This window comes from Oryzias latipes, chromosome 18 (genome assembly GCF_053564925.1).
Source record: "Oryzias latipes strain Hd-rR chromosome 18, Olatipes_Hd-rR_3.1".
NCBI classification, from domain to species: Eukaryota; Metazoa; Chordata; class Actinopteri; order Beloniformes; family Adrianichthyidae; genus Oryzias; species Oryzias latipes.
The window spans coordinates 31,901,961-31,974,049 of NC_136254.1; the positions used below are offsets into that span (position 1 = coordinate 31,901,961).

Genomic DNA, 72,089 nt, shown 5'->3' on the forward strand with positions numbered 1-72,089 from the left:
AATGGTGCCGGGACACACATAGCAGATGCCCCCGAAAACACACCTCATCTTATTACACACTGATTATACATTCACATTTTTCTTCTTCTGGATGATCTTGGTGTTAGGGGTTTTGTTACCCGAAAGTTTTATGGAAATTATCTCATGGAATTGAACGGAGCCTTATGCCAAACGAAAAAAAGATGTGTATGCCAACTTATAGAATGTGAAAATGAAGTATGTGAAATAAATATTTCTTACTGCAAGAGTTGTCTGACTGAAATCTTTATTGCATATCACGTAACAATGCAACCCTTTTTTGTCTCTAAATTTATTTTTTGCCGCAATAGTTTCAAAAGACTCCTAAAATTAGTAAAACTATAACTTTGTTTACCTTAGTATTTAGTCATTTGTGTTATGACATAGAAGTTACTTAGACAGAAGTTAGGTGCTTTTTCTATGTATGATTTAAAATAACATCAATAATGCTCCCAGCTTGTATTATTATTATAGTTTTATTACATTGTTGTCTGAAAAGAAGCATTTGTTTTCTTTTTTTCTTTTTTTTACTGTAACATGTTTCCTTCTAAAGTTCCTATGCTCTTTACACACACATGTACTTGTTGCAATTTTTAAATGGTAAAATACTGGAGTGACAGCAGTACTTACTTTCTGGCTTTATTTTATGGCTTTGTGTTTCTGCGTCTTGCTTTTCTTTCCTCTGCAAATCACAGTGCTTGTGTCTGTACTCTAGTGCCCAAATTTAATTTAAATGGAGATTATTTGCATTGTGACAACACTTGCAAAGTAAAATAATAAATGAAGATGACTGCTTTCAGAAAACCCAACAGCCGTGCACAGACAGAAGGCACATAAATACATTACAAAAACATAATTGAGTTTATTGGAAGTCGCTTTTCTGGCTCTTCTGGATATCATTGAAAACAACAATTAAACTAGACAATTACAAAAACATAAGAGACGTAGTGAAAATGGACGTTGCTGTTTTGTTTATGAATTGAGTGCAAGTTTCAATACACAAGTTTTAAGTATCAGATATTTCTGGTATCAGATTGAAGTTTCCCAGAGTTCAGGAGGAAAAGGGCTGAAAGCTCTGCTCTCCGTAGAGCTGAGATGAGCAGAGGCGAGAGACAAATGGACAAAGGAAAAGGATCTATGCCTTTAACAACCCTTTCAAGACAAGAAACATCAAAGATGTTGTTTTTATTTCTTTTTGATTTAGGTGGTAAACTTCAAACTTTATCTGTTTAGTGCTTTTCATTTGTCTTGAAGCACAAAGCACTCTACATGAAAGTAAATAAAATACTCATTGAAAATGCTTAGTGTTTAAAAACAGAGAAATAAGTAGAGGATATTCACACAAAATAATCATTCCTCCCTCCCCCAATCATCCCCCCAGTCATCCAGCTACCCCAATGTAACTCTGATTTATTGTAATGCATACAATCAATTTTTTTGAAAATAGGTTTTAAAAATGTGCTTAACCATTTGGTTGAGTGTAAAAGAGCAAAGGGAAAATGTGGTATGAAAGAGCAAGAGTGTTCAATGACATTTCCTTATGTCCAAACTGCCCCTACGGGTTGAGACGGGCTTTTTGCCAGCAAATATTTATGAAACACGCAGGTGGCTCAAACATTCATCAGTTATGAGTCCATTCGTTGAAAATGTTGACATGCATTTTCTTTCCACAGGCATGCTGCTGGCAACAGGTCGTAGTGAGCACAAACAACACGCAAAGGTAAGTTAGGGTGAAGTAGTTGAGACGCAGACGTGTCTTAAGTATTATAAACCCCACTCCTAAATCCAGCAGACTGCACATGATCCTCCATGGCTGGGGTGTTAGAGCTGCTGGAAAACTGGAGTGTTGTGAATTCTGAGTTCTGGACCAATCAAGGCCTGTATAGAATTTTGTGAGAAAAACCAATGAGAAGAGAGCAGCAACAATGCATATGAGAAATGACAAGATCTGCAGTGGTCTGGGGGCTCAGGAATGGTCAAAGGCGATGTTGTGTAGGTGGAAGTCTGCAGACTGAGTCGTCTATGGCTATGCAATACCAAAGCCTTTAGAAATGGGGCCCAACGCACCCCCCCCTCCCCCCCCGCCTCAAAGACAGCATTAAGGGGTTGAAGCACTGGATAGTTTCTTACCACGACTGTGACTGAAGGTCACTGCTCTCCTAATTTCTTTATTTTATTATCTTTAAAAAATTCAATGGCAAAGATGCAAGGATACACATTTTCATTTATTTGTTTGTTTATTTTTCCTCTCCATTCTTCTTGTTCCAGCTTTTCTCAGTAGAGAACCAATTTTACATGATATGATTTCACCGTGTTCTATTCAAATATGGTTTATTTGCATTAGAAAAACACAGGCAGGGCAGTAAAATCAATACATGAAGAGCACTGTGGAAAATGTTCAATTGAATGGGCAAGAAAAACAGAAACAGAATGAGTTAAAACATCCTCTGGAAGAGGGGGCAGATGTGTTGTTTATTAAAGATTACACAGGTAACACTACCTGTATGAGTTCTAGTTGTTTTTTTTCTATCCCACAGCTTTCGATCATCTAAGTCAGGGATTGGCAACTCCAGGCCTTGAGAGCTGGATATGTGGAAAATATGCAGACACACCAGTGCTCGAGACCTGGAGTTGCCCATCCCTGATCTAAGTGGACAGGTAAGAAGAGTAACTTTATCGCCACAACAGACCTGCACAAGCAAATCTATTACAGCAGATGTTGCAGTGATCATCATCTGTTCTAGATCCAAAAACTCCTCTTCATGGAAAGTTTACCTGAGGTTTTAAAACCACTAAAATTGTAAATAAATCAAACTGATTTTATTTGATTCATTACTTGATTACTCAGCAGTGTCCAACTCTGGTCCCCACGTTCCACCAACCTGCTCATTTCCATGTCCTGCTTTTGAGTTGAATCTGTTTACTGGACATTTCTGTGGCGAACCAAAGCTTGTAAACAAAAGCACCTGACTAAAGGTCTCTTCAGTCATTGGCCAGGAATCACATGGGCAGGGTAAAGCATTTGCCCAATTTGCAGTCCTTGTCAGGATAGGTCACTTATGTAAACATAATATTTGACCAATTTTGAACGTCTGCATCAATGCCAGGTACAACATTATGTACTTGCTACTTTGGTACGGTGATGGAATGCTGCAAGACAGTTATTGAGACGTCGGCTGTAGGATACACTGATATGTGTTTATGACATAAAGAATGTCGGGGAACAGTAGCGGTTTTAGGCACGGGCCATACGGGCGATCGCCCGGGGCGGAAAAATGATGGAGGGGCGGCGCCAGCGGCTCAGCTCTTGTAAAATACTTTATGCACCACTATTGGTTTACTTATATCACAGAGTTTGTAACAGCCTGAAACCTGGCGGCGCCCCCGCCCCGCAGCTGCGCTCCCTCCTGTCTTTGAGAAGTAGACGCAAATGTGTGTGAGAAGGAGAAGGGAGGGGGCGCGGGGTGAAGAAGAAGAAGGGAGGGGGCGCGGGGTGAAGGGTGCAGGCTGAGAGGTCAGCACGGAGCGCAAAACGCATGCGCAAACCTGGCTGGATCTTCTTCCAGGGGGGCAACGGTCGCGGGCCCCGGCTCAGTGCTTGATGAAAAAATAAAAATAAAAATTGCGCCGCCATGTAGCGAATTGGCGCCCCTGGGTGCAGCTGCACGCGCTCCTGCTGGAAATGTTTGACGAACGGGGGGGGGGGGGGGGGCTGCGGGTATAAAAAAGGTATAAAAAATCATGCTTTTTTGGTTATTTTTGTGTGAAATGCCCAAATAAAAAATGGAAAAACAAAAAAAATTCTTCACTTAGATGACAGTTGGTTTAGTCGACAGACTTGATACCTATGTCAGGACATTTATGCTAAATGCAAAAACATCTGAAATATGGAGAAAAAAGGTCAAAGCTGGTGCCGAATTTAGAAAGAAAAGAGAAGAAGAGGAGAAAAGAGACAAAGAAAAGGGTAATATCGCATAACTAGATGCACGTTTTCTAAATTCTAATGCTACCTGCCCAACAACAACAACAACGTTGCAGAGGAAAAATCTCTTGTTTGGTCTATCATGACCAAAACTGAAGTAGGCCCAAATATTGCAAATAACGTCATTTTTAAGATATTTATTCTTAAATGTTTGCTCTGCCTTAACTTGTAACATTAGTTATGATTCGTGTGTCTGTCTGTTCTGCTGTAACACAAAGTTTTTGTTGTGTTTTATTGTTGTATATTAGTTCATAATGTTAAATGAGCTGTGATGGTAGCATGCTGCTGCTGCTGCTGCTGTTAGCTTTTCAAAACTCCAGTTGATCAAGTCATACCTGAGATCACCAATGTCTCAGGAGCAACTCACTAACCTGCTGTTGTTAGTATCAATCATTCAGGGGGGAGCAGATTTCATATGATGACGTTATTGACAAGCTTGCATCAGGAAGGCCACAAAGGTTAGGTTTTAGTTAGTGTTTTCTGTTCTTAGTGCTGCAGTTACATTTATTCTAGTGTGTTATTAGTGTGATTTGTAGTTTATAATATTTATTTTAGATTATTTATTTGTGTTTGATTAAATATTTCCCACTGTATTTTCAGTTACAATAAATGGACAAAGTGACTCTTTTGGGGGGGGGGGGGGGGGCAGAGGAGGGTCTCGCCCGGGGAGTAATTCAGGGTAGAACCGCCACTGTCGGGGAAACAGGGACAAGCAACGTTTATCACGTTAAAAGTTGTTTTAGATGACCCTGCATTCTTTGGACCACATTTCAATGAGTCAGTGTGTTTTATCGTTGTAGTTGCTACAATTCTGCTATGTTTACATCCCATAATGCCCGGCTACGGTAGCTGTATAGGTTCAGTTGTTCTGAGCACAGCGCCTATTCAGACTGAGGAATCCCAGAGCAAACACAGATGAACCCAGACCACCTTGAAAGATGGGTCAGAGAGCAGTTCCTTTTCCCGGATCAGGGTCCACTTGGGGGTATTCAGACTGATGATTGGTTCTGGATTATCGGGTAAAATAAACTCTGGTTCACTTTAAGGGAACCAAATGTTCCCTTAAGAATGTTTTTTTAAGGCCATTTTCTTCCTCCATTGGCCGATTTTGTTGCTTATTTATCTACCGTTTTTGACACTTAAAGGATTTCTGGCTAATTTCTAGAGAGCCTGTTTATGCAGTGTGGAGCTTTGGCTCCAGTGTTAACATCCATTTCACGACTGTAACTCTGCAAATGTTTAATTGCCATCACCTGATTCTGTCTTGCAGGAAAGCTGCTTAGTGCTCTAAGTGGTGCATGACGGCGCAAAACAAACAAGAAAAACTTCCTTTTCACCATTTCAGAATCAATAACCCTCACTGATCACAGAAATGAAGAGTTACAATCTGTCATGGAGCGCGTTTTATTTATGTGTCACCAACGACATCTTCAGTGTTAAAGGGTTAAACTGCCTTTTTCCTTTTTTCTTCAACAGATTTCATTCTTGGTATCTTTTTTATGAGCTGGTGTGTTCTTCAAATCAATTTTTTTTTCAACTATTGCTGCTTAATCAAAAAAATAGCTTTTCTTTACTTGGCTTGTGCATCTTCTCCAGGTACTGAACTTCAACAAAGCTTTCCTGAAATCTCAATAAAAAGTATTAGTTCTTGTTAAATAGTGATCAGAAAATTATTGCCAAGGTTTTAACAAATAGACTGAATAACCACATTGGCATGCTCATTCAAAGTGATCAAAGAGGGTTTATTCCAGAACGCTATGCATTTTCGAACACACGATGGCTTCTAAATGTTCTGTACTCCACTAAACTCCCACTTGCCGCCGTTCTCTCATTGGATGCCCAGCAGGCCTTTTATCAAATAGAATGGAATTATACGCTTTGTGCAATGCAGAAGTTTGGTTTCGGGGACAGATTTATGGCCATGATAAAAATACTTTATGCTCGTCCCAAATCCTGTGTGATTACTAATAATAATAGGTCTACCCCTTTCCAATTACACCGCGGTACCAGTCAGGGTTGTTGTCTCTCTCCAATCCTTTCTGTACTTGAACCGCTTGCTATAGCTATTAGAGCAAACCAGGACATTGCTGGGATAAAGTATGGCACGTCTGAGAGCACAATTGGCCTGTACGCAGATGATGTTGTCCTTACACTATCCAACATTACAGAATCTATTCCTCCTCTTCTTGAGCTGATCAAAACTTTTAGTCACCTTTCCAGCTTTACCATTAACTGGGAGAAAAGTGTATTCATCAAAATTTACCTTTTAAATTTGCCACTGATCACTTTCAATATTTAGGAATTAATATCCCCCATTTAAATTGAATTTTCAATGTCTGATTAATACAAGTAAAAGCTTGATTGATAAGTGGAAATTGCTTCCTATTTCAATACTTGGCCTAGCAAACATTTGTCAAGACTTCCTAAATTTCTATATTTGTTTCAGTGTCTGCCCTAACTTTCTCAATAATTCATTTTTTTAATTAATTGATTCTTTTTTTACTTCCTTTTTTCTAAAGCTCATTTACAGAAACCAGCTTCTGAAGGGGGCTTCGGCCTGCCTGTACTGAGACATTATTACTGGGCTTGTAATGCTAGAGCTTGGATTTTTTGGAAGGAAGGTAGTGATAAATTCAATCACCATGCTGGCCTGTGATGGAAAAGTACAGAGTTAAATCTCTGACTGGGGGCTCTCTATCCGCTTTGCTGTTAAGCAAAGTGAATATTCCAATTAAAAAAATAAAAAACGATTTTGTTTTAAACAATTTGTATAAAATTATGAAGCAAATCAGGAAGGTACTGTACCATGCGTTTCTCTGGGACAAAAAGGGCCTCTCATCCGTTAAGGATCTCTACATCAACAATCATTTTGCATCCTTTACCCAACTGCAAAAAAAGTTTTCTCTCCCACCAGGTCATTTTTTCAGGTATTTGCAAATCAGACACTGTTAAACAGTCTATAACTCAGTTTCAACAACTGCCAACACAACCTGAATTTTACAAAGTTTTGATTAAAGCTTCAACATCTAAAAATTGGATTTCAAATTTTGTCAGATGTTTTAATAGGCCACCAACAACTGCTCATATTAAGCTTGCATGGGCAGATGACATTGGAATATAAAATACCATTTAGTTTGTGGATAAGCGCTTTGAAAGCAATCATGTCTTGTTTTATAAGTGCACATCTTCAACTCATACAGTTTAAAGTAATCCACCGTTTGCATTACTCCAAAACAAGATTGCATCCAATTTTTCCTTAGGTTTCACCAACCTGTAACCGTGATCAAACGGGTATAGGTTCTTTATCTCATTTCTTTTACTCATGCCCCATGCTAACACATTTTTGGTCTGATATTTTTAAGTTGTTTAGTTCAGTTTACAATGTACAAATAACTCCCAATGTTCTGATTGCAATATTTGGTTGTTCAGAGCAAACTCAGAAGCTGTCACACTTAACTCAACAAGCAGTCATGTTTGGAATGATTATAGCTAAGAGGATTATTCTGAAGGAGTGGAAGGCTTCTACTTCCCCTAGTTTCTGTAAATGGCTGAACGACATGGCGAGCTGTTTATACCTTGAGGAAATCCGATACAAACTGACAGGTCGGCAGGACAAATTCACAAAGACTTGGGGACCTTTTATGGATCATTTTAATCAGGCAAAAATCCAGCCTCTCACCTGATGACTATTGTGTACCTTTCCTTGCATTCTCGGGACAAATACTTCTGTGTTGTTGCTGTATGTGGGTATTTTTGCTGTGTTCTCAATTGTACACCGGCAGTGTTTGTGTTGTGTGTGTTTAAAACTTTGTAAAAAAGCAATGAAAAGAAAAAAAAAAGTATTAGTTCCGAAGCACTTTGGACTTCTTCTATGGACTATTGTTGCTGCTTTTATTGTTCTTCATTTTCAGTCAAGAGAAAAGAACTTCCTAAAGTTATCAATCACTTCTGACTTGATATTTTTATAGAAGTAACAAAAGATAATTTATCACCACTTTGACAGCACAAACCACTGATTATCCAACGTGAAGTGTGCTGTAGTTTGGTAAGTCGGCCATTTTGGAACATGCATGTCCAACATCACAACATGTGAGGGAACCAAAGTAATTCCTGCAAAAGACACTTAGTCTGAGATTTTGTAGTTTTTCATTCTTCATGCCTTGTTTTGATTGACAAAAAAAATGACCCACATCTTACAGTAGAAAATGTAAAAAGAATTGTATGGAGCACCAGTTTCTGTGATGTTTTCTGAGAGTATTACCCGCCAAACAAAGCGTCTGTGGTTGATGTTATGTGTAGGATGACGATGGAGAAGGAATTTGTTTTTTTAGTTTATATAAGAAATGCAAATAAAACCACTTTCCTGCCCCCCACTTGAGTTAAAATCAAATCTTAATGCAAGTTTCAGCCCGGAAGATCACAACTAAAGCTGCTGCAAAGGTTGGTGAGTCTTTGTTTAACACAATTTTGTATTTTTTTAAAGCCAATATGGGTAACACTTTATAATAATGCAAAGTAATGCATAAAAGTGTCTGCTAACATGTTATTTAATAGTTAAAATATGCAATAATAATGCAACTGTCATTAATAAAGGGACCCCTATTATAAATTGTTACTCCAGATGGTGACTTTACACACGTACATGTGTGATCAAGGTTTTTACATGTAAGTAACACAATTGTGTTTTTATGGTGTGTTTTTGGAATTCTGGTTTAATCTCACTCCAAAAGTCTCCTCCACACTAAAATGTACTAATAAAGTAAACAAAGCATTCAATGTGGTAATGCATTCAATACGTTATGATGAAAACTGTTACTTTTGATAATGTTTCAACTTTATCTTTAACCCGTAGAAGTCTGGGACCTTTTTGAACTTTTTAGTCCACTTTAATATTTGCTCAATTAATTCATCTTTAAAACTGGTTTAAAGGCAATGCTTTTACTTTTTTGTACAACCCAAGCAACTAATCTTCACAGATATGTTTTCTTACTTCTTCTTTTTTTGTCAATAGTTCCACAAGGAGCAATATACTTCCTAAAAAGCAAAAACTAAAATAACACTTTTAAGAAAACCTGACATGTGGGAAAAAATATTAATGTAAAATAAACACATTAATAAATAAAATGTATACATCCAAAAAGAAAGCAAAGAAAGTCAAAACAATAGAAATGAATTAATAAATAAATAAAAAACAAAAACCGGCTACATAAAAGTACATAAAAAAAAGGAAAAAACTACAAAAAATGCTAAACTGTATTTCTTTTGGTAAAATGTGGTATACCACCATTGGCTGTGTAGTATATAACTGGACAAATCGTGTGTGACGTCACCCATAGAAAATGTCTTGCTTTTGGTTCCAAGTTAATTAAGTGGCCATTGTTCCGCGATATGTCCATCATCATGTTGGTACCAAATATCCTCAGTAAGCCGTTGGTTGGTCCGTTTACATTTCTATCGCAAAAATTCTCCCCATTTGGGAGCATGTTAGAAGGCCACACCCCTTTCACTGAAAGTGGGCTCGCTAGATTCTGTCAAATGCTTCCAACATTCAACGCGAGGCCAAGTGCTTTTATTAAGGCATTTGATTTAATAACTTACACTACAGCAAAAATACCATGAAAATTATTATTGTCAAGAGCATTGATAAAAAGTATCAGAGCCAGCATGGTTATTCAGACAAATAGAATGAGAATAACTGTTTTTTCTCCATAGAAGTCTTTGGGATTTTGTCTTCTTAGGAACAGCGGGTACTTCCTGTTTGGAACGCGAAGGGGGGGGGGGGGGGGTTACTCAGCTCAGCTCTCACTTACTAGTATTGTTTACCATAAACTTTATAAAATTGTCCAAAAATATATTCCAAGAGGAGTCGTAGTTATGTGTCAAAACTACTGTTTGTATAAACCAAAATTTTCCAAAGCAAAAAACTTTTTGAAACCTTCTGGGGGGGGGGGGGGGGGGGGGGCATTTTTATGGTACTGTAAACAACTGAGGGACACTCAAGGTTTATTCAGAGACTGCTATTTTACTTCTATTTTCTTGAATTATAGACATCACAAAACTTTTGGGAATGTCAAGAGTTTTTTTTTTTTTTTTTTTTTTTTACCTTTTATGTTGTTTAGGAAAATACTGTTTAACAGTGACACCCAAGAAGAAAACTCCAAAGTTGAATCGAGACAATAAAGTTTTTTTGTCAATAAACTATTTCACTTTGCTTTTAGAAGCTTGATCTACTTATTCAAAATAACATTTTAAAGTTTTTTAGTTTTTAATTGTACACACTTAGAATTGTATTAGAATTCTTTCATGCGGTTGAATCACTTGATGTTCCTAACATAGAAGAAACTAAAATAATCCTGAATATTTATGTTTTGATTGCCAATGACAGTCTTTGTCATCGCACTCCAAATGGCGTCAGCAGCAGAATTGATGGTTGACTCACTTTGGGGTAAGTCATCGATTTATGATTTACGTTTTACACCAAAGGTTGTTTGAATTTTTTTTTAAAAAGTGTCAATAAAAGTCTAAAAAAAAGTAGTATGAAAAGAAATTGTGTGTTGTATTATTTATGTTATTTTGCCTGAAACCCCTTTAAAACCAGCTGATGTCAGATCAAATACACCAAAACTTAAGTCGGAATTTTTTTTAAATTCTAGTCTTAATTCTTGCAGAATGCTCAAAGAGCTCATTAGTGCTGTTCCTTAAATTCATCTTGCCTGTTAGAAATGAGAAAAATATACAGTGTTTTTAGTATCTGCATCTTGCAAGTGTCATCCAGGCACTTGTTTATCCTTGAAGTGTCTGTACCAGCCTCATGAGAACAGAAAGACACACCTGCGCTCCCTTAAGATGCAGCCCCATCACCCACCACCATTAAGATTATTAAGCATATCAAAAATGAATCTCCTGAAACATCAATAAAGTTGACTAAAGTCATTTTTTAAAGACACAAACATTAAGCTTTATTTTCTCTTTTAGAAAAATCTTCAGAACCATCAACCTCCAACGGCTCCATTTCCAGTCCAAATGTTTCAAGCCTGCACTCCTTCACAAGCTGTTTCACCAAAAAGCCCACGTCTACTATGTTCACTCTATTCAGCATTTCCTACGTTCTATTGGTCCTTCCTCTTAGCATCCGTGTTACCTCCGTTAGTCTACAACACCGGTGGCCAAAGGGCTCTACCTCCGCCGCTCCTAGGATAAGTCACTCCGACTTCTTCACCTACCATCTGATCTTTGCAGAGGTCATTGGCGCTTTTGGTTGCATTCTCTCCATCTATGGAATCCACATGTTTGACATGACAACATTACAAGTAGGTGTTTATTTGTTTTCCTTGAACTGGTACGCACAAGACTTCTTCCACACCCTGACCTGTATGGACCGCTACTTGGCTGTGGTTCATCCCATCTCCTACTTCACCCTGAAGAAAGACAGAGGGACGTGGATCAGAAACGTCTCCATCGCCTGTGCTTGGGGGCTTTGTTTGGTCGGTTTGGCCTTTGTCCTGATGGATAACTACATCATTCTGGATTTTTGTTTCCTTCTTCTGTGCTTTGTAATTGTCAGCTCCTGCAGCATTTCTGCCCTCTGTGTTTTGATCCGTCCACATCCAGGAGCACAGGGAGGGGGGTGGGAAAATGTTGACCAGTCAAAGAAAAAGGCTTTTTACACCATCTTTATCATTATGGGGGTACTGGTGGTGAGATTTGTCATAGGTCTGATGTGGGCGGTTCTTTTCCTGTGGAGACAGGATAATAACTGTCTATTCATGATGGTGGGTCCTTTTTTTAATATTCCCTGCTCCATCGTGTTACCTCTGTTGTTCCTGCACAGAGCTGGAAAGTTAAGGGTTTAAGACCTTCAGAGTTACCATTATTCTATAGGCAGCTTATGTTATTGGTTGACACTTCGGTGGAAAAAAACACTCACACACAAAAAAAATTAGATATAAACTCTTCAATCTGGTTAAGTTGGTAACTTGTTAATGTCCTCTTTTTAAAATCTTGTCTTTTTATGGCCTACAGCAGCCATAGAATTACTCATCAAGATTTGCACTGATCTAGAGCTGGCAAAAAGAAATTTTGGGCCTAATAAAGGACCCCCACTGACTTTCTACCTCTTTAAGAGGCCGCCATCTTATTAAGTTATCACGCAATGGGGTGGTGAACTCACAGAAATGGCGTTCCCCTGTTGATCGCACATTTAAACCAGAATATTGTGAACATTTAAGATATGAGTTTTTGGCTAAAGCCTGAAAAAAAACAACGTTACACACAGGGGAAAATGAATAAATATTACATACTATATTAACAAATGAGGAATGTGGGTGTGGTTAACAATAAAAACCTCAGTTGCCAAGGAAATTCAAAAATGTCCTTTTGCGGATTTTTCGTAAAAGTACATAGATCTGTTTGTCACTTCCCGATGACTAAAAAAAATAGAATCGTTGCAATGGAGATTAAAAAAAAAAGAACATGAAAGCCACTAAAAGTGCTTTTTTTTCCTTCAAATGAAATTATTATATGCAAATCTGACTAGGGTGGCAAGGAGAAAGTGAGTGGCTGCTCAACTTGTGAGGAGGGATCCAAAGGGGGCGGTACACTATGTGGTACCACTGTGGGCCATACAACACTGCTTGTCACTGTTGTCTGAATATTTGTACCCAAATCCCAATGTAACCAATCAAAGTGTGCCTTGTTTATGTTGTGACATTGAGACGTTTGTCTCCTGTGAAAAACACAATAGTACTTTAAAAATTCAGTTTCTGAAGTTCAAACTCTAAAGTCTTTATTGGCACAATCCTAAGTAACGAATACAAATTATCTGTCTCTTAAATGTAAAACAATAGAAATAAAATAAATGATTTGAAGCTTCATAGAGAACAGTTCAAGGTGGCAGATGTCTACCATATTTAATTCCTGGAAGCATACAAATATCCTGTTTGTGCAAAGGGGAGCATGTCCAGCCACTTATTCATTTTCCAAACCTTTCTAGGGTCACAGAGCTGGAGGGGCCTATCCCGGCAATTGTTTGGCAAAGGTGGGGTACACCCTTGTCATATTGCTAGTCTGTTGAAGGGCCACACAACCATACACATTCCCATTTAAAATCCTATGAAGCATGTTTTTGGACTGTGGAAGGATACAGGAGTCCCTGGAGAAAACCCGTGCATGGAGAACATGCAAAATCCACACAGAAAGGACCAAGATGGGATTTGAACCAGGGGCGTCTCACTGTGAGGGAAGAGTGCCAACTACGACTCAACTGCACATACCTAATACCTACAAATGGCTTATAAATGGTGAGCTTAAACTGTACTGTTCAAATAAGGCCTTCATGTTCATTTAACTTGAAATTTTTATAAAATCAGAAATTTTACTAAATAATTCACAGTACAAAGATTTTTAAAATAATATCAATAAAAAATACACAGAAAGCAAACTAGCCTGAAAAGTGACTCCAGCCCGGAAACCTCCTGTCCTTTTTGTGTTCAGTAATCCCAGTATAGGTCCCTTTTTTCATATATTTGGTTTACATCAAAGACACAATCTCCAACTGCATAGATTTGTGCTTAGTAGTTCCCTTTACCAAATCTTTTTGTCAGTCAACGTTTTTTGTAAAAGTGAAAGTTTTTTGGTGAAAATAAAATTGTTCAATATGCTTTTTAAATCAGAAAACACATTTTAAAATCTCATAAAAACACTGAACATGTTGAAAATAAACCAAATGAACCTACATTTAAACAGAAGCTATGAAAAGGGACAACTTTGCCAAATAAAAAAATTAAACTCTTACAAAAGGTGTTCCCAAATTAGTTTATTGCGATTAAACTGCTCCAAAGTACCACCTGTGATTTACAACGAGTAAGTGGTGATTTTTTTAAGACTGCAAGGGAAGCTCAGCTTCCCTTATAATGTCACAAATTCAATGGTCAAATATGTACTATTGTATTAACATTTACTGACTAAAAATGCGTTAGAAAACGTTCATCTTCGTTCAGAATCAGCTACATATAGCAGGTCGGCTGACTGAAACCAATGAGAAGAGAGCAGCAACAAAGCAGGAAGAGAAGTAACAAGAACTGCAGTGGTCTGGGGGCTCAGGAATGGTCAAAGGCGATGTTGTGTAGATGCAAGTCTGCAGACTAAGTCATCATCTATGGCTATGCAATACCAAAGACTATAGAAATGGGGCCCAATGCCCCCCGCCTCAAAGTCAGCATCAAGGGGTTGAAGCACTGGATGGTTTCTCATCGCTGCTGCGACTGAAGGTCATTGCTCCCCTAATTTCTTTATTTTTCTTTTCTTTAAAATATTTGGTGGTGAAGATGCAAGGGTACATATTTTCATTTATATTGTTTATGTGTGTCCAATGTGTGGAAACACTTTGAATATAGCAAAGTCATGTGACCATCCAGTGTGCTAGAATGTTCTAAGAATGTTACCTTTGGATTCTTTGGATGTGGAAAAACAACAGTGGGCTGAACTCTAGGAAACTAAAATGTGAATGGATTTGACATTCATTCTAGTTTACTTGTTTGTTTTAGATACTTTATTACTTTACACTTGATCTTGCAAGAAATACAAAGATTCTGGAAAACTTCACTGTTCAGTAGCAGGAATTTCTCTCTGAGTGACACTGGTTGAAGTTTTTAGCTAAAGATGTCCTGGATTGATGAATCGGAGAATTCAAAATGAACAAAAATAAACTATGAATCAGAACCAACCACGAAGCAACCACAAATCTTGAATAAAATTGTTGTCAAAATGTATCGTTACAGCCCTACTAGCAACGTTATATACCTCAACCACTGGTCCGTCAATGGGTTGTTGCATTTAGTTTTGTTAGAGGCATCCTCAGTCTCCATGTTTTGGTTACAGTGTTGCAACTTGTCCCGCTGTGTGGTGGTCTTTTTTTGATTTGAAATGGTTTATTTCAAGCAATTAAGTAGAAATAATACGCAACAACAATATAAACATCAGTTATACATTCATACAGTAACTAATCAAACTTAGGATAATTAGACATATTAATAAATATTGCTTGAAAGGGAGTGGGAGGAAGCGAACTTATATAATCCCACCCCGATTATACTGTAACCATTTTATTACATGATTTATCAATATCCGGTTCCCAGTTTTTATCAGACAGAATTAAAAATCATAAGATATCGATAAAGCACATGACAAAGATGAATTACTTAAGTATTACGTCAAAAATAACTATTTTAGAAATCGACATGGCAAATGCAGATCAGTCATCTGAAATATATGCAGCTTATGTTACTTATAAAAGCCATTCATATGAATAAAACATAATACTATATTATTAAAGCAGACAACACTGTTTCAGGAATTTTCATAGCAAAAATTTCATCAAGTATCAAAAGTTAAAAACGTGCAAAATTATGCTACATTAGGAAAGATTTTTGAATCAATTTATCAAGTTTAGGAGAAAGTGTAGTAATATCATTAAAAGTCAATCAATTTAACAATTCTCAATAAGTGATTAATCATTTGTTTTACTTTTTTTAAATATTTTTTTTTTGTATTTTTTTTTTTATTATTATATAATAAGGAAATGCTGTAGGGGAAGAGTAAAAAGGGTCCATAACTGTCGATTGTCCAAGGTTGGTATTTCTTCTTTTACTGATAACAGCTGATCTCCTGGGTTCAAAACAGAGTTTATAGTTCTCTTCCATGTTATGTCTGCAGACATTAGATTCAGGTCCATATCCTTCTTCAGCTGATATCAGCTGCGGTGAAAGTTGAGGTCAAGTTGTTTGCAGGTCAAAACTCTGCTGTTATTCAGGTTACGTAAAGTGATGAATCCACGTGTCATATTTCTTGAAATTATTTGGCTCTTTGGTTTATTACTCCACGTTGATTCAGACGACCGTGATCAAACACTTTTCAAAGTCCTTCATGGTGTTCACGACCATAACCTTGGTGCGGTCCTCTAGACCGAGCGGTTTGACATAAATCCTGCAGCCTTTAACCCAAGTGTTCTCAATCTGCTTACGCTTCCTGAGAAGCCGTGCATGTTTTGAGATTTCAGCATTCCTCCTGGTCAGATGGTCGTTCAGATAAGCAGCCGAACCTTTCAGGTGTTTCCTTTGGGTCATCAAAGCTAGCTTGTGTTTTTGATTCACAAACCTGATGAGGATCGCTGGTTTATCCGTCTCCTTTCTCCTGGGGAGCAGGTGGCAGGTCTCGATGGTATTGAGATCCAGGGAAATCCCTTTAGATGTGAGAAATGAATGTATTTGCTGATCCAGAGACACAGCACTGATCTCCGTATTGGCACTGCTAGCTACGCTAGCGCTAGCATTAGCAGTGCTAGCTCGAGGCTTGATTGGTACTCCAGTGAGAATGACATTATTCATCCTTACTTGCTGTTCCACATCGTCCAGTCTTTTCTCCAGAATCTCGACCCGGTTTTCTCGCTGCTCGTTTTGAGCCCGAAATCTTCGGAACTCTTCCATCATCTCCCAGAGCGGTGTTAGCTTAGCCGACACTTGTTCCATAAAACTTTTCAGCGTTTCTTGAATAATGTCAAGAGTCTTTTTGAGTTCTTCATATTCCTGGGGTTTCTTCGGGGGCATGGTCAGCTCTCTTTTTTGAAAATCAACCTTTTAAGTAATTTGAAGATAGTTGTATTCGCAGAGAGGCACGCCACGCGTCCTGCCGTGTAACCCGGAACCGGAAGAAAAAAAAAGAAATAAAAAAAAAAAAAAAAACAGTCTTGAGTTTGGGTTTGTAACAGGAATGTTAAAGAAAAAACTACTTCATTAGTAGCATACGCTGAGTAAGTTCAACCCAGCCTGTATGAGATTCACCATGAAGCAGAGCTCAGCACTACATCATCTCAAAGCCTGCGCTGTAATTCAAACAGAAAATATGTGAAGTACAGACATTTTGAGGATAAGAAGAACTGAAATAATAAACAAACAGATTTTTTAGTACAGATACCAGAGACACATATTTCAATTTATCCTTGTGGTGAAATGACAACAAAGAATCCTGATAAACTGACATTTATTTTATTATTACTATACATCTCATGATGACAGGTGAGGTTTTACCTTTACTAAAACACATTTCAACAAGAAGCTGAAACCACCAAACTGACCTAAACTTGTCCAGATTATGTCCACCCGCCCAAATGCATGGAAAGTCCCATTGAATCAGGAACTGTCCAATCTGGCAACACTGGCCACCTTATAATAAATAGAGTCTTTGTGCTTATAAATTTGAATTTCATCATATCCTGACTGTTTTGCAAGTGCATTTAAATGTTAAGCCTTATCCTATGCCCCCACTTCTTATCTATGCTTCATAATCTAAAAAAGAGAGAGACTCTTGAAGTCTAACTACCTTATTATTTTCTTGGGTTTTGTCCAGAATATATTAAGGCAACTGCTCCAAAAACAACTTTTTAAAATGCGTGATAAAACCTGCCTTCTGGAGAAAGAGGAGCGGTAAAACCAAGCTGCTGGGAAGATTTATCCAGAACTTAAAAGACATAAGTGAACAGTTCTCCTTCTGTCCTGACACAAATAACACAGTCCAAATCAAATCCCAAACAAATCTAACGAGAAGGATGGCCAGGATGGTGACAATGGTGTAAAATGCCCTCCTCTTTGATTGGTCAAACCCTTTACTCCTTCCCGCCTGTTTGCCAGGGCCTAGGTGATTCAGAGCGACAAGCACGGAAAAACTGCAGAAGGAAACGATGCACACAGCTGTTACGGTAAAAATGATGCTCACGAAAAAGGAAACAGTTTCGATTCCCTCTAACAGCCAAGTTGTCGCTGCGTCAAGCACCCAGATGCAGCCAAAGCCGACGTTTCGGATTTTGATGGATCTCTTGTTCTTCAGATTCAAATATGTGACGGGGTAAACCACGGCCAGATAGTGGTCCACACATGTCAGAGTGTGACAGAACATCTCCCCAACAAACACAAACGTCAACAGACTTAAACCCGCTATGAAGACTGGGCCGGGCTGCTCGCTGAAGGCAGTGCAAATGTTAATAACACATGCAACGCAACCAAACAGCTCAATGACGGCCAGGTGGAAGGTGATAAAGTCCGAGTGGCTCATGGTGGCGGCAGAGGAAGTGGAGTGTTTCTGGAGGTCGTGATGGAGGATGAAGATGCAGAGAGGAAGAAGGAGCACAATTCGGGTTACATTGACTACGAGAAAGTTAGATTGTTGTCTGTCAACAAAGCAATAGATGTCGATGTTAATTGGAGTAGAAACGTCATTCCAGTGGGACAGGTTTACCAACATGTCTGGAAGAGAAAAAGACACAACTTGCTGAAAACATTTACTGCAGACAATTTGTTGGATTGTTTAATTGCTTCAGATATGCAGGTAGATGGCACTTTAAAAGTTGTACTTTATTTTCTGTACAACATTTTAAACAGTGCTCTTTGGTCAGTGTACCAGGCTTACATTGTAACAAAAATATTACTGTGTAATAAATCATGATTAAAAAATAAATAAAAGTGTATCATTTGGTCAGTAGCTGCGTTTCCATTACACAAGCACTAAACTTTATTGAAATTCTAGGATTTTAGGATTCTAATGTTCCTATGCTCTTTACACATACATGTACTTGTTGCAATTTTTAAATGGTAAAATACTGGAGTGACAGCAGTACTTACTTTCTGGCTTTATTTTTTGGCTTTGTGTTTCTGCGTCTTGCTTTTCTTTCCTCTGCAAATCACAGTGCTTGTGTCTGTCCTCTAGTGCCCAAATTTAATTTAAATGGAGATTATTTGCATTGTGACAACACTTGCAAAGTAAAATAATAAATGAAGATGACTGCTTTCAGAAAATCCAAGAGCCGTGCACAGACTGAAGGCACATAAATACATTACAAAAACATAATTGAGTTTATTGGAAGTCGCTTTTCTGGTACTTCTGGATATCATTGAAAACGGCAATTAAACTACACAATTACAAAAACATAAGAGACGTAGTGAAAATGGACGTTGCTGTTTTGTTTATGAATTGATTGCAAGTTTCAATACACAAGTTTTAAGTATCAGTGTGAAAAGTGTAACCAAAGCGATATGTCTGGTATCAGATTGAAGTTTTCCAGAGTTCAGGAAGAAAAGAGCTTAAAGCACTGCTCTCCATAGAGGTGAGACGAGCAGAGGGGAGAGACAAATGGACAAAGGCAAAGGATCTATGCCTTTAACAACCCTATCAAGACAAAAAACATCAAAGATGTTATTTTTATTTCTTTTCGCTTTAGGTGGTAAACTTCAAACTTTATTTATTTAGTACCTTTCATTCATTATGAAGCACAAAGTACTCTACATAGAAGCAAATAAAATACTCATTGAAAATGCTAAGAGTTTAAAAACACAAAAAAAGTACAGGATCATCACACAAATGATCGTTCCTTCCTCCCCCAATACTCCCTCCCCCCACCCAGCTACCCCCAATGTAACTCTGGTTGATTATAATCCATGCAATCAATGTTTTGGAAAATAGGTTTTAGAAATGAGCCTAACCATTTGGTTGAGTGTAAAAAGAGCAAAGGGAAAATGTGATATGGAAGAGCAAGAGCGTTTAATGACATTTCCTTATGTCCAAACTGCCCCTACGGCTTGAGATGGGCTATCTGTTTGCAAGAAATGTGCATGAATGACGCAGGTAGCCCATACATCCATCAGAGTTTTGAGTCCAAAATGTTCATTTACATTTTTTTTACAGTCGTAGTGAACACACACAACACGCAAAGGTAAGTTAGGATGAAGTTGTTGAGACACAATAAGTATTTTAACCCCACCCCCCCAATCCAGCAGACTGCACAAGAAGGCTGGTAAGGCTGGTTCTATTCATGTGATAAGTATGTAGGAGCCAGTATGCGCACCTTACTAACGTCTAGAGTGGAGTAAGTGCACTGTACAACGGCGACTTCCATTAGCCTTAAAGAATACTTCACTTACCACGTTAAGCTTTATTTTCATGAGGCTCATTAAGGCGGTGGTATGATCCTCAAGGGAAACGCACAACACATGTCGACTCCCCTTAAGGCTTTAAATCTACTCTTACAGGTGGATACCGGCTGTCTGCAAACGTAAAATGGTCAAACCTGTACAAAGCACGCAGGTAGCCCATAGAAAAAATCAAAGTTGTAGAACACTGAGTAAGTCCACAGATCAGAAATGTTTGTGCATATTTTTAAAAAAACAAACGTTTTTTTTTTAAAATGGTTTATTTTGAGCAATCAAAAAGAAATAATACACAAAAACAATACAATCATCAGTTATACATTCATACAATAACTAATCAAACTTAGGATAATTAGACATATTAATAAATATTGCTTGAAAGGGCGTGGAAGGAAGCGAACTTATATAATCCCACCCCTGTTCTACCATAACCATTTTATTACATGATTTATCATTATCCGGTTCCTAGCTTTTATCAGACAGAATTAGGAATCTTGAAGTATCAATAAAGCACAAGACAAAGAAAATTACTTAAATTATTTTGTAAAAAATAACTATTAGAATTAACATGGCAATGAAGTATCCAAAATAGCCTGGCGCAACACGCGCTGGATGTGTTGAAGGTGATGTTGTACAGAGGGAACCGCCAGATCAAGCTCGTGAGAGGGGAACAGAGGAGGTGAATAACCGAGGGAAGCTTCAAAAGGTTAAATACCGGTGGCAGAGAAGGGATGTCCTTGGGTATCCCATGATGCCTGAAAACCTGGTGGACCAGGATGTCGGCCATTTCAGCGGCCGTGAGGAGCTTTGACAAGGGAATAAACTGTGCAGCCTTAGAAAAACGGTCAACAATGGTGAGAATGACTGTGTTACCTTGAGACGGAGGTAACCCTGTGACAAAGTATATGGCAAGGTGGGACCATGGGCGCTCAGCGATGGGCAGAGGGTGGAGAAGGCCGGCCGGAGGTGAGTTGGACGATTTAGACCTAGCCCAAACAGTACAGGCGGCGACAAACTCCCTGACATCCTGCTCCATGGATGGCCAGAAAAACCTGCGTTTTATGAGGTTGAGTGTTCTTAGGGCACCCCCATGGCAAGATATACGGGACGTGTGCCCCTAAACCAGGACGTGAGAACGAGGTGAGGAGGGCACATACAATGAGTTAGCGGGGGAGGAGGATGATTGGGCTATTCATCTTGGGCCTGCAGAACACGTGTCTCGATATCTAAGGTAAGATTACCGATAACACAGGTGGGTGAAATAATGGGAGCGGCCTTCTGCTGGTCATGGGTACTAAATGTGCGAGAAAGGGCATCAGGCTTGACGTTTCTACTACCGGGTCTATACGTGATGGTGAAGGAAAACCGGTCAAAAAAGAGGCACCAACGGGCCTGGCGGGAGTTAAGACGTTTAGCAGTGCGGAGGTAGTCGAGATTTTTATGGTCTGTCCATACAATAAAGGGTTGCTCCGCCCACTCAAGCCAGTGACGTTACTCCTCGGAGAGGTCGATTTCTTCTGGAACAGGATTGAGATCGGGAGAAACCGATGGAATGGCGGAGCGGAGGCAGTTGGCTAGACAGTGGGTGCTCCAGTTGGTAATGTTGTAGTTAACCCAATCAAACTGGGAATTGTGGCTGCGGAGCAATGGAAAACCTAGGATGACAGGAGACTGAAGAGTTTGAGTGATGTAGAATCGTATGACTTTGTGGTGGTTACCGGAGGTGATTAGTTGAACAGGCTTGGTGCGGTGAGTGATATGTGTGAGCAGCTGACCGTCCAGGCCAGCCGCCTTGACAGGATGGTCCAGCGGTTCTGTGGGAAGACTGAGTTTGGAAACCAAGTGACTGTCAATAAAGCTTTGTTCGGCTCTGGAGTCAATGAGAGCAGAATATTGTGAACATTTAAGATATGACTTTTTGGCTAAAGCTAGAAAAAAAACAATGTTACACACAGGGGAAAATAAATAAATATTACAAGCTATATTAACAAATGAGGAATGTGGGTGTGGTTAACAATAAAAACCTCAGTTGCCAAGGAAATTCAAAAATGTCCTTTTGCGGATTTTTCATAAAAGTACATAGATCTGTTTGTCACTTCCCGATGACTAAAAAAAATAGAATTGTTGCAATGGAGATTAAAAAAAAAAAAAGAACATGAAAGCCACCAAAAGTGTACTATGTGGTACCACTGTGGGCCATACAACACTGCTTGTCACTGTTGTCTGAATATTTGTACCCAAATCCCAATGTAACCAATCAAAGTGTGCCTTGTTTATGTTGTGACATTGAGACGTTTGTCTCCTGTGAAAAACACAATAGTACTTTAAAAATTCAGTTTCTGAAGTTCAAACTCTAAAGTCTTTATTGGCACAATCCTAACTAACAAATACAAATAATCTGTCCCTTAAATGTAAAACAATAAAAATAAAATAAATGACATGAAGCTTCATAGAGAACAGTTCAAGGTGGCAGATGTCTACCATATTTAATTCCTGGAAGCATACAAATATCCTGTTTGTGCAAAGGGGAGCATGTCCAGCCACTTATTCATTTTCCAAACCTTTCTTGGGTCACAGAGCTGGAGGGGCCTATCCCGGCAATTGTTTGGCAAAGGTGGGGTACACCCTTGTTATATTGCTAGTCTGTTGAAGGGCCACACAACCACACACATTCCCATTTAAAATCCTATGAAGCATGTTTTTGGACTGTGGAAGGATACAGAAGTCCCTGGAGAAAACCCGTGCATGGAGAACATGCAAAATCCACACAGAAAGGACCAAGATGGGATTTGAACCAGGGGCGTCTCACTGTGAGGGAAGAGTGCCAACTACGACTCAACTGCACATACCTAATACCTACAAATGGCTTATAAATGGTGAGCTTAAACTGTACTGTTCAAATAAGGCCTTCATGTTCATTTAACTTGAAATTTTTACTAAATAAGAAATTTTACTAAATCATTCACACTCCATACGGTATAAAGATTTTAAAAATAATATCAATACAAAATACACAAAAAGAAAACTAACCTGAAAAGTGACTCCAGCCCGGAAACCTCATGTCCTTTTTGTGTTCAGTAATCCCAGTATAGGTCCCTTTTTTCATATATTTGATTTACATAAAAGAGACGATCTCCAACTGCATAGATTTGTGCTTAGTAGTTCCCTTTACTAAATCTTTTTGTCAGTCAACGTTTTTTGTAAAAGTGAAAGTTTCTTGGTGAAAATAAAATTGTTCAATATGCTTTTTAAATCAGAAAACACATTTTAAAATCTCATAAAAACACTGAACATGTTTAAAATGAAATGAACCTACATTTAAACAGAAGTTATAAAAAGGGGCAACTTTGCTAATTAAAAAAAAATAACTCTTACAAAAGGTGTTCCCAAATTAGTTTATTGTGATTAAACTGCTCCAAAGTACCACCTGTGATTTACAAATAGTATACCAGAAAGCTTATTTGACCCATTTGTAGTGCCTTATTTTCAGAACACAAAACAAAGAGTATACTGGAGATTGAAGTTGGTCTAAATCTATTGTTTTAACCTCGTCCATTACAACTCATAGCAATCAAATTCTAAAGGAGAACCATGTTCATGGACATTTTCATCTGCAAAGTTCTGTTGCACAACCATAGGCAAAGGACAGAAATATTGTTTAACACATACATCTACAATGATGGACAAACATCACAATCAATCAGTTACAATTATGGTATAAACATGAGTGAAGCCTAATGTGTTGTACAAAGTAGTTTTAATTAATTTGCACATGAGCTGTTAAAAGAAAGGAATTGGAAAATTAGCATCTTAGCATAAATATTGCGTGCATAAGGTTCCACTACTATCATAATTTTCTCTATCTTCAAAGCATTCCCAGTGGTCTTTTGACTATGACTGCTGTTTTTAGCCCAAAAAACTTGTGTTGTTTTCTGGGACAGATTCTGTAGAGCGGCAAGAGTTCATTAGAAATTTGCCAATGATTTGTGGGCCGGACCATTGTCGCAGAGCACAACTGCCTCCCTTTCTTGTCATCCATCTTTTTCCATGCTCCCCAGATGGCTTCCAGTCTCTCACATCCCCAACCAACATTACTGGTAAAACAAAAATGGTGATTAATGTTGGAGCTATTAAGCCGTACAGTTTTGAGCCAGATACCACTTCAGATGAGGAAAAGCAAAGTCATACACGGATCTTGTCGTCTACAAGTGGATGCACCAGAATGAAGTGGAGCAAGGAGCTTGTGGATCAGCGTATTACACAAATATGCTCTTTTACAAAATTAGATTTTTTTTGTCCGCTTTGTGTTTTTAATCTAAATGAAAGGCACTATACAAATCAATAATGCTTGAAGTTTGAATAAAAAAATAATAAGAAACGACAATTTTGACATTATACGGTTTTATGTGTCCTCCATCAGGAAAAAAATGCCACAAGAGCATGTTAAAAAAAAAAATCTTGGAGTGGGTCGTTAACAGTCAATTTATTAGTCAAGGAAAGAGCGTTTTATCATCTGCATACATTCAGACATTCAGACTCATTGGCAAGTGTTGCCAACATGTTCAAATTTTCAGCCAGAAAAGTTTCCGATACTGTATGATCTGGAGAAACACATGCTAGAATGTCTAGTATCACCATACCGACTATACCATTAATGAAGATTAACTTTTTAAACTCTTATCAAGTAAACAACAGACCTGTACAACCCTTTTCCCTGAGATATATTACAATGCGTCTTCCCAGAAAAAACATTGCTGCAATCTGCCTAAATAAGTACATTGGTGCTTTTGATTGACTGAAATGGTAGTCTCCAGCAAATAGGGCAGACATGAATGAAAATAAGCTGGCTGGTTGGATAAGGCGGCGCCAGTCCACACCAAACACAGTTGCACCACAGGTACAGATGTGACTGAAGTTTTAACTAAAGCTAGTGTGCAATGCAAGCTACCAAAGTATTTTTGTAATATTTAACACCTGTCCAGAGACTACAGATGAAAAATAGCCTTTGAGCTAGTTCTGGCACAATGTCCACTGTCCCTGTTAAATAAATACAAAACGAAGTTTTTTATTTATTTTAGTTATTTTATTTATTTAATTTATTTATATCAGCAAGTGTCAAAGTTACAAAATTTGACACTTGCTGATATAGAAATACCTGCAGAAATCATGGGTCTTTCTCAGAGAACAGACTAGCTTCAAAGGAAAGGTATGGTTACCACAGCAAGGGATGTATTACTGAGCTGTACAGGGTGATCTAAGTGTGCAGCAATGAGTTTTTCCAACCTTAAAGACGAAGATGGTTGGTAAGACCAGGCTACTGGGTAGATTAAACCAAAAGTTTAACAAAATCAGTGTGCAATTATTTTTGTGTCCTGATGCATATATAGTAGCCCAGATCATGTCCCAAAAAAGCTTGATTACAAGTAACGCTAGCATTACAAGTATGGTATAAAACGCCCTTCGCTTTGACTTAACTACCCACTCCCTTCCTGCACCCTGTTCACCGGGGCGTGGCCTAATCAGAACACAGAGAACAGATAAACTGCAAAAGGTCACAACAATCAAAGACAGCGCTACAATAGTAAAGTTCACAATGAAGAAGACATCTTCATAATCCCCCAATAACCCAGTCACCACAGCACAAAGCAGCCAAAGACAGCCCGTACCGATGTTCCTGATTGTGATTACTCTCTTATTCTTCAGGCTCATGTACGTGACGGGATGAACCACAGCCAAATAGCGCTCCACACATGTCAGCACGTGATAGAAACTCTCTCCCAAAAATGTGAAGGTATACAGAGAAATACCCAGCAATAGTATGCTAAGATGGTTTCCAAAGACAGCACCAATGTTGAGGGTGCACCCAAAAGCACCAAATAGCTCCATGCAGGACAGCTGGTAGGCAAAACAGTCGGAGTGACTCATTGAAGAAGAGGAGCTTTTTCCATAATATGTCTGGAAACAGTGGTGGAGGACAAAAATGCAGAGTGGTAAGACAAGCAAGACTTGCGCCAGGTTGAATGTGATGAAGATGAAGCTGTGTTCTTTGATGAGGAAGCACTCTGTGCCAAATGGAAGGCCAGAATGACCTGCAGTGAAGTTCGGGTGAGGAAGGAGATCTTTGGCAATATTCCTGAAATAGACAATAAATCAAACCAGTTCCACCTTAGAAATTAACACAGCGACTGTGACTGCATTTGAAAGACAATCTACACTCCAACAGCAATAGGGTGGGACAACGCCCCGTTGTGTAATGTTTCATATCCTACACACTATATTCCGTTATATAACCCCAGAGCAAATCTATGCCCTGATAAAATCAAAACAACCCATTAAAAAACAGCTTCTGTTAATCTTTTTAATCATATTTCCAATCTATTTAGTTAAATCCATATTTATAAAGAAAATAATCACAAATCTTGTTGTTTTTTTGCCATTTTAACTGTAAAGAGCAAGAATTACAAGACTTTATTTAATCAAATATTTGATTTAGTCAAAAAAAAAGCATGTAAAAATCATTATTGTAAATGAACAACTACTTACCCATAGTAAGAGTCATTCATTGTAAGCTCCAGAGGTGTTCCTGGCTTCATAACAAACTTTCTGGGTGTTTTATTATGTTGAAGAACACAGATTGCACAGAAGGATGTGTGGTATTCACAAGAAATGAATCAAAAAGTGCTGCTCAGATGAGAAGTTTTTTTAGTGGAACAGCACACTCTGCACATCTAAGAGTATCACTATTGATAGGAAAGAGGTTTCCCACATGCTCATTTAGTATTTTTCAGCCAGTTAAAATTATTTTTCTGTCTGTACATCTGTTTTTCTCCCTACTATGCCAAACAGTTCCCTTTAGCTTTAAACACAAAGCATGAAGTCTCAAAAGTAAATCAATCCCTCGTCCATGAAATAAATGTAAAAAACAAAAGTAGTCAGAGGATGAGTTTGTCTAGAAGAAAAATAAAAAAAACTACAAAGACCTTAAAGAGATGGGAGCTGACTTGCTGATGCTGCCAAGAACAGGTGTGTAGTAAATGAACTGGCAAAGATGAACAGAGTTAAAAAAAAAAAAAAACAGGAAGTAAATGTCAAAGTAAAAGCACACTCTGATGCAGGTTTGTTTGGTAATGTATTAAACTAATATGCCGGCCTTGTTTTTTTAAATGCAAATAAAGTAGATTTGTATTACATTTGAATGAAGGCAGAAATATATAAGAGGATTTTAGCAATAAATCAGATTAACTGAGGAGATTCCAAAGAGCGGAAGCACAGAGAAAAGAAGGTCAGACAAATGCAACGGTTGGTTTTCACTTCATGTTATGGTTAAGAATCATACCCAATTTTAATTTTTAAACTCAACAACATTGGAGTTTTGAAAAATGTGACTAACAATTACAGGACAATCCGGGTCATTGTCATCACCTATCAGAAGTAGGGGTGGGAATACATAAGCTTGCTTCTTCCCGCTCCTTTTCAAGCAATAAATCAAGCTCTACTTGACTTTAGTTAATGATCACTGTTTTTAATTAAGCAAATGTGATTTAAGTATCTTTTTTTGTTTTATTTACTGTTTTTTTAATCTATGCATTTCATCATTTCTGTAATGAGTTTGATAAATGTATGTAAATTCTTTATTGCTTTGACTACAATGCTTGAAATCAATAAATCAAATCAGAATCAGGGATCTAGACTAAATCTTTACACTGGTTGCCTCGTTGCGTCTAACTTTTTTTGCTTAGGTGCAGCAGCACGAAAGTTTGGTGCAACTACCTTTTCGTCCACGTTGCACTTAACTTAGCAGTTCTACACGGTCACTTTCCTTTGTTTTTGCTGAAAATAATGAACTTTCAAACTGGCAAACAAAGTCCTCAATTTGAAACAAAGTTCTACCGTGATGAATTATTATATGAAAAGCCTTGTGCTTAAAGTCCCACTCCAATAAAAATTAGGCTTTGCGTGTTTTTAACATGTTTTTTTAGCATTTTCTCCCATATGAAAGCATTTAAGATTCAAACTGCATTTCAGATCAAATAAAAACAGTTTGAAAAGCTTAAATTTGTGACACAGCAAGAGAAATGGGTGGACCAATACCTCCCTGCATAGCCTCATTTTCACATGAATGCATGTGACCCACGTGGGTCAATGTGACCCTTTTAACCAGGAAGTGTTGGTTATTACTCTCAGTGCAGCCTTTACTGACAGAGTTTGTTTTGTCCCTCAGGAATGTCTTCATCATCTAATAGTGATGCCCTTGGACGGGGACGCTTCTCCAACAGCTCTGACCTTTTTCTAGACATTCACTGCTTCATTTCTCCGCCGAGCTCCTTCGTTGTCACCGCTTTTTTTATCACCAACATCCTCGTCCTACTTCCGCTCTGCATCTTCATCCTCCATCATGGTCTGAAGCAACACAAACAGAGGCAATCGTCAATGAACCACAATGACTGCTTCACCTACCACATGGTCACCATTGAGCTGATTGGCGTTTCTGGATGCTTTCTCAGCTGTTGTGGCATCCAGACGGATCACCTTAACCTTTTCATGGTGGGGTTTTATTGTTATTCTTTCACTTGCTTTGGACAGATTTTCTTTCACGTTCTGACCTGTGTGGACCGGTACCTGGCCGTGGTTCATCCCGTCCTCTACTTAACCCTGAAAAGTGACCGAGGGATCCGAATCAGGAACGCCAGCATTGCATGCGCCTGGCTCACTTGCTGTGTTGTGACTGGTTTAATGAAAGAAAACATTTATATGAGCTTAAATTTCTCTATTTTGACATTATCTTTATTGATTGTGTCCTTCTGCAGCATTTCTGTTCTTTGTGTTTTGATTCGTCCCGCTGCAGCCAAACAGGCTGTTGGGAAGAAGAGAGCGGACCAGTCAAAGCTGAAGGCGTTCTGTACCATTATGGTTATACTGGGAGTGCTGGCAGTTAGATTTACTCTAAGCTTGTTTTGGAGCATAATGTTTGTTACTGAAAAGATCTTTGATTGTCTGGTAATGACATTTGATATTTGGTTTAATCTGCCCACCAGTCTGGTGTTACCTCTGTTGTACATACACAAAGAACACAAATGACATGTTTAACTCAAAACCTGTTTGGTTTAATACTGTTAAAAATAAATAAAGGGATTGGTCAGGATGCATTTTAAAAGCTGTAAAGTTGAGAAAAATGAAATATAATTCATTCATTCATCTTCTATCCGTTTCCCCCTTTCGGGGTGAAAATAATGCACTTATTTATTATTTATTTATTTATTATTTATTATTATATAAGTGTTCAATTATATAATTGGAGCCAATAAATTGTGTTTTTAATGGTGAGAAAGTGAATTATCATTGTGTTGGGATAAAGCAAGCAGCATCCCATTATAGAATATGTTACATCAAAACAATTCAAAGTTTTTGAAATTGAAACATTAAACCTGAATTACTGTGACTTTAAAAAGTACTCAGTACTATATAGTAGTACAAAGAACTACTGGTTCACTTTAACACATCATGGGCTTAAACATGTGAAACTTGTAAAGTTTAAATATTCTTTATGCACTAAATCAAATAAACATTTATAAAAGACACATTTTATACATATGAAGCACCGAGGGCGTTACAGAATACAATTACTGTGACCAGAAAAAACAGAAAAACAAAATATATGTTATGGTCCCGTGGGAATTCGGAAGGACCCAGACGCTGGTACCCGGAAGAAACTCGGAAACGAGAGGTAAGTATAAGGAAGGTTTTAATTTCTCAGTAGGAGAGTCTGTGACAAAGTCTTTGTTGTTGCGTGGCGGCTGACTGGAGGGTGGAGAGTCTGTGACCAAGTCTTTGTTGCTGCGTGGCGGCTGACTGGAGGGTGGAGGCAGACGGAGCTCGAGACTGAGGGCTTGCTGAATCCGAAGGGAAGACGTAGACTGAGGGGGACTGGAGAACTGCAGCCCGAGGAGCACTCTCGTGAGGATGATTCCTGAGAGCGGAACGGAGAAGCAACATTAGCGTGATCAAGTCAAGGTAAGGCACAAGACATGCGAGAGCCAGACTATGCACCGTGGTAAGAACAACGGACTGGCATTGACGTCAGGTCCTGGATTTCCTGAAGTAGGCAGCTTAACGAGGTGATGATTGGAACCAGCTGTTCGCGTCCAGAGCCGAGCAGGAAAGGGAGGGGGGAAGGTGACTGACAGAGGCCCCATGACAGTACCCCCCCCTCAACGACCGCCTCCAGGCGGGCCAGGACGACGGTCCGGATGGGCGCGGAAAAAGTCATCGATGAGGGAACAGTCCAGGATGAGGGAGCGGGAGATCCAGGAGCGCTCCTCTGGACCGTAACCCTCCCAGTCCACGAGAAACTGGAAACCCCGACCCCGGCGCCGGACGTCCAACACCCGGCTGACGGTGAAGGCCGGCGCGCCGTCAATGATACGGGCGGGCGGAGGGGAAGTGGACGGCGGGCACAACGGGCTTTCGTGGACAGGCTTGATTTGAGAAATATGGAATGCGGGATGTACCTTCAAAGCAGCAGGTAGGCGCAACCGGACGCAGGAGGGGTTGATGATGCGGTCGATCTCGTAAGGGCGGATGTATCTGGGTGCCAGCTTACGAGAGGAGGCCTGACCAGGAATATTGCGGGACGACAGCCACACCTTCTGCCCCGGTAGATAGACGGGTCCCACCACCCTGCGACGATTAGCGATCTGGCAGTTGCTCACCTTGGAGCGGAGGAGAGCCGCCCTGGCCTGCCGCCAAATGTCCTGACACCGTTGAAGATGGAGCTGGACCGAGGGCACTGCCAGATCGAGTTCCTGAGAGGGAAACAGAGGGGGTGAGAACCCTAAGGAGGCTTCAAAGGGGGACATGCCAGTAGCGGTAGAGGAGTGAGTGTTGTGAGCATACTCCACCCAGATAAGGTATTTGGACCAGTCTGCTTCATTTTGTGCCACCAAGCATCGAAGAGCTGCTTCCAACTCTTGGTTTGCCCTCTCAGCTTGCCCGTTGGATTGCGGATGGTAGCCAGAACTAAGACTGGCCGTGGCCCCGAGGGCGGAGCAGAACGACCTCCAAACTTGAGACGTAAATTGGGGTCCACGGTCAGACACGATATCACTAGGAATTCCATGGTAACGAAACACATGATGGACCAGGATATCCGCAGTTTCGGAGGCAGAGGGGAGTTGTGGTAGTGGAATGAAATGGACAGCCTTGGAAAAGCGATCAATGACCGTTAGAATTACTGTGTGCCCTTGGGACGGAGGCAGACCGGTAACAAAATCTAGCGCAATGTGTGACCAAGGGCGACTAGGTGTGGGCAGAGGCAACAGATGTCCGGAGGGGGGTGAATTAGAGTTCTTAGAGCGAGCACAAACTGAGCAAGCTGCCACGTACTCACGGACGTCTCTCTCCAAGGAAGGCCAGAAAAACCGTCGACGTAGCAGGTTGGTGGTTCTACGAACTCCCCCATGACAGGCAATCCTAGAGGCGTGGCCCCACGTCAACACCTCAGATCTCAGAGAGTCGGGTACGTATAAAGTTCCAGGAGGACAGGTAGCATGATCAGGTATCTCACCTTGGGCTTGTTGGACTTTGTTCTCTATCTCCCAGGTGAGATTACCTATAAAACAGGAGGCGGGGATGATGGTGGATTTAGAGGTAGGTTCCGTAACTGAGTATTTTCTGGATAAGGCGTCTGGCTTGATGTTACGACTGCCAGGTCGATAACTGATGTTGAAATTGAATCGATCGAAGAACAGACACCAGCGGGCTTGACGGGAGTTTAGGCGTTTAGCACTGCGTAAGTATGCGAGGTTCTTATGATCAGTCCAAACAATAAAGGGTTGTTCTGCCCCCTCCAGCCAGTGACGCCACTCTTCCAGAGCCAGTTTAATTGCCAGAATCTCTCGGTTGCCCACGTCATAATTCCGCTCGGCTGGGCTCAGTTTGCGAGAAAAATAAGCGCATGGTTTTAATTTGTTGGAGGTTCCTTCGCGCTGAGATAGCACGGCTCCCACACCGGAATCGGAGGCGTCTACTTCAACAATGAATTGTTTCTTGCCATCAGGTTGTATCAGAATGGGTGCCGAGACAAAAAGTCCTTTGAGTCTTTTAAATGCCATGTCGGCAGCAGGGGTCCAAATAAAGGGCTTATTAACAGAAGTGAGCTGAGTGAGTGGAGCCGCGATGCTGCTGTAATTTCGGATGAATCTTCTGTAGAAATTTGCGAAGCCCAGAAATTGCTGTAACTTTTTGCGGGTTTGTGGGACCTCCCATTGAGTGACTGCGTCTATCTTTGCCGGATCGGGCCGAATGTTACCGGCTTCAATAATATACCCCAAAAATATGGAGTTAATTCAGTCTCAATAATCAGAAATGCACACAACCTGTTTTACAAATGCACACGCTCCGATTCACAAATGTCATTTTATGCAAACGTGAAAAATAAATTCGGAAATACACACCCTGTGTTTCACAAACACACAGATTGTGTTTCACAAATGCACACTAAATGTTTTACAAATGCACAATAAGTGTTTCTCACAAATGTGCACACTGTGTTTCACAAAAAACATTTTAGAAATTCACAATAAATGTATCAGAAATACACAGTAAGTGCTTCACAAACATGATTTTTAGGTACACATGTGATGTGAACTCACAGATCATTCGAACTGCAGACTGTGCATTCAAAATCCCGTTCTCATTTGTGAATCTCCCCGTGTGTGTGAGAGATTTTTCTACGGTGAATATTGAGACTCATCTGACGGAGCAGGTCAACTAATGTCACCATTGGCTAGTGAATCTGTCAATCAAACTCATCGGGAAAGCAGGCGGGTTCGCTTTTAGCCAATCGAATGGCCCCTTACACTTTCTTTACGCTTTCTGCGGGTGGCAAAAGCCCCGCCCATGTTTGATTCTGTACCAGTCGGTCGTTAGCGTGTTAGCCTTAGCATGGCTTGTCGGTTTATTGCCTTCGGTTGTCAAAAATTACTGGCTTGTGCAACTTTTCAGTGGACCTGGAAGCAAGGCAACAGTGGTTGAATGCAGTTGACATTGAATCCATCGAACTCTGTACTGGTCATGAGATTTAAAATGAATGTTTCACTCGGAATTGTTTGTACGTTATTCTCTTAGCTTTCATGCTAGCGTCATTTCAACACTCAGACACGGTCCCTTCGGTTTTGATCATATGAAGGTGGAGGAGAAAAATCTTCAACTTCCACAGGTTTTGTGGAGAAACTGGCATCACTTTGCTCCGTACCACGCAGTGGGACTACATTACCTCAAGTTCATCTCACTGTCAATCACAGATACCCAATACACATCCCCTGCTCAGCCCGAAGTCACTTTGCCAGACCTTAATTTTATTTTTTTAATAACTCAAATGTCATGGATTTTATATGGTAACCATATACATATACACCTCTTGGCCAGGTCACCCTTGCAAAAAAGATCCTCATCTCTCTGGGTTTTATAGCTGGTTAAATACTACACAACAAAAGATGGTCATAGAACAACAAAGTGCAAACATTCACCCTTTATTGCAGAGTAAAATTCAGTGAAAACATGGACAGATTAAAACATCAAAATTTAAGCAAATGTGGGATCTCTACTGATTTGAATTTTATTTAAACTGGAACTAATTTTCATAACTTCCTTACATACAATGAAGTCCCTTGAACAATACAGCAGTATTGATTTGAACTCTGTCTTCCTCCCCTCAGTCTCTCTTCTTCTGTATGTAATTATGTCGCCTAAATTAAGTTCTAAACAAACGGGACAGTAAAGATGTAGGTCCACTCCCAAATGGTCTGAATTCCACAATGGGTTGATGTCGTCTTGCAGTTCCAACATTTGTGGACCCAAAAGGGGACTGTCCCATACCAGGACATTGATCCCAGGATGAGGTTCAGCCATGGATCCACTCTCCTCCCATTCAATCTCTGGAACCAGCATACCCTGACAAAAAAAAAAAAAAAAGATACTGTTTATGAACAGCACTGTTTTTTTTGTGTTTTAGATTATGTAGGAACAGTGACCGACTAATAATAACTTATATTGTTGCTTGCAGGCAGACCTCATATCTCCATAACTGTTTATAATTTGCAAATAAGTGATCCTTAACAAAGTAGTGACATTAGTACATCTGATGGCTCATAATGCCATGCATTGTGATGCATTTTGAACTTGCAGATGTGCTATTCTTCCTACAAACAAACAATTTAGGGAAATTGTTTGCACCACACAACAATAATCCTTTTCATTCATTTTCGATGAAAATTCACTGTAGTCATTATGATTTCATGATACTCTTCTTGATACTTTCCACTTTAGTCAAACTGCACACAAATCAGTTGTCCAGTACAGTGAGATTAAATAAAGCATTTACCCGGGGATCAGAAACAGGGTTCTGGGTCAAGCCCAACTGCCACAGCTGATCTGGTGTCATGCTTTGCTCCGTCCTGATTGGATGGCTGTCCCACGCGTCACTAAAGACATCCAAACTGGCCTGAATGCGTGGTAGAAAAATGTAATGGCAGCAGAATACGTGATGTGACTGATATTGAGCAAGTCTTGGTCCTCAGGAGAGTGCAGGATGTTGTAATATAAACCAGTAACACTCACGAAGACATCACACCAGAGGAGCTCAATCCTGTATTTGGAAAAAAGCAAAAAGAAATATTATATTGTCAGATTTATTTTTAATACATCATTCACTTTTATGTATCAGGGCTCCAGACTAACTTTTTTCACTAGGAGCACAGTGGCCCCTAACTGAAAATTTTAGGGGCACAACCAGAAAATTTAGGGGCGCATACTGTAAATCAGCATTCTAACCAAATCTACTAATTTCCACTGTATTACAAATAAATACTTTAATAATAGATGCAGAAATTACAATGTGCTGTTTCTAATTCAGTGTCATATTTTATTCTGCACTTTTGAAGATGCAACAAGAAGGTAAACTGACATCACCATCGCTGTCATGACAGTACAACTAAGTAAAAATAGTAAAAAAAATACCATACATTTAGAATAAAAAAAAGTTTTTAGTAACAAGTGATTACCGTAGTAACCTTTCGTAATTTCACAGTTTAAAACAATACTTAAATGTATGTAAATATTAGAGGATGGAAATTCATGTTGGTGACACCAAATAGGTTCAGCCAAGATGCACAATAAGCGTGTTTGAGATCACCCAGATGGACGCAACGCTGCACAGATCAGCTGGTGTGTGACGTATATTTTTGTTTTTGCTCCAACATCACCTGTCAATCAAAACAAAAATATCACAAGAAAGGGGTGAGAGCAAGACACCAATCAGAGCGAACGCAGCTGGAAATTTAGTATTGAACTGACTAAAAGCTGCCCTACAGACTACAAAACAATGCATTATGGGACATGCGTCCTGATGGGTTTTTTGTAGTTCACTGATCAATTAAAATAATTTAAAATACCAACTGATTAAAAAAAGGCTACATCCATTACAAAACATTAAAATAATTATAAAAGATGTAATATCACAGCTCATACTTAGGGGGAGAGGCGTATTAAAACGAAATTGAATGTTAAGGACAACTCCTAATTCCTGGTCTCTTTCAGTCTCGCTGAAGCTTCGATTTCATGCGAGTTTGAGACCCCTGCTGTACACTCTGTCACCGGTACACTAGCTGCAGGTCGGAAGAACGAATCAATAGTTCGCTTGCTCATAGCTCAGACGCACATATCAGGTTGTGATGATATTTGTCTCCGTTTCCTTCCCACGGATGTTTACGCGCGCTCGATTATCTCTAGGCCCCGCCCCTCCACATATTTTAGCCACTTGCAGTGACTTTCCCTATTCTTCTCACACGCATTGGCCGCCTCAGGCATCACTCAATGAAACGCGAGTGTGTGCTCGCGTGTGCTCCAGTCTCATGTGTATTCGCGCGAGTGTGTGTGTCTGCCTGCGTGCGTGTGCGCTCGCGTCTCATTGATGATTTCATCTCTCATTTCATCGATCATTGACGTGCTCCTTTCATGTTTAATGTATAAAAAATACGGAGGGTGGAGGAGGCAAATTTACTGGTAGCACATGTGCGACTGGGTGTAAAATTCAGTTGCACACTCTCAAATTTTGGTCGCAAAATGCGACCAAATGGACGCAGTCTGGAGCCCTGTGTATATATTAAAGCTTCTAAAACTAGGTTCAACTCACCGTTGATTGTGTGTACACTTTTCCCACAATGAAGCTGTTTGTGTCAGTTGTACGTACTGTGAGCATTAACTCGGCTATGCCCACATTTTCTCCTCCGTGATCTCCTCTCACCCTGACAATAACATGAAAATCATGTCTCAAACACATAATTACAAATGCATCGCCAATACGGTACACATCAGTTTAAAATGTAATGTTCTTATGTATGCAGCGTGGTGCAGCGGTAGGGCGGTCGTCCCATGATCGTAAGGTTGCAGGTTCGATTCCCGCCTTGCACGCCCATGAGTCGAAGTGTCCTTGGGCAAGACACTGAACCCCACTTTGCCTCTGGTGGTAGGCGGGCGCCTGTGTTTGGCAGCGGAGCCGCCACCAGTGTGTGACTGTGTGTGTGAATGTGTGTGTGACTGTAAAGCGCTTTGTCCTTGTAGGAAGAAAGGCGCTATATAAGTATACGCAAAAAACCATTTACCATATGGTGCCAATAAGTAGAATTTCTAGGTTAAAAAAATTGCAGGAGTGGGTTACATGTATCACTGGGGAAAAAAATGAGGTGAGAGAGACTGTTAAGGGGGGGTAAAATGTTATTCATGAGGGGAAAGAGTTTTAGAGTTGCCTTTGTTTATGGAGAGGAGTCTAAAAAAAGTAATTTTATTTTTGTACAAATAACCAAGTACTTATACTGCCTGATATGTGAATAAAATATTTCTTTATGAATAACATGAATACCTCAGAGGAAAGCCATAAACGTTCACAGCGTCACTGAAGAAGGCCAAGTGGGTGTCTGCACAGTTGTTGTCTGCTATCTTCAGGTACAAGATCTATGGAATACAAGTACAAATACTTTCAACTGACAGATATTTACAGGGGCAAAAATGCTAAATTCCCAATTGACAGGTAAAACAGTAATACAATAGGATGATAAAATATGAAATAGAATAGAATAGAAGGGTATTTAATAATCCCTGAGGAAAATTTTTTAAAATGGCCATCTTAAAAAAACACATAAACACACATGCATTACAAATAGAAATATCTCAAAATAAAAAGATTGATAAAAAAAGGTAAATAATTGGAAAATCAGTGGGTAAAATTAAAAGAAATTACTTGTAAGATGCCCTGCCAGAGAGTTGTATTGCCTGATGGCACGAGGAACAAAAGATTGTCACGCTGTCACGCTTCAGTAATTCCTAGAGAATAAATAAAAACACAACAAACATGGATTAGATAATTTAGCTGTCTGATGTTAAATTACATAATTTTCAAATATATGAAAGGGGAATTTTTTAAAACACTCTTGCTATGATTACTTGAGCTTGTAGTAAAGAACACCTTTAAAAAAAATCAGAGACAAGACACTGCTCACAGGAAGCCTGTGTGTAATACTTACAGTAACTTCTACTCTAATCACTGTTGACAGCTGATTTCTCCCATCCACCCTTTCTGTGACTACTTATCGACTACAAAACAGCCTAAAAACATAATGTTTGGGATTTTTGTCATTACGTCATTGGAAGTAAAGATACGGGGATTTTAGTGGCTGTCACTCTGACACAATCTCACAGGGCTGGTCATCACAATGAATACGGGTTCTAACGTTAGAAACTTGATGAGGCTTCTTTCATTCAACAGTGGATTCATGTATGTTATATTTAAAAAATGCCGTTTTCATGAATGTCATATGAATTAACTTTGTTGCACAGTCCACCCCGTCTTAAAGTCTGGGTTGTGAAAATGCTGTGTCTAAATTTAACCCGGATCGCGTTTACATAAGGCAGCACACGGAACAACTAGCTAGTTAGCATAGCATAGCATCAGTGTTTAAACAAATCGCCGTCTCCAAATCAATACTTTTTATTAAACTTTCTTTGCTGCTGTAAATCCGGCATGCTTTTCCCCTTAGTTCCTTATGAATCATGTTAAGAACCTACAGATCATTGGCTGTAGACGCTAGCTTGAACCGACACCGGCTTGAACTTCACTCACACTCACAGGCAGCCACAACTTGCACAGGCTAAGCAAAACAAAGCTAAGCTAATTTGCGGTGGGGGTTCTCTGCAAATGACTCGGTTGCAGTGTTCATAAAGCATTCACATGTCACTTGGCAAAGGAGATCGCTTCAACTTAGTATTCAATAACATTACAGGACGTACAACGAGGGAATGATCAAATAAATGCATTACTTACGGGCTGAGACTGATCCCGTTCAGAAGACCTCTCCGCCATGTTTGCCGCCCGCGTCCTCCCAACTGCTGTGCAGAACAGCTCCCTCCCTCGTCACTTTGAAAGTGAGGAGTGTAAGGGGCCATTCGATTGGTTAAAAGCGAACCCGCCTGCTTTGCCGATGAGTTTGATTGACAGATTCACTAGCCAATGGTGACATTAGTCGACCCGCTCCGTCAGATGAGTCTCAATATTCACCGTAGAAAAATCTCTCACACACACGGAGAGATTCACAAACGAGAACGGGATTTTGAATGCACAGTCTGCAGTTCGAATGATCTGTGAGTTCACATCACATGTGTACCTAAAAATCATGTTTGTGAAGCACTTACTGTGCATTTTTGATACATTTATTGTGAATTTCTAAAATGTTTTTGTGAAAAACAGTGTGCACATTTGTGAGAAACACTTATTGTGCATTTGTAAAACATTTAGTGTGCATGTGTGAAACACAATCTGTGTGTTTGTGAAACACAGGGTGTGTATTTCCGAATTTATTTTTCACGTTTGCATAAAATGACATTTGTGAATCGGAGCGTGTGCATTTGTAAAACCGGTTGTGTGCATTTCTGATTATTGAGACTGAATTAACTCCAGAAGAAGTATGGAATTCGCATTTTTCCGCTTTTACAAATAGTTGGTTCTCTAGTAGTCTTTCCAGAACCAAGCGAACGTGATGCTCATGCTGGGTTTGACTGGACGAATAAATTAAAATATCGTCCAGATAAACGAAAACAAACCTATTTAGGAAATCACGAAGAACATCATTCACGAGCCGTTGGAAAACAGCAGGGGCGTTCGTGAGGCCGAATGGCATGACCTGGTATTCATAGTGACCCCAAGGGGTGTTGAAAGCGGTTTTCCATTCATCACCCTCACGGACGCGGACCAGATGGTAGGCATTACGGAGATCAAGTTTGGAAAATATCTTAGCCTCCTGGACAGAATCAAAAACAGAATTAATGAGTGGAAGTGAATACTTGTCCTTAACTGTAATCTGATTTAACTCACGGTAGTCGATGCAGGGTCTCAGGGTTTTGTCCTTTTTCTGCACGAAGAAAAATCCTGCACCGACTGGAGATGTAGAGGGACGGATGTGGTGGAGAGAAAGGGCCTCCTGAATGTAGTTTTCCATGGCCTCCTTTTCAGGACCGGAAAGATTGAACAGTCTTCCCTTAGGGAGCGGGGCGCCGTTGAGCAGTTCTATGGCACAGTCATATGGTCTATGGGGTGGTAGTGTACTGGCTTTGGATTTACAAAAAACAGTTCTGAGGTCATGATAGCAGGAAGGAACTTTGTACAGGTCGATATTCATTTCGGACTCCGAGGTGATGGAAATAGAGGAGGAAATGGCGGAATGAAGACAGTTTGCCATGCAATAAGTACTCCAATTGGTGATGCGAGGAACGGCCCAATCGATGCGTGGATTATGAGTTTGGAGCCAGGAGAAACCCAGGATGATGGGGGTCTGAGGGCATTGTGTGATAAAAAACTGGTGGTATTCTCCATGGTTGCCAGAGGTGAGAATGAGGACTGGTTTGGTACGAGACGTGATGCGAAAAAGTTGTTTACCACCTAATCCGGCAGCGTTAATAGGGGACTCGAGGGGTTCGAAAGGCAACGAGAGGTGGTTAATGAGCTGTGAGTCGATAAGACTATGTTCAGCGCCAGAGTCGATGAGAGCACTAAATTCACTGACTTGACCCTGATGAGTAATTTTGACAGGTACATACAAAAACTTTATTTCTTTGACGTGAACGTTTTCGACCCCCCATGACCTGTCATCTAACGAGGGGGCTCTGGAGTTTAAACGTTTTCCACATTGGGAAATTACATGACCGGGACGCCCGCAATAGAAACACAAGCCTTCGTCGCGACGTTTCTGACGTTCCTCTGCCGTTAGTTTTGAATGGCCTATTTGCATGGGCTCCTCCAAAACATGTGTGGGGGACTCGTGTGCGGGAAAAGAAAAAACCTGACCCGGAGCTCCGGGGTCCCGAGGGAAACCGGTTGGTTTGTGGCTCCGTTCGGCTTGACGTTCACGCAGCCGCACATCAGATCGGAGGGCTGCTGAGACTAGCTCCTCAAAAGAGTCAGGTTCGGGTTGTGAACATAAATGGTCCTTAATTTTCTCATTAAGGGACTGATAGAAAATACCCTTGAGTGCGGGGTCAGGCCAGTCCGTTCTGTCATGGTCCCGTGGGAATTCGGAAGGACCCAGACGCTGGAACCCGGAAGAAACTCGGAAACGAGAGGTAAGTATAAGGAAGGTTTTAATTTCTCAGTAGGAGAGTCTGTGACAAAGTCTTTGTTGTTGCGTGGCGGCTGACTGGAGGGTGGAGAGTCTGTGACCAAGTCTTTGTTGCTGCGTGGCGGCTGACTGGAGGGTGGAGGCAGACGGAGCTCGAGACTGAGGGCTTGCTGAATCCGAAGGGAAGACGTAGACTGAGGGGGACTGGAGAACTGCAGCCCGAGGAGCACTCTCGTGAGGATGATTCCTGAGAGCGGAACGGAGAAGCAACATTAGCGTGATCAAGTCAAGGTAAGGCACAAGACATGCGAGAGCCAGACTATGCACCGTGGTAAGAACAACGGACTGGCGTTGACGTCAGGTCCTGGATTTCCTGAAGTAGGCAGCTTAACGAGGTGATGATTGGAACCAGCTGTTCGCGTCCAGAGCCGAGCAGGAAAGGGAGGGGGGAAGGTGACTGACAGAGGCCCCATGACAATATATGTAAACAGTGGAATTAAAATAAATTAAAGCCGCAAGCGGCGTTGTATGGCCCGCAGACGCAACCCGCCTTCCACGCCCAACTCTACGCACCACCGCCCTCACCGCCCTCTCCGCCCACTTTTGATGAAGGCTAGTCAAAACTGCATATGCTAATTATGCTAACTATGCTAGCTATGCTAGCTATGCTAATGTGGCTAAAAGTGCTAGCATTGCGATCAGCATCTTTAACTGACTCAGAAAAACACATTATCTAAAATGCTTATAATGCTAACTATGCTAGCTATGCTAATGTGGCTAAAAGTGCTAGCATAGCGATCAGCATCATCAACTGACTCAGAAAAACACATTACCTAAAATGCTAATTATGCTAACTATGCTAGCTATGCTAATGTGGCTAAAAGTGCTAGCATAGCGATCAGCAACATTAACTGACTCAGAAAAACACATCACCTAAAATGCTAATTATGCTATCTATGCTAGCTATGCTAATGTGGCTAAAAGTGCTAGCATTGCGATCAGCATCATTACCTGACTCAGAAAAACACATTATCTAAAATGCTAATAATGCTAACTATGCTAGCTATGCTAATGTGCCTAAAAGTGCTAGCATAGCGATCAGCATCATAAACTGACTCAGAAAAACACATTCCTCCATTGGTGAAAGCTATATGTCATGAGTTGATAAAAAAACGACTTTTTCCAAAATGGCGGCTTTTCTGTTTATTTTATCTCCATAGCAACCATTTTATGTTTTGGTCCCCTCGGGAGGACGAACAGATTGACGTCAGTTTCGGACAAATCGGTAAAAGTAAACTTTTTGTCGTCCTTAGCAACAGTGGTTTCATGCTTACCACGCCCACATTCCTTATATGTCCATATCCAGTGTTTTTCAATGTATTCACTTTCAGGCATTACTGCATGCATTCAAATTTCACAGTGGTCCATTAAAAAACATAGGAGTTATAACAGTGCGCCACTTTGCTAGCTCGCCACGTGCACGCCGTTCAAAATCTGCAACTTCTAATTCCAACATTTTTTCCACAGTAGCTTGCCATTGATGCCCAAAAAGTTTCGAGACAATCGATGAAAATTCCAACGACAAGTTTACGTTTGAATCTGGTGGTAAAGGTATTTTTTATAGAAAATTCAAGATGGCCGCCTTTTCCCGAGGTCAAAGGTCGACGAAACTCCAGAGGTGATTGTAGACTTACGCTAAGGACATGCGCGTCAAATTTCGTGAAAATCGCTCGAAAAAAAGTTCATTTTTCCATATTGTGTAAAAACGCGAAAAACTCAAAATGGCAGATTTTGGCACAAAATGGCCGCCAAACCATAGGTCGTGTCGCCATCACGTAATGATTTCAAAACTTTATTTGGATATACCCGACAAATTTGTCTGGGTTTCGTTAGCCGATTCTTAAAAATAAAATCCGAAAAAAATTTTTTTTGCCGAGTCAGCACTTTTTTTTGTGATCGTTTTTTGTTTACCACGGCCACATTCCTTTATCGATTTTGTCGTATGTGACATCGTTTTGTTCAGTGTGGGCTAGGGTATCGCATATTTCAGTTTCAGGCTATTCCGATAAAATATGTGCGAGCTAGCTAAAATGGCGACGGTTGCGAATTCGCCACGCGCACGCGTTTCAAATTCTACAACTTCTAATTCCAACATTTTGTCCACAGTAGCTTGCCATTGATGCCCGAGAAGTTTCAAAAAGATCGATAAAAATCCCTAGGACGAGTTTTCGTTTGTATCTGTTACTAAAGGTGCTTTTTTTTGAAAATCCAAGATGGCCGCCCCTTGCCAAGGTCAAAGGTCAACGAAACTTCTTTGGTAGTTGTAGAATCGTGTTTTTGGCATGTGTATGCAATTTCGTGAAAATCGCTTGAACAAAAGTGTCGTTTTCCCATATTGTGAAAAAACAAGAAAATCGCCATTTCTCTGAGTTCGCCACAAAATGGCCGCCAAGCCGTAGGTCGTGTGGCCATCCTATAATGATTTCATAACTTCTTTGGGATATCTCCAACACGCGTGTTTTGGTTTCTTAACTGTATTTCAAAATATTTTTTTTTGGCCCCATAAGCGATTTTCGGCCCATTCATTTTTTTTACGGGAACGCTCGCCGTGATGTCATCATCGTGGGGGGGGGTGACGTTTTCTTTGCCGAAAATTCATTTTCAATTTATCCCAGGTGTGTGCCAATTTTGGTGAGTTTTCGGGTATGTGGCGGGGGTCAAAATTAAGCTCAAAGACGCCGTTAGAGGACAAGAAGAATAATAATAATAATAATTAAAGCCGCAAGCGGCGTTGTATGGCCCGCAGACGCAACCCGCCTCCACGCCCAACTCTACGCACCACCGCTGACCTCACCGCCATCACAGCCCGCAAATTAAAAGCTAGTCAAGGCTGGATTTGCTAATTATGCTAACAATGCTAACTATGCTAGCTATGCTAATGTGGCTAAAAGTGCTAGCATAGTGATCAGCATCTTCAACTGACTCAGAAAAACACATTACCTAAAATGCTAATTATGCTAACTATGCTAGTTATGCTGACATAGCTAAAAGTGCTAGCATAGCGATCACCATCATCAACTGACTCAGAAAAACACATTACCTAAAATGCTAATTATGCTAACTATGCTAACTATGCTAATATGGCTAAAAGTGTTAGCATAGCGATCAGCATCATCAACTGACTCAGAAAAACACATTACCTAAAATGCTAATTATGCTAACTATGCTAACTATGCTAGCTATGCTAATGTGGCTAAAAGTGCTAGCATAGTGATCAGCATCTTCAACTGACTCAGAAAAACACATTACCTAAAATGCTAATTATGCTAAGTATGCTAGTTATGCTGACATAGCTAAAAGTGCTAGCATAGCGATCACCATCATCAACTGACTCAGAAAAACACATTACCTAAAATGCTAATTATGCTAACTATGCTAACTATGCTAATATGGCTAAAAGTGTTAGCATAGCGATCAGCATCATCAACTGACTCAGAAAAACACATTACCTAAAATGCTAATTATGCTAACTATGCTAGTTATGCTAATGTGGCTAAAAGTGCTAGCATAGCGATCAGCATCATCAACTGACTCAGAAAAACACATTACCTAAAATGCTAATTATGCTAACTATGCTAGCTATGCTAATGTGGCTAAAAGTGCTAGCATAGCGATCAGCATCATCAACTTACTCAGAAAAACACATTACTAAAAATGTTAATTATGCTAACTATGCTAGCTATGCTAATGTGGCTAAAAGTGCTAGCATTGCGATCAGCATCATCAACTGACTCAGAAAAACACATTGCCTAAAATGCTAATTATGCTAACTATGCTAGCTATGCTAAAGTGGCTAAAAGTGCTAGCATAGCGATCGGCATCATCAACTGACTCAGAAAAACACATTCCTCCATTGGTGAGAGCTATATGCCATAAGTTGATAAAAAACACACTTTTTCCAAAATGGCGGCTTTTTTGTTTATTTTATCTCCATAGCAACCATTTTATGTTTTGTTCCCCTTGAGAAGACGAACAGATTGACGTCAGTTTCGGACAAATCGGTAAAAGTAAACTTTTTGTCGTCCTTAGCAACAGTGGTTTTATGCTAACCACGCCCACATTCCTTATATGTCCAGAACCAGTGTTTTTCAATGTATTCAGTTTCAGCCATGAATGCATGCATTCAATTTTCACTGTATTGTATTGAAATGCATGGGAGTTATAACACTGCGCCACTTTGCTAGCTTGCCACGCGCACGCCGTTCAAAATCTACAACTTCTAATTCCAACATTTTTTCCACAGTAGCTTGCCATTGATGCCCAAAAAGTGTTGAGACGATCGATAAAAATTCCAACGACAAGTTTACGTTTGAATCCAGTGGCAAAGGTGTTTTTTATAGAAAATTCAAGATGGCCGCCTTTTCCCGAGGTCAAAGGTCGACGAAACTCCAGAGGTAATTGTAGACTTATGCTACGGACATGCGAGTCAAATTTCGTGAAAATCGCTCAAAAAAAAGTTCCTTATTCCATATTGTGTAAAAACGCGAAAAACTCAAAATGGCCGATTTTGGCACAAAATGGCCGCCAAACCGTAGGTCGTGTCGCCATCACGTAATGATTTCAAAACTTTCTTTGGATATACCCGACAAAGTTATCTGAGTTTCGTTAGCCGATTCTTAAAAATAAAATCCGAAAAAATTTTTTTTAGCCGAGTCAGCACTTTTTTTTGCGACGTTTTTTTGTTTACCACGGCCACATTCCTTTATCGATTTTGTCGTGCGTGACATCGTTTTGTTCAGTGAGGGCCAGGGTATCGCATATTTCAGTTTCAGGCTATTCTGATAAAATATGTGCGAGCTAGCTAAAATGGCGACGGTTGCGAATTCGCCACGCGCACGCGTTTCAAATTCTACAACTTCTAATTCCAACATTTTGTCCACAGTAGCTTGCCATTGATGCCCGAGAAGTTTCAAAAAGATCGATAAAAATCCCTAGGACGAGTTTTCGTTTGTATCCGTCAATAAAGGTGCTTTTTTATGAAAATTCAAGATGGCCGCCCCTTCCCAAGGTCAAAGGTCAACAAAACTTCTTTGGTAGTTGTAGAATCGTATTTGTGGCATGTGTATGAAATTTCGTGAAAATCGCTTGAACAAAAGTGTAGTTTTCCCATATTGTCAAAAAACACGAAAATCGCCATTTCTCTGTGTTCGCCACAAAATGGCCGCCAAGCCGTTAGTCGTGTGGCCATCCCATAATGATTTTATAACTTCTTTGGGATATCTCCAACACGCGTGTTTTGGTTTCATACCTGTATTTCAAAATATTTTTTTTTGGCCCCATAAGCGATTTTCGGCCCATTCATTTTTTTTACGGGAACGCTCGCTGTGATGTCATCGACTTCGGGGGGGTGACGTTCTCTTTGCCGAAAATTCATTTTCAATTTATCCCAGGTGTGTGCCAATTTTGGTGAGTTTTCGGGTATGTGGCGGGGGTCAAATTTGAGCTCAAAGACGCCGTTAGAAACAATAATAATAATTAAAGCCGCAAGCGGCGTTGTATGGCCCGCAGACGCAACCCGCCTTCCACGCCCAACTCTACGCACTACCGCGGCCCTTTCCGCCCTCACCGCCCACAAATTAAAAGCTAATCAAGGCTGGATTTGCTCATAATGCTAACTATGCTAACTATGCTAATGTGACTAAAAGTCCTAGCATAGCGATCAGCATAATCAACTCTCTCAGAAAAACACATTTCCTAAAATGCTAATTATGCTAACTATGCTAGCTATGCTAATGTGCCTAAATGAGCTAGCATTGCGATTAGCATCATCAACTGACTCAAAAAAACACATTTCCTAAAATGCTAATTATGCTAACTATGCTAGCTATGCTAATGTGGCTAAAAGTGCTAGCATAGCGATCAGCATCATCAACTGACTCAGAAAAACACATTACCTAAAATGCTAATTATGCTAACTATGCTAACTATGCTAATGTGGCTAAAAGTGCTAGCATAGCAATCAGCATAATCAACTCTCTCAGAAAAACACATTTCCTAAAATGCTAATTATGCTAACTATGCTAGCTATGCTAATGTGCCTAAATGAGCTAGCATTGCGATTAGCATCATCAACTGACTCAAAAAAACACATTTCCTAAAATGCTAATTATGCTAACTATGCTAGCTATGCTAATGTGGCTAAAAGTGCTAGCATAGCGATCAGCATCATCAACTGACTCAGAAAAACACATTACCTAAAATGCTAATTATGCTAACTATGCTAACTATGCTAATGTGGCTAAAAGTGCTAGCATAGCGATCAGCATCTTCAACTGACTCAGAAAAACACATTACCTAAAATGCTAATTATGCTAACTATGCTAGCTATGCTAACATAGCTAAAAGTGCTAGCATAGCGATCAGCATCATCAACTGACTCAAAAAAACACATTTCCTAAAATGCTAATTATGCTAACTATGCTAGCTATGCTAATGTGGCTAAAATTGCTAGCATAGCGATCAGCATCATCAACTGACTCAGAAAAACACATTCCTCCATTGGTGAGAGTTATATGTCATAAGTTGCTAAAAAGCCCACTTTTTCCAAAATGGCGGCTTTTCTGTTGATTTTATCTCCATAGCAACCATTTTATGTTTTGGTCCCCTCGGGAGGACGAACAGATTGACGTCAGTTTCGGACAAATCGGTAAAAGTAAACTTTTTGTCGTCCTTAGCAACAGTGGTTTTATGCTAACCACGCCCACATTCCTTATATGTCCATATCCAGTGTTTTTCAATGTATTCAGTTTCAGGCATGAATGCATGCATTCAATTTTCACTCTATTGTATTGAAATGCATGGGAGTTATAACAGTGCGCCACTTTGCTAGCTTGCCACGCGCACGCCGTTCAAAATCTACAACTTCTAATTCCAACATTTTTTACACAGTAGCTTGCCATTGATGCCCAAAAAGTTTTGAGACGATCGAAGAAAATTCCAACGACAAGTTTACGTTTGAATCTGGTGGTTAAGGTGTTTTTTATAGAAAATTCAAGATGGCCGCCTTTTCCCGAGGTCAAAGGTCGACGAAACTCCAAAGGTGATTGTAGACTTACGCTAGGGACATGCGAGTCAAATTTCGTGAAAATCGCTCGAAAAAAAGTTCATTTTTCCATATCGTGTAAAAACGCGAAAAACTCAAAATGGCAGATTTTGGCACAAAATGGCCGCCAAACCGTAGGTCGTGTGGCCATCACGTAATGATTTCAAAACTTTCTTTGGATATACCCGACAAAGTTATCTGGGTTTTGTTAGCCGATTCTTAAAAATAAAATCCGAAAAAAATTTTTTTTGCCGAGTCAGCACTTTTTTTTGCGACGGTTTTTTGTTTACCACGGCCACATTCCTTTATCGATTTTGTCGTATGTGACATCGTTTTGTTCAGTGTGGGCCAGGGTATCGCATATTTCAGTTTCAGGCTATTCCGATAAAATATGTGCGAGCTAGCTAAAATGGCGACGGTTGCGAATTCGCCACGCGCACGCGTTTCAAATTCTACAACTTCTAATTCCAACATTTTGTCCACAGTAGCTTGCCATTGATGCCTGAGAAGTTTCAAAAAGATCGATAAAAATCCCTAGGACGAGTTTTCGTTTGTATACGTTACTAAAGGTGCTTTTTTATGAAAATTCAAGATGGCCGCCCCTTCCCAAGGTCAAAGGTCAACAAAACTTCTTTGGTAGTTGTAGAATCGTGTTTGTGGCATGTGTATGAAATTTCGTGAAAATCGCTTTAACAAAAGTGTAGTTTTCCCAATTTGTCAAAAAACGAGAAAATCACCATTTCTCTGAGTTCGCCACAAAATGGCCGCCAAGCTGTAGGTCGTGTGGGCATCCCATAATGATTTCATAACTTCTTTGGGATATCTCCAACACGCGTGTTTTGGTTTCGTAACTGTATTTCAAAATATTTTTTTTTGGCCCCATAAGCGATTTTCGGCCCATTCATTTTTTTTACGGGATCGCTCGCCGTGATGTCATCGACTTCGGGGGGGGTGGCGTTCTCTTTGCCAAAAATTCATTTTCAATTTATCCCAGGTGTTTGCCAATTTTGGTGAGTTTTCGGGTATGTGGCGGGGGTCAAAATTAAGCTCAAAGACGCCGTTATAGGACAAGAAGAATAATAATAATAATTAAAGCCGCAAGCGGCGTTGTATGGCCCGCAGACGCAACCCGCCTTCCACGCCGAACTCTATGCACCAACTACGCACCAACGCCGCCTTCACCGCCCTCACCGCCCTCACCGCCCTCACCGCCCACAGATTAAGGGCTAGTCAAAACTGCATTTGCTAATTATGCTAACTATGGTAGTTATGCTAATGTGGCTAAAAGTGCTAGCATTGCGATCAGCATCATCAACTCTCTCAGAAAAACATTACTTAAAATTCTAATAATGCTAGCTGTGCTAATGTGGCTAAAATTGCTAGCATTGCGATCAGCATCATCAACTGACTCAGAAAAACACATTACCTAAAATGGTAATTATGCTAACTATGCTAGTTATGCTAACATAGCTAAAAGTGCTAGCATAGCGATCAGCATCATCAACTGATTCAGAAAAACACATTCCTCCATTGGTGAGAGTTATATGTCATAAGTTGCTAAAAAAACCAGTTTTTCCAAAATGCCGGCTTTTCTTTTGATTTTATCTCCATAGCAACCATTTTATGTTTTGGTCCCCTCGGGAGGACGAACAGATTGACGTCAGTTTCGGACAAATCGGTAAAAGTAAACTTTTTGTCGTGGTTTTATGCTAACCACGCCCACATTCCTTATATGTCCATATCCAGTGTTTTTCAATGTAATCTGTTTCAGGTATGAATGCATGCATTCAATTATCACTGTATTGTATTGAAATGCATGGTAGTTATAGCAGTGCGCGACTTTGCGAGCTCGCCACGCGGACGCCGTTCAAAATCTACAACTTCTAATTGCAACATTTTTATCACAGTAGCTTGCCGTTGATGCCCAAAAAGTTTCGAGACGATCGCGGAAAATTCCAACGACAAGTTTACGATTGAATCCAGGGGTAAAGGCGTTTTTTATAGAGAATTCAAGATGGCGGCCTTTTCCCGAGGTCAAAGGTGGACGAAACTCCAGAGGTAGTTGTGGACTGGCTCTAGCAACATGTGAGTCAAATTTCGTGAAAATCGCTCGAAAAAAAGTTCATTTTTCCATATTGTGTAAAAACGCGAAAAACGCAAAATGGCAGATTTTGGCACAAAATGGCCGCCAAACCGTAGGTCGTGTCACCATCCCGTAATGATTTCATAACGTCCTTTGGATATCGCGGACAAGGGTATACTGGTTTCGTTAGTCGATTCTCAAAAAAAATTTCCGAATTTTTTCGTTTTTGCCGAGTCGGCACATTTTTTTGCGACGGTTTTTTGCTTACCACGCCCACATTCCTTTATCGATCTTGTCGTGCGTAGCATCGTTTTGTTCAGCGGGGGCCAAGGAATCGCATATTTCCTCTTCACGACATTCCGATGAAAAATGTGCGAGCTAGCCAAGATGGCAACGGTTGCTAGCTCGCCACGCGCACGCCGTTCAAAGTCTACAACTTCTAATTCCAACATTTTGTCCAGAGTAGCTGGCCGTTGGTGCCCGAAAAGTTACGAGACGATTGATGAAAATTCCAACGACGAGTTTTCGTTTGTATCTGGTGCTAAAGGTGCTTTTTTGAGAAAATTCCAGATGGCGGCCTTTTCCCAAGGTCAAAGGTCAACGACACTTCTGGGGTGTTTGTAGACTGGAGCTGGCAGCAAGTGTGTGCAATTGCGTGAAAATCGTTCAAACAAAAGTGTCTTTTCCCCATATTGTGGGAAAACACGAAAATCGCCAATTCTCAGAGTTCGCCACAAAATGGCCGCCAAGCCGTAGGTCGTGTGGCCGTCCCATAATGATTTCAGAACATCTTTGGGATATCCCCGACACGTGTGTCTTGGTTTCGCGGCTGTATTTTGAAGTACATTTTTTTCGGCCCCATACGCGATTTTCTGCCCATTCATTTTTTTGACGGGATCGATGGCCGTGATGTCATCGTCTTCGGGGGGGTGACGTTGACTTTGTGGAAAATTCATTTGCAATTTATCCCAGGTGTGTGCACGTTTTGGTGACTTTTCGAGCATGCGGCGGGGGTCAAATTCTCGCTGAAAGGCGGCGAAGTAGTCGTTCCAACTGCGAAAACAATATGGTCCTTGCAGTCAGTGACTGCTGCTGCGGGCCATAATAAGGTATGAGGAATAGCAGTGCGCGACTTTGCGAGCTCGCCATGCGGACGCCGTTCAAAATCTACAACTTCTAATTGCAACATTTCTTTCACAGTAGCTTGCCGTTGATGCCCAAAAAGTTTCGAGACGATCGCGGAAAATTCCAACGACAAGTTTACGATTGAATCCAGGGGTAAAGGCGTTTTTTATAGAAAATTCAAGATGGCGGCCTTTTCCCGAGGTCAAAGGTGGTCGAAACTCCAGAGGTAGTTGTGGACTGGCTCTAGCAACATGTGCGTCAAATTTCGTGAAAATCGCTCGAAAAAAAGTTCATTTTTCCATATTGTGTAAAAACACGAAAAACGCAAAATGGCAGATTTTGGCACAAAATGGCCGCCAAACCGTAGGTCGTGTCACCATCCCGTAATGATTTCAAAACGTCCTATGGATATCGCGGACAAGGGTATATTGGTTTCGTTAGTCGATTCTCAAAAGAAAAGTTCCGATTTTTTTCGTTTTTGCCGAGTCGGCACATTTTTTTGCGACGGTTTTTTGCTTACCACGCCCACATTCCTTTATCGATCTTGTCGTGCGTAGCATCGTTTTGTTCAGCGCGGGCCAAGGAATCGCATATTTCCTCTTCACGACATTCCGATGAAAAATGTGCGAGCTAGCCAAGATGGCAACGGTTGCTAGCTCGCCACGCGCACGCCGTTCAAAATCTACAACTTCTAATTCCAACATTTTGTCCAGAGTAGCTGGCCGTTGGTGCCCGAAAAGTTACGAGACGATTGATGAAAATTCCAACGACGAGTTTTCGTTTGTATCTGGTGCTCAAGGTGCTTTTTTGAGAAAATTCCAGATGGCGGCCTTTTCCCAAGGTCAAAGGTCAACGAAACTTCTGGGGTATTTGTAGACTGGAGCTGGCAGCAAGTGTGTGCAATTGCGTGAAAATCGTTCAAACAAAAGTGTCTTTTCCCCATATTGTGGGAAAAAACGAAAATCGCCAATTCTCAGAGTTCGCCACAAAATGGCCGCCAAGCCGTAGGTCGTGTGGCCGTCCCATAATGATTTCAAAACATCTTTGGGATATCCCCGACACGTGTGTCTTGGTTTCGCGGCTGTATTTTGAAGTACATTTTTTTCGGCCCCATACGCGATTTTCGGCCCATTCATTTTTTTGACGGGATCGCTGGCCGTGATGTCATCGTCTTCGGGGGGGTGACGTTGACTTTGTGGAAAATTCATTTGCAATTTATCCCAGGTGTGTGCACGTTTTGGTGACTTTTCGAGCATGCGGCGGGGGTCAAATTCTCGCTGAAAGGCGGCGAAGTAGTCGTTCCAACTGCGAAAACAATATGGTCCTTGCAGTCAGTGACTGCTGCTGCGGGCCATAATTAAAGCCGCAAGCGGCGTTGTATGGCCCGCAGACGCAACCCGCCTTCCACGCCCAATTCTACGCACCACCGCCCTCACCGCCCTCACCGCCCTCACCGCCCTCACCGCCCACTTTTGATGAAGGCTAGTCAAAACTGCATATGCTAATTATGCTAACTATGCTAGCTATGCTAATGTGGCTAAAAGTGCTAGCATAGCGATCAGCATCATCAACTGACTCAGAAAAACACATTACCTAAAATGCTACTTATGCTAACTATGCTAGCTATGCTAATGTGGCTAATAGTGCTAGCATAGCGATCAGCATCATCAACTGACTCAGAAAAACACATTACCTAAAATGCTAATTATGCTAACTATGCTAGCTATGCTACTGTCGCTAAAATTGCTAGCATAGCGATCAGCATCATCAACTGACTCAGAAAAACACATTACCTAAAATGCTAATTATGCTAACTATGCTAGCTATGCTAATGTGGCTAAAAGTGCTAGCATAGCGATCAGCATCATTAACTGAATCAGAAAAACACATTACCTAAAATGCTAATTATGCTAACTATGCTACCTATGCTAATGTGGCTAAAAGTGCTAGCATAGCGGTCAGCATCATCAACTGACTCAGAAAAACACATTACCTAAAATGCTAATTATGCTAACTATGCTAGTAATGCTAATATAGCTAAAATTGCTAGCATAGCGATCTGCATCATCAACTGACTCAGAAAAACACATTCCTCCATTGGTGAGAGCTACATGTCATAAGTTGATAAAAAACCTACTTTTTCCAAAATGGCGGCTTTTCTGTTCATTTTTTCTCCATAGCAACCATTTTATGTTTTTGTCCCCTTGGGAGGACGAACAGATTGACGTCAGTTTCGGACAAATCGGTAAAAGTAAACTTTTTGTTGTCCTAAGCAACAGTGGTTTTATGCTAACCACGCCCACATTCCTTATATGTCCATATCCAGTGTTTTTCAATGTATTCTGTTTCAGGCATTAATGCATGCATTCAATTTTCACTGTATTGTATTGAAATACATGGGAGTTATAACAGTGCGCCACTTTGCTAGCATGCCACGCGCACGCCGTTCAAAATCTACAACTTCTAATTCCAACATTTTTTCCACAGTAGCTTGCCATTGATGTCAAAAAAGTTTCGAGACAATCGATGAAAATTCCAACGACAAGTTTACGTTTGAATCTGGTGGTAAAGGTGTTTTTTATAGAAAATTCAAGATGGCCGCCTTTTCCCGAGGTCAAAGGTCGACGAAACTCCAAAGGTGATTGTAGACTTACGCTAAGGACATGCGAGTCAAATTTCGTCAAAATCGCTCGAAAAAAAGTTCATTTTTCCATATTGTGTAAAATCGCGAAAAACTCTAAATGGCAGATTTTGGCACAAAATGGCCGCCAAACCGTAGGTCGTGTCGCCATCACGTAATGATTTCAAAACTTTATTTGGATATACCCGACAAAGTTATCTGGGTTTCGTTAGCCGATTCTTAAAAATAAAATCCGATTTTCTTTTTTTTTGCCGAGTCAGCACTTTTTTTTGCGATCGTTTTTTGTTTACCACGGCCACATTCCTTTATCGATTTTGTCGTATGTGATATCGTTTTGTTCAGTGTGGGCCAGGGAATCGCATATTTCAGTTTCAGGCTATTCCGATAAAATATGTGCGAGCTAGCTAAAACGGCGACGGTTGCGAATTCGCCACGCGGACGCGTTTCAAAATCTACAACTTCTAATTCCAACATTTTGTCCACAATTGATTGCCATTGATGCCCGAGAAGTTTGAAAAAGATCGAAAAAAATCCCTAGGACGAGTTTTCGTTTGTATCCGTTACTAAAGGTGCTTTTTTATGAAAATTCAAGATGGCCGCCCCTTGCCAAGGTCAAAGGTCAACAAAACTTCTTTGGCAGTTGTAGAATCGTGCTAGTGGCATGTGTGTGCAATTTCGTGAAAATCGCTCAAACAAAAGTATCGTTTTCCCATATTGTCAAAAAACACGAAAATCGCCATTTCTCTGTGTTTGCCACAAAATGGCCGCCAAGGCGTAGGTCGTGTGGCCATCCCATAATGATTTCATAACTTCTTTGGGATATCTCCAACACACGTGTTTTGGTTTCGTAACTGTATTTCGAAATATTTTTTTTTGGCCCCATAAGCGATTTTAGGCCCATTCATTTTTTTGACGGGAACGCTCGCCGTGATGTCATCATCGTGGGGGGGGTGATGTTCTCTTTGCCGAAAATTCATTTTCAATTTATCCTAGGTGTGTGCCAATTTTGGTGAGTTTTCGGGTATGTGGCGGGGGTCAAATTTGAGCTCAAAACGTCCGTAACAAACAAGAAACGTAATAATAATTAAAGCCGCAAGCGGCGTTGTATGGCCCGCAGACGCAACCCGCCTTCCACGCCCAACTCTACGCACTACCGCGGCCCTCTCCGCCCTCACCGCCCACAAATTAAAAGCTAATCAAGGCTGGATTTGCTCATTATGCTAACTATGCTAACTATGCTAATGTGGCTAAAAGTGCTAGCATAGCAATCAGCATCATCAACTGACTCAGAAAAACACATTACCTAAAATGCTAATTATGCTAACTATGCTAACTATGCTAATGTGGCTAAAAGTGCTAGCATAGCAATCAGCATCTTCAACTGACTCAGAAAAACACATTACCTAAAATGCTAATTATGCTAACTATGCTAGCTATGCTAACATAGCTAAAAGTGCTAGCATAGCGATCAGCATCATCAACTGACTCAAAAAAACACATTTCCTAAAATGCTAATTATGCTAACTATGCTAGCTATGCTAATGTGGCTAAAATTGCTAGCATAGCGATCAGCATCATCAACTGACTCAGAAAAACACATTCCTCCATTGGTGAGAGTTATATGTCATAAGTTGATAAAAAACCCACTTTTTCCAAAATGGCGGCTTTTCTGTTGATTTTATCTCCATAGCAACCATTTTATGTTTTGGTCCCCTTGAGAAGACGTACAGATTGACGTCAGTTTCGGACAAATCGGTAAAAGTAATTTTTTGTCGTCCTTAGCAACAGTGGTTTTATGCTAACCACGCCCACATTCCTTATATGTCCATATCCAGTGTTTTTCAATGTATTCAGTTTCAGGCATGAATGCATGCATTCAATTTTCACTGTATTGTATTAAAAGGCATGGGAGTTATAACAGTGCGCCACTTTGCTAGCTTGCCACGCGCACGCCGTTCAAAATCTACAACTTCTAATTCCAACATTTTGTCCACAGTAGCTTGCCATTGATGCTTAAAAACTTTCGCAACGATCGATAAAAATTCCAACGACAAGTTTACGTTTGAATCCAGTGGCAAAGGTGTTTTTTATAGAAAATTCAAGATGGCCGCCTTTTCCCGAGGTCAAAGGTCGACGAAACTCCAGAGGTGATTGTAGACTTAGGCTACGGACATGCAAGTCAAATATCGTGAAAATCGCTCGAAAAAAAGTTCCTTTTTCCATCTTGTGTAAAAACGCGAATAACTCAAAATGGCAGATTTTGGCACAAAATGGCCGCCAAACCGTGGGTCGTGTCGCCATCACGTAATGATTTCAAAACTTTGTTTGGATATACCCGACAAAGTTGTCTAGGTTTCGTTAGCCGATTCTTAGAAAAAAAATCCGAAATTTTTTTTTTTAGCCGAGTCAGCACTTTTTTTTGCGATCGTTAATTTGTTTACCACGGCCGCATTTCTTTATCGATTTTGTCGTATGTGACATCGTTTTATTCAGTGTGGGCCAGGGTATCGCATATTTCAGTTTCAGGCTATTCCGATAAAATATGTGCGAGCTAGCTAAAATGGCGACGGTTGCGAATTCGCCACGCGCACGCGTTTCAAATTCTACAACTTCTAATTCCAACATTTTGTCCACAGTAGCTTGCCATTAATGCCCAAGAAGTTTCAAAAAGATCGAAAAAAATCCCTAGGACGAGTTTTCGTTTGTATCCGTTACTAAAGGTGCTTTTTTATGAAAATGCAAGATGGCCGCCCCTTCCCAAGGTAAAAGGTCAACAAAACTTATTTGGTAGTTGTAGAATCATGTTTGTGGCATGTGTAGGAAATTTCGTGAAAATCGCTTGAACTAAAGTGTCGTTTTCCCATATTGCGAAAAAACACGAAAATCGCCATTTCTCTGAGTTCGCCACAAAATGGCCGCCAAGCCGTAGGTCGTGTGGCCATACCATAATGATTTCATAACTTCTTTGGGATATCTCCAACACGTTTGTTTTGGTTTCATTGCTTTAATTTGAAATATTTTTTTTTGGCCCCATAAGCGATTTTCGGCCCATTCATTTTTTTTACGGGAATGCTCGCCGTGATGTCATCAACTTCGGGAGGGTGACGTTCTCTTTGCCGAAAATTCATTTCACATTTATCCTAGGTGTGTGCCAATTTTGGTGAGTTTTCGGGTATGTGGCGGGGGTCAAATTTGAGCTCAAACTGTCCGTTAGAAACCAGAAGAATAATAATAATAATAAAAAAACTTTCGAAAAACAATATAGAAGTTTTTGCAGTCAGGTGGCCTATGTATTTCAATGCGGCCTGTCTTTTACTATAGGCTGGGCATGTGTTTTTGGCTTTAAACCCTTCTTTTGAGGGCTTTTTGAGGCGTTTTCGTGTTTTTGTCGTCACTTTTGCGACTACAATTTTGTCGATTGTTCGGTGGTGTTGTGCGTGTGTGTGTATATTTTTGTTGCGTTACACAATTGTCGTGTCGTTTTGTGCTTTGGGCGACTTTTGACCCGATTTTTTGGCGTTTTTTTGACGTTTTGGACCTTTTTGAGTGTTCGACCCTCGTACCAGTTACAATATGGTCCTTGCACTCTGTGAGTGCTGCGGGCCATAATAATAATAATGAAACAAAGCAGAAACAATATAGAAGTTTTTGCAGTCAGGTGGCCTATGTATTTCAATGCGGCCTGTCTTTTACTATAGGCTGGGCACGTCTTTTTGGCTTTAAACCCGTCTTTTGAGGGCTTTTTGGGGCTTTTTTGTGTTTTTGTCGTCATTTTTGCGACTACAATTTTGACGTTTTTGCGTTGGTGTTGTGCGTGTGTGTGTGTATTTTTGTTGCGTTACACAATTGTCGTGTCGTTTTGTGCTTTGGGCGACTTTTGACCCCATTTTTTGGCGTTTTGACGCGTTTTTTTGACGTTTTGGACTTTTTGAGTGTTCGACCCTCGTACCAGTTACAATATGGTCCTTGCACTCTGTGAGTGCTGCGGGCCATAATTAAAGCCGCAAGCGGCGTTGTATGGCCCGCAGACGCAACCCGCCTTCCACGCCCAACTCTACGCACCACCGTCCTCACCGCCCATGAAAATAAAGGCTAGTCAAAATTGTATTAGCTAATTATGCTAACTATGCTAGCTATGCTAATGTGGCTAAAAGTGCTAGCATTGAGATCAGCATCATAAACTGACTCAGAAAAACACATTTTTAAAAATGCTAATTATGCTAACTATGCTAGCTATGCTAATGTGGCTAAAAGTGCTAGCATAGCGATCAGCATCATCAACTAACTCAGAAAAACACATTACCTAAAATGCTAATTATAATAACTATGCTAGTTATGCTAACTTAGCTAAAAGTGCTAGTTTAGCGATCAGCATCATCAACTGATTCAGAAAAACAAATTCCTCCATTGGTAAGAGTTATATGTCATAAGTTGCTAAAAAAAACACTTTTTCCAAAATGGCGGCTTTTCTTTTGATTTTATCTCCATAGCAACCATTTTATGTTTTGATCCCCTCGGGAGGACGAACAGATTGACGTCAGTTTCGGACAAATCGGTAAAAGTAAAGTTTTTGTCGTCCTTAGCAACAGTGGTTTTATGCTAACCACGCCCACATTCCTTATATGTCCATATCCAGTGTTTTTCAATGTAATCTGTTTCAGGCATTAATGCATGCATTCAATTTTCACTGTATTGTATTGAAATGCATGGGAGTTATAACAGTGCGCCACTTTGCTAGTTTGCCACGCGCACGCCGTTCAAAATCTACAACTTCTAATTCCAACATTTTTTACACAGTAGCTTGCCATTGATGCCCAAAAAGTTTTGAGACGATCGAAGAAAATTCCAACGACAAGTTTACGTTTGAATCTGGTGGTTAAGGTGTTTTTATAGAAAATTCAAGATGGCCGCCTTTTCCCGAGGTCAAAGGTCGACGAAACTCCAAAGGTGATTGTAGACTTACGCTAGGGACATGCGAGTCAAATTTCGTGAAAATCGCTTGAAAAAAAGTTCATTTTTCCATATCGTGTAAAAACGCGAAAAACTCAAAATGGCAGATTTTGGCACAAAATGGCCGCCAAACCGTAGGTCGTGTGGCCATCACGTAATGATTTCAAAACTTTCTTTGGATATACCCGACAAAGTTATCTGGGTTTCGTTAGCCGATTCTTAAAAATAAAATCCGAAAAAATTTTTTTTTGCCGAGTCAGCACTTTTTTTTGCGACGGTTTTTTGTTTACCACGGCCACATTCCTTTATCGATTTTGTCGTATGTGACATCGTTTTGTTCAGTGTGGGCCAGGGTATCGCATATTTCAGTTTCAGGCTATTCCGATAAAATATGTGCGAGCTAGCTAAAATGGCGACGGTTGCGAATTCGCCACGCGCACGCGTTTCAAATTCTACAACTTCTAATTCCAACATTTTGTCCACAGTAGCTTGCCATTGATGCCTGAGAAGTTTCAAAAAGATCGATAAAAATCCCTAGGACGAGTTTTCGTTTGTATACGTTACTAAAGGTGCTTTTTTATGAAAATTCAAGATGGCCGCCCCTTCCCAAGGTCAAAGGTCAACAAAACTTCTTTGGTAGTTGTAGAATCGTGTTTGTGGCATGTGTATGAAATTTCGTGAAAATCGCTTTAACAAAAGTGTAGTTTTCCCATATTGTCAAAAAACACGAAAATCGCCATTTCTCTGAGTTCGCCACAAAATGGCCGCCAAGCCGTAGGTCGTGTGGCCATCCCATAATGATTTCATAACTTCTTTGGGATATCTCCAACACGCGTGTTTTGGTTTCGTAACTGTATTTCAAAATTTTTTTTTTGGCCCCATAAGCGATTTTCGGCCCATTCATTTTTTTTACGGGATCGCTCGCCGTGATGTCATCGACTTCGGGGGGGTGGCGTTCTCTTTGCCAAAAATTCATTTTCAATTTATCCCAGGTGTGTGCCAATTTTGGTGAGTTTTCGGGTATGTGGCGGGGGTCAAAATTAAGCTCAAAGACGCCGTTATAGGACAAGAAGAATAATAATTAAAGCCGCAAGCGGCGTTGTATGGCCCGCAGACGCAACCCGCCTTCCACGCCATACTCTACTCACAAACGCCGACCTCACCACCCTCACAGCCCACAAATTAAAAGCTAGTCGAGGCTGCATTTCCTAATTCTGCTAACTATGCTAATTATGCTAACTATGCTAATTTGGCTAAAAGTGCTAGCGTAGCGATCAGCATCATCAACTAACTCAGAAAAACACATTACCTAAAATGCTAATTATGCTAACTATGCTAGCTATGCTAATGTGGCTAAAAGTGCTAGCATAGCGATCAGCATCATGAACTGACTCAGAAAAACCCATTACCTAAAATGCTAATTATGCTAACTATGCTAGCTATGCTAATGTCGCTAAAATTGCTAGCATAGCGATCAGCATCATCAACTGACTCAGAAAAACACATTTCCTGAAATGCTAATTATGCTAACTATGCTAGTTATGCTAACATAGCTAAAAGTGCTAGCATAGCGATTAGCGTCATCAACTGACTCAGAAAAACACATTCCTCCATTGGCGAGAGCTACATGTCATAAGTTGATAAAAAACCCACTTTTTCCAAAATGGCGGCTTTTCTGTTGATTTTATCTCCATAGCAACCATTTTATGTTTTGGTCCCCTCTGGAGGACGAACAGATTGACGTCAGTTTCGGACAAATGGGTAAAAGTAAACTTTTTGTTGTCCTTAGCAACAGTGGTTTTATGCTAACCACGCCCACATTCCTTATATGTCCATATCCAGTGTTTTTCAATGTATTCTGTTTCAGGCATTAATGCATGCATTCAATTTTCACTGTATTGTATTGAAATGCATGGGAGTTATAACAGTGCGCCACTTTGCTAGCTCGCCACGCGCACGCCGTTCAAAATCTACAACTTCTAATTCCAACATTTTTTCCACAGTAGCTTGCCATTGATGCCCAAAAAGTTTCGACCCAATCGATGAAAATTCCAACGACAAGTTTACGTTTGAATCTGGTGGTAAAGGTGTTTTTTATAAAAAATTCAAGATGGCCGCCTTTTCCCGAGGTCAAAGGTCAACGAAACTCCAGAGGTGATTGTAGACTTACGCTAGGGACATGCACGTCAAATTTCGTGAAAATCGCTCGAAAAAAAGTTCATTTTTTCATATTCTGTAAAATCGCGAAAAACTCAAAATGGCATATTTTGGCACAAAATGGCTGCCAAACCGTAGGTCGTGTCGCCATCACGTAATGATTTCAAAACTTTCTTTGGATATACCCGACAAAGTTATCTGGGTTTCGTTAGCCGATTCTTAAAAATAAAATCCGAAAAAAAATTTTTTTGCCGAGTCAGCACTTTTTTTTGCGATCGTTTTTTGTTTACCACGGCCACATTCCTTTATGGATTTTGTCGTATGTGACATCATTTTATTCAGTGTGGGCCAGGGTATCGCATATTTCAGTTTCAGGCTATTCCGATAAAATATGTTCGAGCTAGCTAAAATGGCGACGGTTGCGAATTCGCCACGCGCACGCGTTTCAAATTCTACAACTTCTAATTCCAACATTTTGTCCACAGTAGCTTGCCATTGATGCCTGAGAAGTTTCAAAAAGATCGATAAAAATCCCTAGGACGAGTTTTCGTTTGTATCCGTTACTAAAGGTGCTTTTTTATGAAAATTCAAGATGGCCGCCCATTGCCAAGGTCAAAGGTCAACGAAACTTCTTTGGTAGTTGTAGAATCGTGTTTGTGGCATGTGTATGCATGTTCGTGAAAATCGCTTGAACAAAAGTGTTGTTTTCCCATATTGTCAAAAAACACGAAAATCGCCATTTCTCTGAGTTCGCCACAAAATGGCCGCCAAGCCGTAGGTCGTGTGGCCATCCCATAATGATTTCATAACTTCTTTGGGATATCTCCAACACCCGTGTTTTGGTTTCGTAACTGTATTTTTAAATATTTTTTTTTGGCCCCATAAGCGATTTTCGGCCCATTCATTTTTTTTACGGGAACGCTCGCCGTGATGTCATCGTCGTGGGGGGGGTGACGTTCTCTTTGCCGAAAATTCATTTTCAATTTATCCCAGATGTGTGCCAATTTTGGTGAGTTTTCGGGTATGTGGCGGGGGTCAAATTTGAGCTGAACGGATCCGTAAGAAAGAAGAAACGTAATAAAAAAAATAATAATAATGAAACAAAGCAGAAACAATATAGAAGTTTTTGCAGTCAGGTGGCCTATGTATTTCAATGCGGCCTGTCTTTTACTATAGGCTGGGCATGTCTGTTTGGCTTTAAACCCGTCTTTTGAGGGCTTTTTGGGGCTTTTTTGGGTTTTTGTCGTCATTTTTGCGACTACAATTTTGACGTTTGTGCGTTGGTGTTCTGCGTGTGTGTGTGTATTTTTGTTGCGTTACACAATTGTCGTGTCGTTGTGTGCTTTGGGCGACTTTTGACCCCATTTTTTGGCGTTTTGACGCGTTTTTTTGACGTTTTGGACCTTTTTGAGTGTTCGACCCTCGTACCAGTTACAATATGGTCCTTGCAGTCTATGACTGCTGCGGGCCATAATAATGAAACGAAGCAGAAACAATATAGAAGTTTTTGCAGTCAGGTGGCCTATGTATTTCAATGCGGCCTGTCTTTTACTATAGGCTGGGCATGTCTTTTTGGCTTTAAACCCGTTCTTTGAGGGCTTTTTGGGGCTTTTTTGGCTTTTTGTCGTCATTTTTGCGACTACAATTTTGACGTTTGTGCATTGGTGTTGTGCGTGTGTGTGTGTATTTTTGTTGCGTTACACAATTGTCGTGTCGTTGTGTGCTTTGGGTGACTTTTGACCCCATTTTTTGGCGTTTTGACGCGTTTTTTTGACGTTTTGGACTTTTTGAGTGTTCGACCCTCGTACCAGTTACAATATGGTCCTTGCAGTCTATGACTGCTGCGGGCCATAATAATAATAATAATAATGAAACGAAGCAGAAACAATATAGAAGTTTTTGCAGTCAGGTGGCCTATGTATTTCAATGCAACCTGTCTTTTACTATAGGCTGGGCATGTCTTTTTGGCTTTAAACCCGTCTTTTGAGGGCTTTTTGGGGCTTTTTTGTGTTTTTGTCGTCATTTTTGCGACTACAATTTTGTCGTTTTTGCGTTGGTGTTGTGCGTGTGTGTGTGTATTTTTGTTGCGTTACACAATTGTCGTGTTGTTTTGTGCTTTGGGCGACTTTTGACCCCATTTTTTGGCGTTTTGACGCGTTTTTTTGACGTTTTGGACTTTTTGATTGTTCGACCCTCGTACCAGTTACAATATGGTCCTTGCACTCTGTGAGTGCTGCGGGCCATAATAATAATTAAAGCCGCAAGCGGCGTTGTATGGCCCGCAGACGCAACCCGCCTTCCACGCCCAATTCTACGCAACACCGCGGCCCTCTCCGCCCTCACCGCCCACAAATTAAAAGCTAGTCAAGGCTGGATTTGCTAATAATGCTAACTATGCTAACTATGCTAATGTGACTAAAAGTCCTAGCATAGCGATTAGCATAATCAACTCTCTCAGAAAAACACATTACCTAAAATGCTAATTATGCTAACTATGCTAGCTATGCTAATGTGGCTAAAAGTGCTAGCATTACAATCAGCATCTTCAACTTACTCAGAAAAAAACATTACCTAAAATGCTAATTATGCTAACTATGCTAGTTATGCTAACATAGCTAAAAGTGCTAGCATAGCGATCAGCATCATCAACTGACTCAGAAAAACACATTACCTAAAATGCTAATTTATGCTAACTATGCTAGCTATCCTAACATTGCTAAAATTGCTAACATTGCGATCAGCATCATCAACTGACTCAGAAAAACACATTTCCTAAAATGCTAGTTATGCTAACTATGCTAGCTATGCTTATGTGGCTAAAAGTGCTAGCATAGCGATCAGCATCATCAACTGACTCAGAAAAACACATTACCTAAAATGCTAATTATGCTAACTATGCTAGTTATGATAACATAGCTAAAAGTGCTAGCATAGCGATCAGCATCATCAACTGACTCAGAAAAACACATTCCTCCATTGGTGAGAGTTATATGTCATAAGTTGCTAAAAAACCCACTTTTTCCAAAATGGCGGCTTTTCTGTTGATTTTATCTCCATAGCAACCATTTTATGTTTTGGTCCCCTCGGGAGGACGAACAGATTGACGTCAGTTTCGGACAAATCGGTAAAAGTAAACTTTTTGTCGTCCTTAGCAACAGTGGTTTTATGCTAACCACGCCCACATTCCTTATATGTCCATATCCAGTGTTTTTCAATGTAATCTGTTTCAGGTATGAATGCATGCATTCAATTTTCACTCTATTGTATTGAAATGCATGGGAGTTATAACAGTGCGCCACTTTGCTAGCATGCCACGCACACGCCGTTCAAAATCTACAACTTCTAATTCCAACATTTTTTCCACAGTGGCTTGCCATTGATGCCTAAAAAGTTTCGAGATGATTGATGAAAATTCCAACGACAAGTTTAAGTTTGAATCCGGTGGTAAAGGTGTTTTTTATATAAAATTCAAGATGGCCGCCTTTTCCCGAGGTCAAAGGTCGACGAAACTCCAAAGGTGATTGTAGACTTACGCTAGGGACATGCCAGTCAAATTTCGTCAAAATCGCTTGAAAAAAAGTTCATTTTTCCATATTGTGTAAAATCGCGAAAAACTCAAAATGGCAGATTTTGGCACAAAATGGCCGCCAAACCGTAGGTCGTGTCGCCATCACGTAATGATTTCAAAACTTTCTTTGGATATACCCGACAAAGTTATCTGGGTTTCGCTAGCCGATTCTTTAAAAAAAAATCCGAAATTTTTTTTTTTAGCCGAGTCAGCACTTTTTTTTGCGATCGTTTTTTGTTTACCACGGCCACATTCCTTTATGGATTTTGTCGTATGTGACCTCGTTTTGTTCAGTGTGGGCCAGGGTATCGCATATTTCAGTTTCAGGCTATTCCGATAAAATATGTGCGAGCTAGCTTAAATGGCGACGGTTGCGAATTCGCCACGCGCACGCGTTTCAAATTCTACAACTTCTAATTCCAACATTTTGTCCACAGTAGCTTGCCATTGATGCCCGAGAAGTTTCAAAAAGATTGATAAAAATCCCTAGGACGAGTTTTCGTTTGTATCCGTTACTAAAAGTGCTTTTTTATGAAAATTCAAGATGGCCGCCCCTTGCCAAGGTCAAAGGTCAACAAAACTTCTTTGGTAGTTGTAGAATCGTGTTTGTGGCATGTGTGTGCAATTTCGTGAATATCGCTTGAACAAAAGTGTCGTTTTCCCATATTGTGAAAAAACACGAAAATCGCCATTTCTCTGAGTTCGCCACAAAATGGCCGCCAAGCCGTAGGTCGTGTGGCCATCCCATAATGATTTCAGAACTTCTTTGGGATATCTCCAACACGCCTGTTTTGGTTTCGTAACTGTATTTCAAAATATTTTTTTTTGGCCCCATAAACGATTTTCGGCCCATTCATTTTTTTTACGGGGACGCTCGCCGTGATGTCATCATCGTGGGGGGGGTGACGTTCTCTTTGCCGAAAATTCATTTTCAATTTATCCCAGCTCTGTGGCAATTTTGGTGAGTTTTCGGGTATGTGGCGGGGGTCAAATTTGCGATCAACGGATCCGTAAGAAAGAAGACACGTAATAATAATAATGAAACAAAGCAGAAACAATATAGAAGTTTTTGCAGTCAGGTGGCCTATGTATTTCAATGAGGCCTATCTTTTACTATAGGCTGGGCATGTCTTTTTGGCTTTAAACCCGTTCTTTGAGGGCTTTTTGGGGCTTTTTTGTGTTTTTGTCATCATTTTTGCGACTACAAATTTGTCGTTTGTGTGGGGGTGTTGTGCGTGTGTGTGTGTATTTTTGTTGCGTTACACAATTGTCGTCTCGTTGTGTGCTTTGGGCGACTTTTGACCCCATTTTTTGGCGTTTTGACGCGTTTTTTTGACGTTTTGGACTTTTTGAGTGTTCGACCCTCGTACCAGTTACAATATGGTCCTTGCAGTCTATGACTGCTGCGGGCCATAATTAAAGCCGCAAGCGGCGTTGTATGGCCCGCAGACGCAACCCGCCTTCCACGCCGAACTCTATGCACCAACTACGCACCAACGCCGCCTTCACCGCCCTCACCGCCCTCACCGCCCTCACCGCCCACAGATTAAGGGCTAGTCAAAACTGCATTTGCTAATTATGCTAACTATGGTAGTTATGCTAATGTGGCTAAAAGTGCTAGCATTGCGATCAGCATCATCAACTCTCTCAGAAAAACATTACTTAAAATTCTAATAATGCTAGCTGTGCTAATGTGGCTAAAATTGCTAGCATTGCGATCAGCATCATCAACTGACTCAGAAAAACACATTACCTAAAATGGTAATTATGCTAACTATGCTAGTTATGCTAACATAGCTAAAAGTGCTAGCATAGCGATCAGCATCATCAACTGATTCAGAAAAACACATTCCTCCATTGGTGAGAGTTATATGTCATAAGTTGCTAAAAAAACCAGTTTTTCCAAAATGCCGGCTTTTCTTTTGATTTTATCTCCATAGCAACCATTTTATGTTTTGGTCCCCTCGGGAGGACGAACAGATTGACGTCAGTTTCGGACAAATCGGTAAAAGTAAACTTTTTGTCGTGGTTTTATGCTAACCACGCCCACATTCCTTATATGTCCATATCCAGTGTTTTTCAATGTAATCTGTTTCAGGTATGAATGCATGCATTCAATTATCACTGTATTGTATTGAAATGCATGGTAGTTATAGCAGTGCGCGACTTTGCGAGCTCGCCACGCGGACGCCGTTCAAAATCTACAACTTCTAATTGCAACATTTTTATCACAGTAGCTTGCCGTTGATGCCCAAAAAGTTTCGAGACGATCGCGGAAAATTCCAACGACAAGTTTACGATTGAATCCAGGGGTAAAGGCGTTTTTTATAGAGAATTCAAGATGGCGGCCTTTTCCCGAGGTCAAAGGTGGACGAAACTCCAGAGGTAGTTGTGGACTGGCTCTAGCAACATGTGAGTCAAATTTCGTGAAAATCGCTCGAAAAAAAGTTCATTTTTCCATATTGTGTAAAAACGCGAAAAACGCAAAATGGCAGATTTTGGCACAAAATGGCCGCCAAACCGTAGGTCGTGTCACCATCCCGTAATGATTTCATAACGTCCTTTGGATATCGCGGACAAGGGTATACTGGTTTCGTTAGTCGATTCTCAAAAAAAATTTCCGAATTTTTTCGTTTTTGCCGAGTCGGCACATTTTTTTGCGACGGTTTTTTGCTTACCACGCCCACATTCCTTTATCGATCTTGTCGTGCGTAGCATCGTTTTGTTCAGCGGGGGCCAAGGAATCGCATATTTCCTCTTCACGACATTCCGATGAAAAATGTGCGAGCTAGCCAAGATGGCAACGGTTGCTAGCTCGCCACGCGCACGCCGTTCAAAGTCTACAACTTCTAATTCCAACATTTTGTCCAGAGTAGCTGGCCGTTGGTGCCCGAAAAGTTACGAGACGATTGATGAAAATTCCAACGACGAGTTTTCGTTTGTATCTGGTGCTAAAGGTGCTTTTTTGAGAAAATTCCAGATGGCGGCCTTTTCCCAAGGTCAAAGGTCAACGACACTTCTGGGGTGTTTGTAGACTGGAGCTGGCAGCAAGTGTGTGCAATTGCGTGAAAATCGTTCAAACAAAAGTGTCTTTTCCCCATATTGTGGGAAAACACGAAAATCGCCAATTCTCAGAGTTCGCCACAAAATGGCCGCCAAGCCGTAGGTCGTGTGGCCGTCCCATAATGATTTCAGAACATCTTTGGGATATCCCCGACACGTGTGTCTTGGTTTCGCGGCTGTATTTTGAAGTACATTTTTTTCGGCCCCATACGCGATTTTCTGCCCATTCATTTTTTTGACGGGATCGATGGCCGTGATGTCATCGTCTTCGGGGGGGTGACGTTGACTTTGTGGAAAATTCATTTGCAATTTATCCCAGGTGTGTGCACGTTTTGGTGACTTTTCGAGCATGCGGCGGGGGTCAAATTCTCGCTGAAAGGCGGCGAAGTAGTCGTTCCAACTGCGAAAACAATATGGTCCTTGCAGTCAGTGACTGCTGCTGCGGGCCATAATAAGGTATGAGGAATAGCAGTGCGCGACTTTGCGAGCTCGCCATGCGGACGCCGTTCAAAATCTACAACTTCTAATTGCAACATTTCTTTCACAGTAGCTTGCCGTTGATGCCCAAAAAGTTTCGAGACGATCGCGGAAAATTCCAACGACAAGTTTACGATTGAATCCAGGGGTAAAGGCGTTTTTTATAGAAAATTCAAGATGGCGGCCTTTTCCCGAGGTCAAAGGTGGTCGAAACTCCAGAGGTAGTTGTGGACTGGCTCTAGCAACATGTGCGTCAAATTTCGTGAAAATCGCTCGAAAAAAAGTTCATTTTTCCATATTGTGTAAAAACACGAAAAACGCAAAATGGCAGATTTTGGCACAAAATGGCCGCCAAACCGTAGGTCGTGTCACCATCCCGTAATGATTTCAAAACGTCCTATGGATATCGCGGACAAGGGTATATTGGTTTCGTTAGTCGATTCTCAAAAGAAAAGTTCCGATTTTTTTCGTTTTTGCCGAGTCGGCACATTTTTTTGCGACGGTTTTTTGCTTACCACGCCCACATTCCTTTATCGATCTTGTCGTGCGTAGCATCGTTTTGTTCAGCGCGGGCCAAGGAATCGCATATTTCCTCTTCACGACATTCCGATGAAAAATGTGCGAGCTAGCCAAGATGGCAACGGTTGCTAGCTCGCCACGCGCACGCCGTTCAAAATCTACAACTTCTAATTCCAACATTTTGTCCAGAGTAGCTGGCCGTTGGTGCCCGAAAAGTTACGAGACGATTGATGAAAATTCCAACGACGAGTTTTCGTTTGTATCTGGTGCTCAAGGTGCTTTTTTGAGAAAATTCCAGATGGCGGCCTTTTCCCAAGGTCAAAGGTCAACGAAACTTCTGGGGTATTTGTAGACTGGAGCTGGCAGCAAGTGTGTGCAATTGCGTGAAAATCGTTCAAACAAAAGTGTCTTTTCCCCATATTGTGGGAAAAAACGAAAATCGCCAATTCTCAGAGTTCGCCACAAAATGGCCGCCAAGCCGTAGGTCGTGTGGCCGTCCCATAATGATTTCAAAACATCTTTGGGATATCCCCGACACGTGTGTCTTGGTTTCGCGGCTGTATTTTGAAGTACATTTTTTTCGGCCCCATACGCGATTTTCGGCCCATTCATTTTTTTGACGGGATCGCTGGCCGTGATGTCATCGTCTTCGGGGGGGTGACGTTGACTTTGTGGAAAATTCATTTGCAATTTATCCCAGGTGTGTGCACGTTTTGGTGACTTTTCGAGCATGCGGCGGGGGTCAAATTCTCGCTGAAAGGCGGCGAAGTAGTCGTTCCAACTGCGAAAACAATATGGTCCTTGCAGTCAGTGACTGCTGCTGCGGGCCATAATAAGGTATGAGGAATAGCAGTGCGCGACTTTGCGAGCTCGCCACGCGGACGCCGTTCAAAATCTACAACTTCTAATTGCAACATTTTTTTCACAGTAGCTTGCCGTTGATGCCCAAAAAGTTTCGAGACGATCGCGGAAAATTCCAACGACAAGTTTACGATTGAATCCAGGGGTAAAGGCGTTTTTTATAGAAAATTCAAGATGGCGGCCTTTTCCCGAGGTCAAAGGTGGACGAAACTCCAGAGGTAGTTGTGGACTGGCTCTAGCAACATGTGCGTCAAATTTCGTGAAAATCGCTCGAAAAAAAGTTCATTTTTCCATATTGTGTAAAAACACGAAAAACGCAAAATGGCAGATTTTGGCACAAAATGGCCGCCAAACCGTAGGTCGTGTCACCATCCCGTAATGATTTCAAAACGTCCTATGGATATCGCGGACAAGGGTATATTGGTTTCGTTAGTCGATTCTCAAAAGAAAAGTTCCGATTTTTTTCGTTTTTGCCGAGTCGGCACATTTTTTTGCGACGGTTTTTTGCTTACCCCGCCCACATTCCTTTATCGATCTTGTCTTGCGTAGCATCGTTTTGTTCAGCGCGGGCCAAGGAATCGCATATTTCCTCTTCACGACATTCCGATGAAAAATGTGCGAGCTAGCCAAGATGGCAACGGTTGCTAGCTCGCCACGCGCACGCCGTTCAAAATCTACAACTTCTAATTCCAACATTTTGTCCAGAGTAGCTGGCCGTTGGTGCCCGAAAAGTTACGAGATGATTGATGAAAATTCCAACGACGAGTTTTCGTTTGTATCTGGTGCTCAAGGTGCTTTTTTGAGAAAATTCCAGATGGCGGCCTTTTCACAAGGTCAAAGGTCAACGACACTTCTGGGGTATTTGTAGACTGGAGCTGGCAGCAAGTGTGTGCAATCGCGTGAAAATCGTTCAAACAAAAGTGTCTTTTCCCCATATTGTGGGAAAACACGAAAATCGCCAATTCTCAGAGTTCGCCACAAAATGGCCGCCAAGCCGTAGGTCGTGTGGCCGTCCCATAATGATTTCAAAACATCTTTGGGATATCCCCGACACGTGTGTCTTGGTTTCGCGGCTGTATTTTGAAGTACATTTTTTTCGGCCCCATACGCGATTTTCGGCCCATTCATTTTTTTGACGGGATCGCTGGCCGTGATGTCATCGTCTTCGGGGGGGTGACGTTGACTTTGTGGAAAATTCATTTGCAATTTATCCCAGGTGTGTGCACGTTTTGGTGACTTTTCGAGCATGCGGCGGGGGTCAAATTCTCGCTGAAATGCGGCGAAGTAGTCGTTCCAACTGCGAAAACAATATGGTCCTTGCAGTCAGTGACTGCTGCTGCGGGCCATAATAAGGTATGAGGAATAGCAGTGCGCGACTTTGCGAGCTCGCCATGCGGACGCCGTTCAAAATCTACAACTTCTAATTGCAACATTTCTTTCACAGTAGCTTGCCGTTGATGCCCAAAAAGTTTCGAGACGATCGCGGAAAATTCCAACGACAAGTTTACGATTGAATCCAGGGGTAAAGGCGTTTTTTATAGAAAATTCAAGATGGCGGCCTTTTCCCGAGGTCAAAGGTGGACGAAACTCCAGAGGTAGTTGTGGACTGGCTCTAGCAACATGTGCGTCAAATTTCGTGAAAATCGCTCGAAAAAAAGTTCATTTTTCCATATTGTGTAAAAACGCGAAAAACGCAAAATGGCAGATTTTGGCACAAAATGGCCGCCAAACCGTAGGTCGTGTCACCATCCCGTAATGATTTCAAAACGTCCTATGGATATCGCGGACAAGGGTATATTGGTTTCGTTAGTCGATTCTCAAAAGAAAAGTTCCGATTTTTTTCGTTTTTGCCGAGTCGGCACATTTTTTTGCGACGGTTTTTTGCTTACCACGCCCACATTCCTTTATCGATCTTGTCGTGCGTAGCATCGTTTTGTTCAGCGCGGGCCAAGGAATCGCATATTTCCTCTTCACGACATTCCGATGAAAAATGTGCGAGCTAGCCAAGATGGCAACGGTTGCTAGCTCGCCACGCGCACGCCGTTCAAAATCTACAACTTCTAATTCCAACATTTTGTCCAGAGTAGCTGGCCGTTGGTGCCCGAAAAGTTACGAGACGATTGATGAAAATTCCAACGACGAGTTTTCGTTTGTATCTGGTGCTCAAGGTGCTTTTTTGAGAAAATTCCAGATGGCGGCCTTTTCCCAAGGTCAAAGGTCAACGAAACTTCTGGGGTATTTGTAGACTGGAGCTGGCAGCAAGTGTGTGCAATTGCGTGAAAATCGTTCAAACAAAAGTGTCTTTTCCCCATATTGTGGGAAAAAACGAAAATCGCCAATTCTCAGAGTTCGCCACAAAATGGCCGCCAAGCCGTAGGTCGTGTGGCCGTCCCATAATGATTTCAAAACATCTTTGGGATATCCCCGACACGTGTGTCTTGGTTTCGCGGCTGTATTTTGAAGTACATTTTTTTCGGCCCCATACGCGATTTTCGGCCCATTCATTTTTTTGACGGGATCGCTGGCCGTGATGTCATCGTCTTCGGGGGGGTGACGTTGACTTTGTGGAAAATTCATTTGCAATTTATCCCAGGTGTGTGCACGTTTTGGTGACTTTTCGAGCATGCGGCGGGGGTCAAATTCTCGCTGAAAGGCGGCGAAGTCGTCGTTCCAACTGCGAAAACAATATGGTCCTTGCAGTCAGTGACTGCTGCTGCGGGCCATAATAATGAAACGAAGCAGAAACAATATAGAAGTTTTTGCAGTCAGGTGGCCTATGTATTTCAATGCGGCCTGTCTTTTACTATAGGCTGGGCATGTCTTTAAACCCGTTCTTTGAGGGCTTTTTGGGGCTTTTTTGGCTTTTTGTCGTCATTTTTGCGACTACAATTTTGACGTTTGTGCATTGGTGT

At 40.8% G+C, this 72,089-nt stretch overlaps 1 protein-coding gene across 15 annotated transcripts; it reads right to left on the minus strand.

The window, feature by feature from the left end:
• Positions 1-33,484: 33,484 nt before the first annotated feature.
• LOC144986995 (uncharacterized) lies at positions 33,485-38,495 on the minus strand. 15 transcript variants are annotated; one of them, XR_013650842.1, is made up of 7 exons: positions 38,345-38,472; positions 37,265-37,347; positions 36,887-36,963; positions 36,161-36,272; positions 34,588-34,615; positions 34,352-34,471; positions 33,485-33,921 (listed from the first exon to the last, which is right to left on the minus strand). XR_013650842.1 is itself a non-coding variant. In XM_078935769.1 (5 exons), the coding sequence occupies exons 1-5, from the start codon at positions 38,381-38,383 to the stop codon at positions 33,553-33,555; spliced, it is 648 nt and encodes a 215-aa protein (XP_078791895.1). In that variant the 5' UTR covers positions 38,384-38,426; the 3' UTR covers positions 33,485-33,552. The 15 variants fall into 15 exon arrangements, 2 of the variants coding, with proteins under 2 accessions (XP_078791895.1, XP_078791896.1); XR_013650835.1 differs by lacking the exon at positions 37,265-37,347 and having other exon boundaries at positions 33,788-33,921; positions 34,352-34,451; positions 36,887-36,978; positions 38,345-38,495; XR_013650834.1 differs by lacking the exon at positions 37,265-37,347 and having other exon boundaries at positions 33,788-33,921; positions 36,887-36,978; positions 38,345-38,489.
• Between the last annotated feature and the right edge of the window lie 33,594 nt (positions 38,496-72,089).

Excerpts from the sequence above, each read along its gene's own strand:
- LOC144986995 (XM_078935769.1), bottom strand. The coding sequence starts at position 38,383 with ATGGCGGAGAGGTCTTCTGAACGGGATCAGTCTCAGCCC. Across the intron at positions 34,616-36,886 it reads GTTTATGGCTTTCCTCTGAG|GATTGAGCTCCTCTGGTGTG; the intron begins GTATTCATGTTA and ends TTCCAAATACAG. Across the intron at positions 33,922-34,351 it reads ACCCTGTTTCTGATCCCCGG|GGTATGCTGGTTCCAGAGAT; the intron begins GTAAATGCTTTA and ends TTTTTTTGTCAG.